At 43.6% G+C, this 71,423-nt stretch overlaps 5 protein-coding genes and 1 pseudogene across 6 annotated transcripts; 4 read left to right on the top strand and 2 right to left on the bottom strand.

Annotated features, from left to right (window-relative positions):
* The first annotated feature begins 40,602 nt into the window (after positions 1–40,602).
* LOC123054814 (probable LRR receptor-like serine/threonine-protein kinase At3g47570) lies at positions 40,603–45,119 on the top strand. 2 transcript variants are annotated; one of them, XM_044478662.1, is made up of 5 exons: positions 40,603–40,700; positions 41,199–41,240; positions 41,335–44,045; positions 44,171–44,521; positions 44,753–45,119. In XM_044478662.1, exons 3-4 carry the CDS (start codon positions 41,366–41,368, stop codon positions 44,494–44,496), a joined length of 3,006 nt encoding a protein of 1,001 aa, XP_044334597.1. In that variant the 5' UTR covers positions 40,603–40,700; positions 41,199–41,240; positions 41,335–41,365; the 3' UTR covers positions 44,497–44,521; positions 44,753–45,119. The 2 variants fall into 2 exon arrangements, with proteins under 2 accessions (XP_044334597.1, XP_044334596.1); XM_044478661.1 differs by having other exon boundaries at positions 44,745–45,119.
* Positions 45,120–45,578: 459 nt separating this feature from the next.
* On the bottom strand, positions 45,579–48,105 carry LOC123054812 (mediator of RNA polymerase II transcription subunit 7a). The gene is made up of 6 exons (XM_044478659.1): positions 47,875–48,105; positions 47,577–47,734; positions 47,427–47,496; positions 46,871–47,037; positions 46,717–46,790; positions 45,579–45,946 (listed from the first exon to the last, which is right to left on the bottom strand). Exons 2-6 carry the CDS (start codon positions 47,718–47,720, stop codon positions 45,862–45,864), a joined length of 540 nt encoding a protein of 179 aa, XP_044334594.1. The 5' UTR covers positions 47,721–47,734; positions 47,875–48,105; the 3' UTR covers positions 45,579–45,861.
* A 38-nt stretch (positions 48,106–48,143) lies between these two features.
* On the top strand, positions 48,144–52,435 carry LOC123054811 (26S proteasome non-ATPase regulatory subunit 7 homolog A). Its single transcript, XM_044478658.1, has 10 exons — positions 48,144–48,463; positions 48,710–48,802; positions 48,885–48,966; positions 49,892–49,988; positions 50,069–50,144; positions 50,519–50,577; positions 50,653–50,775; positions 51,745–51,802; positions 51,908–51,993; positions 52,144–52,435. Exons 1-10 carry the CDS (start codon positions 48,277–48,279, stop codon positions 52,213–52,215), a joined length of 933 nt encoding a protein of 310 aa, XP_044334593.1. The 5' UTR covers positions 48,144–48,276; the 3' UTR covers positions 52,216–52,435.
* Positions 52,436–53,064: 629 nt separating this feature from the next.
* LOC123054813 (uncharacterized) lies at positions 53,065–55,386 on the top strand. The gene is made up of 5 exons (XM_044478660.1): positions 53,065–53,448; positions 53,525–53,601; positions 53,692–53,789; positions 54,673–54,856; positions 54,956–55,386. Exons 1-4 carry the CDS (start codon positions 53,268–53,270, stop codon positions 54,830–54,832), a joined length of 516 nt encoding a protein of 171 aa, XP_044334595.1. The 5' UTR covers positions 53,065–53,267; the 3' UTR covers positions 54,833–54,856; positions 54,956–55,386.
* Positions 55,387–57,390: 2,004 nt separating this feature from the next.
* Positions 57,391–61,619, top strand: LOC123054810 (putative disease resistance protein RGA1; annotated as a pseudogene).
* A 1,393-nt stretch (positions 61,620–63,012) lies between these two features.
* LOC123054809 (U3 small nucleolar ribonucleoprotein protein IMP3) lies at positions 63,013–64,994 on the bottom strand. The gene is made up of 4 exons (XM_044478657.1): positions 64,669–64,994; positions 64,388–64,495; positions 63,600–63,674; positions 63,013–63,432 (listed from the first exon to the last, which is right to left on the bottom strand). The coding sequence occupies exons 1-4, from the start codon at positions 64,800–64,802 to the stop codon at positions 63,201–63,203; spliced, it is 549 nt and encodes a 182-aa protein (XP_044334592.1). The 5' UTR covers positions 64,803–64,994; the 3' UTR covers positions 63,013–63,200.
* Between the last annotated feature and the right edge of the window lie 6,429 nt (positions 64,995–71,423).

Genomic DNA, 71,423 nt, shown 5'->3' with positions numbered 1-71,423 from the left:
GGATCTACTCAAACATCATAGGATAGCCATACATCATTGGGAAATAATATATAGCGTTGAGTACCATGTTTAAGTAGCGATTACAGCGGGTAAGAGAGTGATTACACCGCTGCATAGAGGGGGGAAGAGTTGGTGATGATGGCGGTGAAGTTGTTGGTGAAGATTGCGGTGATGATGATGGCCCCCGGTGGCACTCCGGCGCTATCGGCAGCGAGGGAGAGAGAGCCCCCCTCCTTCTTCTTCTTCCTTGACCTCCTCCCTAGATGGGAGAAGGGTTTCCCCTCTGCTCCTTGGCCTCCATGGCGTGGGAGGGGCGAGAGCCCCTCCGAGATTGGATCTATCTCTCTGTCTCTCTCTGTTTCTGCGTTCTCCCTGCTGCCCTTCCACCGTTTCTTTTATATCTGGAGATCCGTAACTCCGATTGGACTGAAACCTTCGCCGCGATTTTTTACCAAAAAGTATCTTTCTTGCGGCCGAAGAAGGGCATCAACCGCCTTACGGGTGGCCCACGAGGGTCAGGGGCGCGCCCCCCTGCCTCGTGGCCACCTCGGGCACCGTCTCGCGTGGATTTTTCTTCCGGAAATTTCCAAATATTCCAAAAATAAGCTCCGTCCGTTTTTATCCCGTTTGGATTCGGTTTGATATGGATATTCTGCGAAACATAAAACATGCAACAGACAGGAACTGACACTGGGCACTGGATCAATATGTTAGTCCCAAAAATAATATAAAAAGTTGCCAAAAGTATATGAAAGTTGTAGAATATTGGCATGGAACAATCAAAAATTATAGATATGATGGAGACGTATCAGCATCCCCAAGCTTAATTCCTACTCGTCCTCGAGTAGGTAAATAATAATAAAGATAATTTTTGATGTGGAATGCTACCTAGCATAATCTTGATCATGTATCTAATCAGGGCATGAATTTTAAGACACGAGTGATTCAAAGCAATAGTCTATCATTTGACATAAAAACAATAATACTTCAAGCCTACTAATAAAGCAATCATGTCTTTTCAAAATAACGTGGCCAAAGAAAGTAATCCCTACAAAATCATATAGTCTGGCTATGCTCCATCTTCACCACACAAAATATTCAAATCATGCACAACCCCGAGGACAAGCCAAGCAATTGTTTCATACTTTTGACGTTCTCAAACCTTTTCAATTTTCACGCAATACATGAGCGTGAGCCATGGACATAGCACTATAGGTGGAATAGAATATGATGGTGGGGGTTATGTGGAGAAGACAAAAAAGGAGAAAGTCTCACATCGACGCGGCTAATCAACGGGCTATGGAGATGCCCATCAATTGATGTCAATGTGAGGAGTAGGGATTGCCATGCAATGGATGCACTAGAGCTATAAGTGTATGAAAGCTCAAACTGAAACTAAGTGGGTGTGCATCCAACTTGCTTGCTCATGAAGACCTCGGGCATTTGAGGAAGCCCATCATCAGAATATACAAGCCAAGTTCTATAATGAAAATTCCCACTAGTATATGAAAGTGATAACTTAAGAGACTCTCTATATGAAGAACATGGTGCTACTTTGAAGCACAAGTGTGGTAAAAGGATAGTAACATTGCCCCTTCTCTCTTTTTCTCTCATTTTTTTTGTTTCTTTGGTGGGCTTCTTTGGCCTCTTTTTTTTATTTGGGATTCTTTGGCCTCTTTTATTTTTCATAAAGTCCGGAGTCTCATCCCGACTTGTGGGGGAATCATAGTCTCCATCATCCTTTCCTCACTGGGGCAATGCTCTAATAATGATGATCATCACACTTTTATTTACTTACAACTCAATATTACAACTCGATACTAGAACAAAGATATGACTCTATATGAATGCCTCCGGCGGTGTACCGGGATGTGCAATGATCTAGCGTAGCAATGCCATCAAAAAACGGACAAGCCATGAAAACATCATGCTAGCTATCTTACGATCATGCAAAGCAATATGACATTAAATGTTCAAGTCATGTATATGATGATGATGGAAGTTGCATGGCAATATATCTCGGAATGGCTATGGAAATGCCATGATAGGTAGGTATGGTGGCTGTTTTGAGGAAGATATAATGAGGCTTATGTGTGACAGAGCGTATCATATCACGGGGTTTGGATGCACCGGCGAAGTTTGCACCAACTCTCGAGGTGAGAAAGGGCAATGCACGGTACCGAAGAGGCTAGCAATGATGGAAGGGTGAGAGTGCGTATAATCCATGGACTCAACATTAGTCATAAAGAACTCACATACTTATTGGAAAAATCTATTAGTCATCGAAATAAAGTACTACGCGCATGCTCCTAGGGGGATAGATTGGTAGGAAAAGACCATCGCTCGTCCCCGACCGTCACTTATAAGGAAGACAATCAATAAATAAATCATGCTCCGACTTCATCACATGACGGTTCACCATACGTGCATGCTACGGGAATCACAAACCTCAACACAAGTATTTCTACTAATCCACAACTACCCACTAGCATGACTCTAATATCACCATCGTTATATCGCAAAACTATTGCAAGGAATCAAACATATCATATTCAGTGATCTACAAGTTTTATGTAGGATTTTATGACTAACCATGTGAATGACCAGTTCCTGTCATCTCTCTAAATAGATATAAGTGAAGCAAGAGAGTTTAATTATTTCTACAAAAGATATGCCCACGCTCTAACAAATATAAGTGAAGCAAAAGAGCATTCTACAAATGGTGGTTTTCTATGTAAAGAGAAACAGGCAATCCAAATTTCAAATGATATAAGTGAAGCACATGAAGCATTCTATAAAGCCATACTCAAAAGATATAAGTGAAGTGAAATGAGCATTCTATAAATCAACCAAGGACTATCTCATACCAGCATGGTGCATAAAATAAAAATGAAAACTAAATGCAAAAGACGCTCCAAGATCTGCACATATCGCATGAACGAAACGAATCCGAAAACATACCGATACTTGTTGAAGAAAGAGGGGATGCCTTCCGGGGCATCCCCAAGCTTAGACACTTGAGTCTCCTTAAATATTTACTTGGGGTGCCTCGGGAATCCCCAAGCTTGAGCTCTTGCCTCTCTTCCTTCTTCTCACATCGAGACCTTCTCGATCATCGAACACTTCATCCACACAAAACTTCAACAGAAAACTCGGTAAGATCCGTTAGTATAATAAAGTAAATCACTACTCTAAGTACTGTTGAAAACCAATTCATATTTTGTTTTTGCATTGTGTCTACTGTAATATAACTTTTTCATGGCTTAATCCACTGATATAAATTGATAGTTTCATCAAAACAAGCAAACTATGCATCAAAAACAGAATCTGTCTAAAACAGAACAGTCTATAATAATCTGAACATTAACCATACTTCTGGTACTTGAAAAATTCTTCCAAAATTAGGATAAATAAACAATTTATATAGAAAGACAGTGCAAAAAGAATCAGCACCGCTTGACGTTCCAATAAAAAATTAAAATTCGCGCGCTACAGCCAAAGTTTCTGTCCTGCACCGCACAAACCAACAAGCATTGTAAACATCCTAAAGGCAAACCCTGGCACATTATTTTTATAATACAATGGAATTGTACAAGGGGATAATTATTTTTGTCGAAAAGTTTCTGTAATCAAGATTCACAAAGTTTCCGTGAGCATGAACAAAGTTCAAGGAGCTCTCCCACTTCAACAATGCTTGTCTTTCTCACTTTCACTTTCCTTTTTGAAAAAGTTTTGGGTTCCCCTCTTTATTTTTGTTGTTTTTAAACTATATGAAAGCACTCAACAGAAATAAATGACTCTCTAAAACTTCCGGGTTGTCTCCCTGGCAGCGCTTTCTTTAAAGCCATTAAGCTAGGCATATAGTGCTCAAGTAATGGATCCACCCGGATCCCAAGGTATATCAAAGCCAATTTTAATTAACAATGATTTGTAATTTAGTAGTGAGCACAAAGTAACATATATCATGTAATGACGAAGTCTAACTCTCTTCCTATGCATCGGCATGTCATAAAAGAACAATTCATGCACACCTAGTAAAGGCCAATGCATAGTGTAAGCAGTTTCTTGCAATTTTATCGTGTTAGAAACATAGAGAGGTGGAGATATAGTTCCTCTCTCATAATAATTGCAAGTAGGAGAACCCATCAATATAATCCTTAATAAGCACAAACTTCTCCGATATAGTGTAGTTTGGAGAATTCAAAAAGATAATAGGACTATCATGTGTGGGTGCAATAGCAACAATTTCATGTTTAACATAAGGAACTATAGCAAGTTCATCTCCATAAGCATAATTCATATTGGCATCTTGGCCACAAGCATAGCAAGCATCATCAAAAAGGGATATTTCAAGAGAATCAACGGGATCATAATAGTCATCATAGCAATCATCCTTTGGTAAGCACGAAGGGAAATTAAACAATGTATGAGTTGAAGAGTTACTCTCATTAGAAGGTGGGCACGGGTAGCTAATCCGTTGTTCCTCCTTTTGTTCTTCGCTCTCCTCATCATCTTTTTCATCCAATGAGCTCACGGTTTCATCAATTTCTTCTTCCATAGACTCCTGCAAAATATTAGTCTCTTCTTGGACAGCGGAGTAGTCCTCAATATATGGTTTAACATAGGCATTAGAAGCATAATTATCATAACAATATTTAAGTATGGCAAAATTTTCAGATTTGTAAAGAGTAGCACCATACTTTTCAATCAAAGAAGCAATTTCATAAGCACCCTTAAAAGCAACAAATTCTTCAATTTGTTGAACATCATAGTAATTATAAACACCCTTAGCATACGAAGATATGATTCCATTATCACTAAACTCACATTGGTAGGGAAGGTTTTTCTTAGGGTTTTCAGAACAACAAGTAAAATCATATATTACGCATAAATTCCAAGCATAGCATTGCAAGCGATGAATTTGACCCAATAGAATTTTCCCTTTTTCAGATATACGGTGTCGCACATAACAACCATGCTCATCTAAGGATTTGCCCTCAACTAAGCTAGTTGGGGTTTGATGCGGAGCATCCCATGGTCATCTCCATGTACACCGTCATAGCAGCTCGAGTCCCAAGTGGACCTACCGGAATTAAGGTGAACCCACTCTTCTTCGAGAATATCATGAATATCCATTGGACTTGCTTGCTACCTCACCAAAGTGCTCTATGTGTCCTTAGATACGAAGACCGACGACCACAAGCTGGTGAGGAACACCCCAAAGGAGTAGGAGAAGGACCCCAAGGCCACAAGGAGGAAGAAGGAGTGCAACAAGATCAACTCCGCACCTCCCAGGCGACCCCGTGCCCACGGGCCTCGAAGACCCCGTGCGCACGGACTACTCAGAGAGCTGGCGCCGGAGCACCCCGTGCGCACGGTCTTGTACCGTGCCCACGGGACCCCCGTGCGCACGGGCCCAACTTACCCCGTGCGCACGGGCCCATCAGGATGGACGGCTGTGAGCTGCTGTTGGGCCTCCACCTCATCCCCTCCTTCCACCTACCTATATATTCAGTACCTAGACCATATGTTAGGGATAGCAAAGTATTGGATAGACAAAGAGAGAGCTTTGCTCATCATCCTCCTCTTGGAGATCAAGGCCTCCTCTTGGAGAAGATCCTCTTGTGGATATCAAGGCCTCCTCTTGGAGAAGGATCCCCATCATAGGATCATCAAGACCTCTTTCCTCATAGGATTGGGATGAACTAGTTACCTCTTGTATCTTCTTGTGTTGGATTTGGACCTTTGTATCTCTCTTTGTGTAATTGGACCTAGCACATGTGTGATTGGATCAAGTCAATTTGAGTGTTCCTCTTGTTTTCCCCCTTTGTGTTCTTTTTGTTATTGGGGATTCCCCCTCCAATTCATGAAAGATCTTCACTTAGGGTTCCACCCTACAACATCTTGGTATCATGAGCCATGGTTTCTCACGAAATTGGAGCCCCCCTTCTTGTTCTCTAGCCTAATTTTGTTGTGTTCTTCCCCAATTTCGAAAATTCCCCACCAAAAATAGCCCCAAATTTTTTTGTGCCTTGTTGGTTTGATGAGGTTTTGTTGGATTTGATCCATCGATTTGCTTGGTTTCAAGTGGATCTAGCTTTCCCCCATCTTTTCCCCACCATCCATCCTCAAAATCTCTCCAATTTTGCCCAAGAAATCTCCAATTTCCGCCACGAAATCGTGAATTTTCCGCCCACCCCGTGCCCACGGACCCCAGACCCCGTGCGCACGGGCCCCCGAAAAGTCTCTGGACACCCCGTGCCCACGGACCTGTACCGTGTGCACGGGACCCCGTGCCCACGGGCTCCTACCCCCGTGCGCACGACCCTCCCATGTCAGCCGCGAGCACTTCACCGTTTTGCCCATAACTTCCACATCCGGAGTCCGATTTTCGCGTTCTTTAGCTCGTTGAGTAGCTATTGCCATCCCCCATCCATCTAGATAGGTTCCAACACCATTTGACTCCACAAATGTTTCAAAATTTGGCATATTTGCCTAGGCCTTCCACCATATCATCCGTAAAACCACCATAGCCTTCCGCAACCTAACCCGTTTTGCTCCATTTAGCAACTGCGGTTGTTTGAGTGGTGACTTGAGTCTCCTAAGGTGTTTCGGCTACTTAGGGACGGTTGCTTCTTCATCAACCACCACCACCACTTCCGCATTGCCATCTCCGCTTCCACCATTTGACTTTTTCCGTATGAGATTTTGAGTTTGCGGTTTTTACCGTTTCCTAAGGTGTTTCGGCTACTTAGGGACGAGTCTACATCATCTTGGTATCTACATCAAGAACACCGCCACTCATCATCGCCACGAGGTCGTCTTCGACATCGACCACTTCACCATTTTGGCACCCTAACCGTAAGCAAGAACGGTAACCTCTATATCATCCTGGTATCGTGGTATCCCTTCATTGTACATTCTTGCCATTGCATTGTTAACCCCTTAGCCCATTTTGCGTCACTTGCCTATCGAGACTAGCCATTTGAGTATTGCCGGGCCACGTTACTTGTGCACATTAGTGATCCACCCTTCCATTGCATACATACCATATCATATTGGTATCATCATATCATCCCTTGTGTCACAAGATTGTTCCCGCATATACACAATTGCTATCTTGGTTTGTGCATTTTGCATTGTGGTCATATCAAAAAAAAAGCTTTTAAGCAAAAAGAGAAAGAGCAAAGAAGCTTGTAAGCAATAGCCATAGCATCCTACAACATCGCATAAGATTGCCATATCCGATCATCTTCAATCAAACAACGGGAACATCATACACATAGCATACTTGGGATAGAAAGCTCATACATTTTGCATCTTATAGGTTGTGCACAAGTGTCATATCCGCCTATTGAGAAATGCTAGCGTCTCTCTTGAGTTGTGCAACACGAGCATTTTCCGTGGATTCCACATTTTGTGCTCATACCTTGGTTGCACGACCCCATTTATCTATCCGTGTGTGTGTTTCCGTGTACCACATATTGCTATTGGTCTACTTGTTTCTCTTGCGAATTTGTGAATCTTTTCCAACATTATTGACTCTTGCTAACATTTTGCATCAAATTTTTGTGCCACTATCCTCACCAAGCTCCACCATAAGCCTTACTTGTGTAGGTGTGAGAATTGACAAGATCCGGTACCAATTGTGCTATTTCCTTGATACATTATTGAGTGATCATCGATCCATCTTCAACATTGGAAAGGTACATTTGGTCTAGATCTTTCCTTTCTTCCACTCACATTTGCTCGAGTCTTGTGATGGATAGGCAAGGCATTTCATCACCGGTCTTCCACGACAACGACGGCGCGAACAACTACATCACCAAAACGCCCATCTTCGGACTACAACGAGCAATGCGAGGCATTGAGCGACTCACCATCGACATTCACCAACGCGAAGCACGGACAAGGGACTACATCGACACCAAGTTGGATGCACAATTGGATGACATCCGACACGTGTGGGCCAACTACAAGTCTTCTTCCTCTTCATCATCTTCAAGGCGGAGACGCTCAGTCGCAAGTCTTCGGAGCGGCCACAAGATGCAAGTACCACGCGGCACCGTCAAGAAAACCTTCATGAGTACAAGAGGATACCGAGAGACGAGCACCACCACGAGCAAGCTACGGCTACCACCTCCACTTCGGCATCTTCGCCTAGTGTTATCAAGGCATCTTCGCTTTTGGACGTACGGCATCTTCGCATACCTCCGACGAGTACGCCTACATCGGCCTTCATCCACGGTGACGGTGACGGGATGATCGAGCATGGGATTTTCCCTTCGGTCATGGAGGAGAGCGATGATGTGCCATCGTCGGCCTTCATTCACGAAGAGAGGGTTGAGCATGGGATTTTCCCTTCGACCACGGCGACGTATGATGACTTGAGTGACTTTTGCCACCATATTGAAAGTGAGAGTGACTTCACCACTAGCCCCATATATGATGAGCTGCCCCAATTTCCATGTGAGGAGAGCCACCACCATCACCACTTGAGTGATTTGAGTGACTCCACCATATGTGACACTGAGTGCACCTACCTTGAGGGAGTGAGTGAGCCACCACCACATAGAGAGAGCGAGGTAGTTGATAGGGCATGTGAGGCCATTTTGATTTCTAACAACTTAACCTCTACCTCTATTGTGTCTTCTCATTTGGTGATAGGTCCCATATATGATGATGCGCCGATCCTCGACGACTTCGTCCTACCTTTGGACAAGACAATGGCCATGGTGGAATATGATGCACCCCCACATGGTTCCATCAAGATGAAGTTGATGACCACCATTTGGTCTTTGCCACCTCACCTACACCACTTGAGTGGAATGAACAAGGTAACATAGGTGATGGTGCTTCACTTGTCCCACTAGTGGACTATATTCACAATGATTGCTTGCATGATGTTGACACACCTATTACAATACTTCATGCTAGTGCGACTTCCTCATGTCATGACTTACCTATTTATGATGGATATGATGATGAGCATGTTGAGTTGCCTAGTTGTGATGCTATGCTCCATAGGATATCATGTGAAAATTCTTTTGGTCACATCATTTTTGACAATCCATTAACCTTGTCATATGGTATGAGTGAGATCTCCCATATTGCATCATTTCAATCTCAACATAGTAACTATGCATGCCCCATTAAAATAAATCCTATCTGCACATATGGCATAGATGACGAGATGATGGTCATTGGCTTTTATTTCTCTTGCGATGATATTGCTATGCTTCCTTTGCAAAGTTTGTGCAATTCATCTCATATGTCATACCATGGAAATTATTGTGTATCACGGGATTACATCCCTTGTGTGCACCACATGCATACCATTCCTCACAATGCTCTAGATATTACGAGTGATGCATTACATCCTTTGAATCTCCATTATGCTATACATAACAACAAACCTCTCATGATGGATGACATGTTTCTATATCATGCAACTCATTTATTTGAGCATTGGATATTTTGTGCTAACCAACACAAGCACGTGCGCATCATGATGGATGATGTGTACATCTACCACGCACACACAATTTTCCCTTTGTTTTTGTTGTGTGTAGGTACTCACGTATACTCGTCAACCTCTCAATCCCAAGAGTTGACGAAACAAGCTCTTGAGAGCAACGACGATTTGGGATCCCGTGGATTGTCCTTCCTACCATTCTCTTCGCGCAACGACTACGCGCATCTCTTCTACTTGGCTCTCACAAGGCTATGGGCTATATATCAGTTGTTACTTTATGCCCATTGTATCTTGTTCACTTTGCATGTTATGCCTCTTTACATGATTTTACCATGCAATTGTGACCCTTGCTTGCATCTACCCATGATTCACCATTATGCTACTCCTATGTGTATTTGCATGCATGGTGGAGATCCTTGTTGCTATTGCCATGTTTATCATGTGCCTCGTGCTATTGATGCTTGTTGTGTTGGGAGAGTCATGATGTTCCATTGCTATTTACTTAGGACTTCTTGCCAATATAATGATGATACTTTACTCATATCTTGTTTTCATGCTTGTGATATGTCATGTGCATCATATATGCCCACCATTTACACACATGACATGATTGCAATGACTCCTTCTAGTATGTTGCATCTTCACACTACTAGCTTGCTTGACTTGATTACTACGATTGCTTGCTTGGTTGCATCACCCATGTTCCTTTATTACTCGCTTTCTTGGGTTGAGGACATATATGTTCACGCCTCTCACTTGATTTGTCTTGATCATTGTCTCTTGTCTCCATTAGTTGCACTTCTCATATGCCATTCTAGTGAGTGCACCCATGCTATGTTTATTGATCTTGGAGACTTAGACATATTACTTGTGAAGCATGTTTGTTTGGTTGAGTTTCTTATAGTTGGTTGTACTCACATCATATGCCTCCATGACATGTCACCCTACCTTGCCCTTCCTTATGATACACATGATAAATTCACTTGTTGGTAATTTCCCTTCCCGAATGATAGGCTTTGCGTTCACGCTAACCTCATGGGTTTTTCCAAGTGCTTGTCATGTTCTTTCGTTTTGAAGGTCTTGCAAGGTGGTACCATCATGAGCTATCTTCATCATGGGAAGGCATACACGTTGCACGGCACCAACATCTTAGAGCACCTCACCAAGCGACAAGGCATCAATTCCTACCGTGTACATGGCGATACGGTTTACGATCCGAGGTCGGATCTCTCCCATGGGGGAGGGGATGATGCGGAGCATCCCATGGTCATCTCCATGTACACCGTCATAGCAGCTCGAGTCCCAAGTGGACCTACCGGAATTAAGGTGAACCCGCTCTTCTTCGAGAATATCATGAATATCCATTGGACTTGCTTGCTACCTCACCAAAGTGCTCTATGTGTCCTTGGATACGAAGACCGACGACCACAAGCTGGTGAGGAACACCCCAAAGGAGTAGGAGAAGGACTCCAAGGCCACAAGGAGGAAGAAGGAGTGCAACAAGATCAACTCTGCACCTCCCAGGCGACCCCGTGCCCACGGGCCTCGAAGACCCCGTGCGCACGGACTACTCAGAGAGCTGGCACCGGAGCACCCCGTGCGCACGGGCTTGTACCGTGCCCACGGGACCCCCGTGCGCACGGGCCCATCAGGATGGACGGCTGTGAGCTGCTGTTGGGCCTCCACCTCGTCCCCTCCTTCCACCTACCTATATGTTCAGTACCTAGACCATATGTTAGGGATAGCAAATTATTGGATAGACAAAGAGAGAGCTTTGCTCATCATCCTCCTCATGGAGATCAAGGCCTCCTCTTGGAGAAGATCCTCTTGTGGATATCAAGGCCTCCTCTTGGAGAAGGATCCCCATCATAGGATCATCAAGACCTCTTTCCTCATAGGATTGGGATGAACTAGTTACCTCTTGTATCTTCTTGTGTTGGATTTGGACCTTTGTATCTCTCTTTGTGTAATTGGACCTAGCACATGTGTGATTGGATCAAGTCAATTTGAGTGTTCCTCTTGTTTTCCCCCTTTGTGTTCTTCTTGTTCTTGGGGATTCCCCCTCCAATTCGTGAAAGATCTTCACTTAGGGTTCCACCCTACAATAGGGTTTCAGCACGAGCACATAGGGATCGAAGATGATCCAAGTAATAAGCTTCGGGAGTGTGATAGATTTTGAGTGGTTCTTCAACCATTGGTTCAGTAGGTACAACTAATTTTTTTGGTATTTTGCGTTTCCTACCCATAACTAAAGATAGGAAACAACTAAGAACAGCAAATAAAAATTACTTAGTGATAAAGCAAACAAGCACACATGAGAATACTCACCCCACGCTATTGCTCCCCGGCAACGGCGCAGAAAAAGGTCTTGATAACCCATAAGTATAGGGGATCAATTGTAGCCTCTTTCGATAAGTAAGAGTGTCAAACCAAACGAGGAGCTACAGGTAGAACAAATATTCCCTCAAGTTCTATCAACCACCGATACAACTCTACGCACGCTTGACGTTCGCTTTACCTAGAACAAGTATGAAACTAGAAGTACTTTGTAGGTGTTTTTGGGTAAGCTTGCAAGAATTTAAAGAGCACGCAAATAAAAAGTAGGGGCTGTTTAGATGAGGACACAACAAAATTAGTAAAGAGCTTTTTGTTACGGGAAAGTTATTTGTCCCTAGGCAATCGATAACTAGACTGGTAATCATTATTGCAATTTTATTTGAGGGAGAGGCATAAGCTAACATACTTTCTCTACTTGGATCATATGCACTTATGATTGGAACTCTAGCAAGCATCCGCAACTACTAAAGATCATTAAGGTAAAACCCAACCATAGCATTAAAGTATCAAGTCCTCTTTATCCCATACGCAAACAACCTACTTACTCGGGTCTGTGCTTCTGTCACTCACGCCACCCACCATAAGAAAATCATGAACATATTGCAAACCCTACAGCGGGAATCCCTCACGCTTGCGCGACACGAAGAGCACCAATAATAAACATGCAACTCAAACCAATTTTGATCATCAAATAGCCCATAGGACAAAACGGATCTACTCAAACATCATAGGATAGCCATACATCATTGGGAAATAATATATAGCGTTGAGCACCAGGTTTAAGTAGAGATTACAACGGGTAAGAGAGAGATTACACCGCTGCATAGAGGGGGGAAGAGTTGGTGATGATGGCGGTGAAGTTGTTGGTGAAGATTGCGGTGATGATGATGGCCCCCGGTGGCACTCCGGCGGCACCGGAAGCGATGGAGAGAGAGCCCCCCTCCTTCTTCTTCTTCCTTGACCTCCTCCCTAGATGGGAGAAGGGTTTCCCCTCTGGTCCTTGGCCTCCATGGCGGGAGGGGCGAGAGCCCCTCCGAGATTGGATCTGTCTCTCTGTCTCTCTCTGTTTCTGTGTTCTCCCTGCTGCCCTTTCATCGTTTCTTTTATATCAGGAGATCCGTAACTCCGATTGGACTGAAACCTTCGCCGTGATTTTTTTACCAAAAATTAGCTTTCTTGCGGCCGATGAAGGGCGTCAACCGCCTTACGGGTGGCCCACGAGGGTCAGGGGCGCGCCCCCCTGCCTCGTGGCCACCTCGGGCACCGTCTCACGTGGATTTTTCTTCCGGAATTTTCCAAATATTCCAAAAATAAGCTCCGTCCGTTTTTATCCCGTTTGGATTCCGTTTGATATGGATATTCTGCGAAACATAAAACATGCAACAGACAGGAACTAGCACTGGGCACTGGATCAATATGTTAGTCCCAAAAATAATATAAAAAGTTGCCAAAAGTATATGAAAGTTGTAGAATATTGGCATGGAACAATCAAAAATTATAGATACGACGGAGACGTATCAGATATCACCTTCATCAAATCTATAGAGAGAATTTACCTTTACTACCTGTGCCGGGTTATCAAGACCATGAGTTTCTTCGATAGGTAATGGATTAGGATCATATATTTCTTCAACAGGCGGTAAATTAAGACCATGTATTTCTTCAATAGGAGGTAAATTCTTAATATCTTCAGCTTTAATACCCTTTTCTTTCATAGATTTCTTTGCCTCTTGCATATCTTCAGGACTGAGAAATAGAACACCCCTCTTCTTCGGAGTTGGTTTAGGAATAGGCTCAGGAATTGGCTCAGGAAGTGTCCAATTATTTTCATTTGTCAACATATTATTCAATAAAATTTCAGCTTCATCCGGTGTTCTTTCCCTGAAAACAGAACCAGCACAACTATCCAGGTAATCTCTGGAAGCATCGGTTAGTCCATTATAAAAGATATCAAGTATTTCATTTTTCTTAAGAGGATGATCAGGCAAAGCATTAAGTAATTGGAGAAGCCTCCCCCAAGCTTGTGGGAGACTCTCTTCTTCAATTTGCACAAAATTATATATATCCCTTAAAGCAGCTTGTTTCTTATGAGCAGGGAAATATTTAGCAGAGAAGTAATAAATCATATCCTGGGGACTACGCACACAACCAGGATCAAGAGAATTAAACCATATCTTAGCATCACCCTTTAATGAGAACGGAAATATTTTAAGGATATAAAAGTAACGAGTTCTCTCATCATTAGTGAATAGGGTGGCTATATCATTTAATTTAGTAAGATGTGCCACAACAGTTTCAGATTCATAGCCATAAAAAGGATCAGATTCAACCAAAGTAATTATATCAGGATCAACAGAGAATTCATAATCCTTATCAGTAACACAGATAGGTGAAGTAGCAAAAGCAGGGTCAGGTTTCATTCTAGCATTAAGAGATTGTTGCTTCCATTTAGCTAATAACTTCTTAAGATCATATCTATCATTGCAAGCTAAAATAGCTCTAGCAGCTTCTTCATCCATAACATAACCCTCAGGAACAACAGGTAATTCATATTTATTAGGGGGAGAGTCTTCATCATCACTATCATCAATATTATCAGTTTCAATAATTTCATTCTCTCTAGCCCTAGCAAGTTGTTCATCAAGAAATTCACCAAGTGGCACAGTAGTATCAAGCATAGAAGTAGTTTCATCATAAGTATCATGCATAGCAGAAGTGGCATCATCAATAACATGCGACATATCAGAATTAATAGCAGAAGCAGGTTTAGGTGTCGCAAGCTTACTCAAAACAGAGGGTGAATCAAGTGCAGAGCTAGATGGCAGTTCCTTACCTCCTCTCGTAGTTGAGGGATAAATTTTTGTTTTCACGTCTTTCAAGTTCTTCATAGTGACCAGCAGATATAAATCCCAAGTGACTCAAAGAATAGAGCTATGCTCCCCGGCAACGGCGCCAGAAAATAGTCTTGATAACCCACAAGTATAGGGGATCGCAACAGTTTTCGAGGGTAGAGTATTCAACCCAAATTTATTGATTCGACACAAGGGGAGCCAAAGAATATTCTCAAGTATTAGCAGTGGAGTTGTCAATTCAACCACACCTGGATAACTTAGTATCTGCAGCAAAGTATTTAGTAGCAAAGTAATATGGAAGTAACGGTAGCAGTAGCAAAAGTAATATTTTTGGGTTTTGTGACGATTGTAACAGTAGCAACGGAAAAGTAAATAAGTGAAGAACAATATGTGAAAAGCTCGTAGGCATTGGATCGGTGATGGAGAATTATGCCGGATGCGGTTCATCATGTAACAGTCATAACATAGGGTGACACAGAACTAGCTCCAATTCATCAATATAATGTAGGCATGTATTCCGAATATAGTCATACGTGCTTATGGAAAAGACCTTGCATGACATCTTTTGTCCTACCCTCCCGTGGCAGCGGGGTCCTAACGGAAACTAAGGGATATTAAGGCCTCCTTTTAATAGAGTACCGGACCAAAGCATTAACACATAGTGAATACACGAACTCCTCAAACTATGGTCATCACCGGGAGTGGTCCCGATTATTGTCACTTCGGGGTTGCCGGATCATAACACATAGTAGGTGACTATAGACTTGCAAGATAGGATCAAGAACTCACATATATTCATGAAAACATAATAGGTTGAGATCTGAAATCATGGCACTCGGGCCCTAGTGACAAGCATTAAGCATAGCAAAGTCATCGCAACATCAATCTCAGAACATAGTGGATACTAGGGATCAAAACCTAACAAAACTAACTCGATTACATGATAAATCTCATCCAACCCATCACCGTCCAGCAAGCCTACGATGGAATTACTCACGCACAGCGGTGAGCATCATGAAATTGGTGATGGAGGATGGTTGATGATGACGACGGCGACGGATTCCCCTCTCCGGAGCCCCGAATGGACTCCAGATCAGCCCTCCCGAGAGGTTTTAGGGCTTGGCGGCGGCTCCGTATCGTAAAACGCGATGAATCCTTCTCTCTGATTTTTTTCTCCCCGAACATGAATATATGGAGTTGGAGTTGAGGTCGGTGGAGCGTCAGGGGGCCCATGAGGCAGGGGCGCGCGCCCCCCACCCTCGTGGACAGGTGGAGGCCCCCCTGACGTGGATTCTTCTTCCAGTATTTTTTATATTTTCAAAAAATAAGTTCCGTGGAGTTTCAAGTCATTCCGAGAACGTTTGTTTCTGCACATAAATAACACCATGGAAAGTCTGTTGAAAACAGCGTCAGTCCGGGTTAGTTCCATTCATATCATGCAAGTTAGAGTCCAAAACAAGGGCAAAAGTGTTTGGAAAAGTAGATACGACGGAGACGTATCAACGTGAATGCTACGGGACTTGCAAACCTCAACACAAGTATTTATCAAATTCACAACTACTCTACTAGCATGACTCTAATATCACCATCTTCCTATCTCAAAACAATCATCAAGTATCAAACTTCTCATAGTATTCAATGCGCTTTATATGAAACTTTTTATTATACCCATATTGGATGCCTATAATATTAGGACTAATTTTATAGCCAAAGCAAATTACCATGCTGTTCTAAAGGACTCCCAAAATAATATAAGTGAAGCATGAGAGATCAATAATTTCTATAAAATAAAACCACCACCGTGCTCTAAAAGATATAAGCGAAGCACTAGAGCAAAATTATCTTAGCTCAAAAGATATAAGTGAAGCACAAAGAGTATTCTAATAAATTCCGATTCATGTGTGTCTCTCCAAAAGGTGTGTACAGAAAGGATGATTGTGGTAAACTAAAAAGCAAAGACTCAAATCATACAAGACGCTCCAAGCAAAACACATATCATGTGGTGAATAAAAATATAGCCTCAAGTAAAGTTACCGATAGACGAAGACGAAAGAGGGGATGCCTTCCGGGGCATCCCCAAGCTTAGGCTTTTGGTTATCCTTGAATTTTACCTTGGGATGCCTTGGGCATCCCCAAGCTTAGGCTCTTGCCACTCCTTATTCCATAATCCATCAAATCTTTACCCAAAACTTGAAAACTTCACAACACAAAACTCAACAGAAAATCTCATGAGCTCCGCTAGTGTAAGAAAACAAACCACCACATTAAGGTACTGTAATGAACTCATTCTTTATTTATATTGGTGTTAAACTACTGTATTCCAACTTCTCTATGGTTCATACCCCCCGATACTAGCCATAGATTCATCAAAATAAGCAAACAACACACGAAAAACAGAATCTGTAAAAATAGAACAGTCTGTAGTAATCTGTATCAAATGCACACTTCTGTAACTCAAAAAATCTGCAAAAATAGGAAGACCTAGATAATTTGTTTATTGATCTACTGCAATTTGAATCAGTATGTTATCACTTTATGGTGATTTTTAACAATTGTTTTCGTGAGCATAAAGTTTCTGTTTTTTTCAGCAAGATCAAATAATTATCACCCAAGAAGATCCTACAGGTTTTACTTGGCACAAACACTAATTAAAACATAAAACCACATCTAACCAGAGGCTAGATGAATTATTTATTACTAAACAGGAACAAAAAGCAAGGAACAAAAATAAAATTGGGTTGCCTCCCAACAAGCGCTATCGTTTAACGCCCTAAGCTAGGCATTGAGATTTCGATGATGCTCACATGAAAGACAAGAATTGAAGCGCAAAGAGAGCATCATGAAACACGTGACAAACACATCTAAGTCTAACATACTTCCTATGCATAGGCACTTTATAGGAAAACAAATTAGCAAGATCTAGCATATGGAAGGAAGAAGAAAGAAACAATAGCAATCTCAACATAACGAGAGAAAATTTAGTGACATGGAAATTTCTACAACCATATTTTCCTCTCTCATAATAATTACATGTAGGATCATAAGCAAATTCAACAATATAGCTATCACAAAACATATTCTTAACACGATCCACATGTATGCAAAGTTGACACTCTTCCAAAATAGTGGGATTAACATTAACTAAAGTCATGACCTCTCCAAACCCACTTTTATCAAAAACTTCATAAGATTGAAAATTCTCCAAATATGTGGGATCTAAAGTTGACACTCTTCCAAACCCACTTTCTATATTATTGCAAACATTATTATCAATCTCATATTCATCATGGGGCTTAAATAAATTTTCAAGATCATAAGAAGAATCACCCCAATCATGATCATTGCAACAAATAGTAGTCATAGCAAAACTAGCATCCCCAAGCTTGAGGTTTTGCATATCATTAACACAATTGACATTAAGAGAATTTATAATAACATCATTGCAATCATGCTTTTTGTCGAAGGAAATATCAAGTATGGGTGCAATAGCAACGATCTCATGTTTAACATAAGGAACTATAGCAAATTCATCTTCATAAATATTGGCATCATGACCACAAGAATAGCAAGCATCATGTTCATCAAGGGATATTTCAATCAAATCATCGGAATCATAATTATCTATAGATCATGCATATCATTATTTTCTTCAGAAGCAATGGTCATTCTTTCAATAAATTCTTTGACATGGACATTATGAGCATAGTTTTCATAGCAATATTTAAGTATGTCAAAATTTTCAGATTCGTAGAGAGTAATATCATACTTTTCAATCAAAGAAGCAACTTCATAAGCACCCTTAAAAGCAACAAATTCTTCAGTTTGTTCGATATCGTAGTAACTATAAACACCCTTTGCATAAGAAGATAAGATTTCATTATCATTAAACTCACATAGGTAGGGGAGGTGTTTTTTAGGGTTCTTAGAGCAACAAGTAAAATCATAAATTTCACAAAGATTCCAAGCATAACACAGCAATCTGTTTATTTGATCCCATAAGAGTCTCCCTTTTTCAGACAAACGATGACGCACAAAATGAGCATGCTCATCTAAAGATTTCCCATCAACTAGGCTAGTTGGGGTTTCAGCACGAGCACATAAGGATCGAAGATGATCCAAGTAGAACACTTTAAGTGGATCCATATCAATAGATTTTTAGCAAGCAAAGATGCAAGAAAATAGAAGGCACATGGAAACACATGTTGGGGAACGTAGCAGAAATTCAAAATTTTCTACGCATCACCAAGATCAATCTATGGAGTAATCTAGCAACGAGGGGAAGGGGAGTGCATCTACATACCATTGTAGATCGCGATGCGGAAGCGTTGCAAGAACGCGGATGAGGGAGTCGTACTCGTAGCGATTCAGATCGCGGTTGATTCCGATCTGAGCACCGAAGAACGGTGCCTCCGCGTTCAACACACGTACAGCCCGGTGACGTCTCCCACGCCTTGATCCAGCAAGGAGAGAGGGAGAGGTTGGGGAAGGCTCCGTCCAGTAGCAGCACAACGGCATGGTGGTGATGGAGGAGCGTGGCAATCCCGCAGGGCTTCGCCAAGCACCGCGGGAGAGGAGGAGGAGGGAGAGGGGTATGGCTGCGCCGAAAGAGAGACGTTCTCGTGTGTTGGGCTGCCCCTTTGCCTCCACTATATATAGGGGAAGAGGGAGGGCTGCGCCCCCACCTAGGGTTCCCTCCCCAGGGGTGGCGGCAGCCCCAATCCCATCTAGGGTGGCGGCCAAGAGGGGGGAGAGGGGGGCGCAACTAGGGTGGGCCTTAAGGCCCATCTGGACCTAGGGTTTGCCCCCTCCCACTCTCCCATGCGCCTTGGGCCTTCATGGGGGGGTGCACCAGCCCACCTGGGGCTGGTCCCCTCCCACACTTGCCCACGCAGCCTTCTGGGGCTGGTGGCCCCACTTGGTGGACCCCCGGGACCCTCCCGGTGGTCCCGGTACATTACCGATAACATCCGAAACTTTTCCTGTGACCAAAACAGGACTTCCCATATATAAATCTTTACTCCGGACCATTCCGAAACTCCTCGTGACGTCCGGGATATCATCCGGGACTCCGAACAACATTCGGTAACCACGTACATACTTTCCCTATAACCCTAGCGTCATCGAACCTTAAGTGTGTAGACCCTACGGGTTCGGGAACCATGCAGACATGACCGAGACGTTCTCCGGTCAATAACCAACAGCGGGATCTGGATACCCATGTTGGCTCCCACATGTTCCACGATGATCTCATCGGATGAACCACGATGTCGGGGATTCAATCAATCCCGTATACAATTCCCTTTGTCTATCGGTATGTTACTTGCCCGAGATTCGATCGTCGGTATCCCTATACCTTGTTCAATCTCGTTACCGGCAAGTCTCTTTACTCGTTCCGTAACTCACATCATCCCGTGATCAACTCCTTGGTCACATTGTGCACATTATGATGATGTCCTACCGAGTGGGCCCAGAGATACCTCTCCGTTTACACGGAGTGACAAATCCCAGTCTCGATTCGTGCCAACCCAACAGACACTTTCGGAGATACCTGTAGTGCACCTTTATAGCCACCCAGTTACGTTGTGACGTTTGGTACACCCAAAGCATTCCTACGGTATCCGGGAGTTGCACAATCTCATGGTCTAAGGAAATGATACTTGACATTAGAAAAGCTCTGAGCAAACGAACTACACGATCTTGTGCTAGGCTTAGGATTGGGTCTTGTCCATCACATCATTCTCCTAATGATGTGATCCCGTTATCAACGACATCCAATGTCCATGGTCAGGAAACCGTAACCATCTATTGATCAACGAGCTAGTCAACTAGAGGCTTACTAGGGACATGGTGTTGTCTATGTATCCACACATGTATCTGAGTTTCCTATCAATACAATTCTAGCATGGATAATAAACGATTATCATGAACAAGGAAATATAATAATAACCTATTTATTATTGCCTCTAGGGCATATTTCCAACAGTCTCCCACTTGCACTAGAGTCAATAATCTAGTTCACATCACCATGTGATTAACACTCATAGGTCACATCACCATGTGACCAACATCCAAAGAGTTTACTAGAGTCAACAATCTAGTTCACATCACTATGTGATTAACACTCAATGAGTTCTGGTTTGATCATGTTATGCTTGTGAGAGAGGTTATTAGTCAACGGGTCTGAACCTTTCAGATCCGTGTGTGCTTTACGAATATCTATGTCATCTTGTGGATGCTACCACGCGCTACTTGGAGCCATTTCAAATAACTGCTCTACTATACGAATCCGGTTTACTACTCAGAGTCATCCGGATTAGTGTCAAAGTTCGCATCGACGTAACCCTTTACGACGAACTCCTTTTCACCTCCATAATCGAGAAAATTCCTTAGTCCACTAGATACTAAGGATAAGTTCGACCGCTGTCATGTGATCCATTCCCGGATCACTATTGTACCCCTTGACCAACTCATGGCAAGGCACACTTCATGTGCGGTACACAGCATAGCATACTGTAGAGCCTACGTCTAAAGCATAGGGGACGACCTTCGTCCTTTCTCTCTCTTCTGCTGTGGTCAGGTCTTGAGTCTTACTCAATACTCACACCTTGTAACACAGCCAAGAACTCCTTCTTTGCTGATCTATTTTGAACTCTTTCAAAATCATGTCAAGGTGTGCGTTCTTTGAAAGTATCATCAGGCGTCTTGATCTATCTCTATAGATCTTGATGCCCAATATGTAAGCAGCTTTATCCAGGTCTTCCTTTGAAAAACTCCTTTCAAACAACCCTTTATGCTTTCCAGAAATTTTACATCATTTCGGATCAACAATATGTCATTCACATATACTTATCAGAAATGTTGTAGCGCTCCCACTCACTTTATTGTAAATACAAGTTTCTAACAAACTTTGTATAAACCCAAAAACTTTGATCACTCCATCAAAGCGTATATTCTGACTCCGAGATGCTTGCTCTAGTCCATGGAAGGATCGCTGGAGCTAGCATACCTTTTAGCATCCTTAGGATCGACAAAACCTTTCTGATTGTATCACATACAACCTTTCCTTACGAAAACTGGTAAGGAAACTTGTTTTGACATCCATCTGCCAGATTTCATAAATGCAGCTAATGCTAACATGATTCCGACGGACTTAAGCATCGCTACGGATGAGAAAATCTCATCGTAGTCAACTCCTTGAACTTGTGGAAATACTCTTTGCCACAAGTCGAGCTTCATAGACGGTAACATTACCGTCCACGTCCGTCTTCTTCTCAAAGATCCATTTATCTCGGATTTCATGGCTTCTAACCATTTGTCGGAATATGGGCCCACCATCGCTTCTCCATAGCTCGTAGGTTCAGTATTGTCCAACAACATGATATCTCAGACAGGATCACGTACCACTCTGAAGTAGCACGCATCCTCGTCGTCCTACGAGGTTTGGTAGTGACTTGATCCGAAGTTTCATGATCACTATCATAAGCTTCCACTTCAATTGGTGTAGGTGCCACAGGAACAACTTCCTGTGCCCTGCTACACACTAGTTGAAGTGACGGTTCAATAACCTTATCAAGTCTCCACCATCCTCCCACTCAATTCTTTCGAGAGAAACTTTTCCTCGAGAAAGGACTCGTTTCTAGAAGCAATTACTTTTGCTTCCAGATCTGAAATAGGAGGTATACCCAACTGTTTTGGGTATTCTATGAAGATGCATTTATCCGCTTTGGGTTCGAGCTTATCAGCCTGAAACTTTTTCACATAAGCATCGCAGCCCCAAACTTTTAAGAAACGACAACTTAGGTTTCTCTAAACGGTGTCGTCTCAACGGAATTGCGTGGTGCCCCTTTTAAAGTGAATGCGGTTGTCTCTAATGCCTAACCCATAAACGATAGTGGTAATTCGATAAGAGACATCATGGTATGCACCATATCCAATAGGGTGCAGTTATGATGTTCGGACACACCATCACACTATGGTGTTCCAGGCGGTATTAATTGTGAAACACTTTCCACAATGTCTTAATTGTGTGCCAAACTCGTAACTCAGATACTCATCTCTATGATCATATCACAGACATTTTATCCTCTTGTCACGACGATCTTCAACTTCACTCTGAAATTACTTGAACCTTTCAATAATTCAGACTTGTGTTTCATCAAGTAAATACACTCAGCATCTACTCAAATCATCTGTGAAGTAAGAACATAACGATATCCACTGCATGCCTCAGCACTCATTGGACTGCATACATCAAAATGTATTACTTCCAATAAGTTGCTCTCTTGTTCCATCTTACTGAAAACGAGGCCTTTCAGTCATCTTGCCCATGTGGTATGATTTGCATGTCTCAAGTGATTCAAAATCAAGTGAGTCCAAACGATCCATCTGCATGGAGTTTCTTCATGCATATATACCAATAGACATGGTTCGCATGTCTCAATCTTTTCAAAAACGAGTGAGTCCAAAGATCCATCTACATGGAGCTTCTTCATGCGTTCTATACCAATATGACTCAAATGGCAGTGCCACAAGTATGTGGAACTATCATTACTATTTTATATCTTTTGGCACGAACATGTGTATCACTACGATCGAGATTCATTTTAGGTGCAAGACCATTGAAGGTATTATTCAAATAAACAGAGTAACCATTATTCTCCTTAAATGAATAACCGTATTGCGATAAACATAATCCAATCATGCTCAACGCAAACACCAAATCTCGATGGTAGAGGGAGCATGCGATGCTTGATCACATCAACCTTGGAAACACTTCCAACACATATCGTCATCTCACCTTTAGCTAGTCTCCGTTTATTCCGCAGCTTTTATTTCGAGTTACTAACACTTAGCAACCGAACCGGTATCTAATACCCTGGTGCTGCTAGGAGTACTAGTAAAGTACACATTCATATAATGTATATCCAATATACTTCTGTCGACCTTGCCTGCCTTCTCATCTACCAAGTATCTAGGGTAGTACTGCTTCAGTGACCGTTCCCCTCATTACAGAAGCACTTAGTCTCGGGTTTGGGTTCAACCTTGGGATTCTTCACTAGAGCAGCAAATGATTTGCTGTTTCATGAAGTATCCCTTTTGCCCTTGCCCTTCTAGAAACTAGTGGTTTTACTAACCATCAACAATTGATGCTCCTTCTTGATTTCTACTTTCGCGGTGTCAAACATCGCGAGTTGCTCAAGGATCATCATCTATCCTTGATATGTTATAGTTCATCACGAAGCTCTAATAGCTTGGTGGCAGTGACTATGGAGAACCATCACTATCTCATCTGGAAGATTAACTCCCACTCGATTCAAGTGATTGTAGTACTCAGACAATCTGAGCACATGCTCAACGATTGAGCTTTTCTCCCTTAGTTTGCAGGCTTAAGAAACTTGTCAGAGGTCTCATACCTCTTGACGTGGGCACTAGTCTGAAATCCCAATTTCAGTCTTCGGAACATCTCATATGTTCTGCGACGTTTCAAAAACGTCTTTGGTGCCACAATTCTAAACCGTTAGCATTACGCACTGAACTATCACGTAGTCATCAAAACGTGTATGTCAGATGTTTCGCAACATCTACAGACGACGCTGAGGTTCAGCACACCGAGCGGTGCATTAAGGACATAAGCCTTCTGTGCAGCAATGAGGACAATCCTCAGTTCACGGACCCAGTCCGCATAATTGCTACTACCAACTTTCAACTAAATTTTCTCTAGGAACATATCTTAAATAGTAGAACTAAAGCGCAAGCTATGAAATAATTTGCAAAGACCTTTTTGACTATGTTCATGATAATGAAGTTCATCTGATTATTAATGAACTCCCACTCAGATAGACATCCCTCTAGTCATCTAAGTGATACATGATCCGAGTCAAACTAGGCCGTGTCCGATCATCACGTGAGACGAACTAGTCATCATCGGTGAACATCTCCATGTTGATCGTATCATCTATACGACTCATGTTCGACCTTTCGGTCTCTTGTGTTCCGAGGCCATGTCTGTACATGCTAGGCTCGTCAAGTCAACCTAAGTGTTTCGCATGTGTTCCGAGGCCATGTCTGTACATGCTAGGCTCGTCAACACCCGTTGTATTCGAACGTTAGAATCTATCACACCCGATCATCACGTGGTGCTTCGAAACAACGAACCTTCGCAACGGTGCACAGTTAGGGGGAACACGTCTCTTGAAATTTTAGTGAGGGATCATCTTATTTACTACCGTCGTTCTAAGCAAATAAGATGCATAACATGATAAACATCACATGCAATCAAATAGTGACATGATATGGCCAATATCATTTTGCTCCTTTGATCTCCATCTTCGGGGCACCATGATCATCTTTGTCACCGGCATGACACCATGATCTCCATCATTGTGTCTTCATGAAGTTGTCACGCCAACGATTACTTCTACTTCTATGGCTAACGCGCTTAGCAATAAAGTAAAGTAATTTACATGGCGTTATTCAATGACACGCAGGTCATACAAAAAATAAAGACAACTCCTATGGCTCCTGCCGGTTGTCATACTCATCGACATGCAAGTCGTGATTCCTATTACAAGAATATGATCAATCTCATACATCACATATATCATTCATCACATCTTCTGGCCATATCACATCACATAGCACATGCTGCAAAAACAAGTTAGACGTCCTCTAATTGTTGTTGCAAGTTTTTACGTGGCTTGTATAGGTTTCTAGCAAGAACGTTTCTTACCTACGTAAAACCACAACGTGATATGCCAATTTCTATTTACCCTTCATAAGGACCCTTTTCATCGAATCCGTTCCGACTAAAGTGGGAGAGACAGACACCCGCTAGCCACCTTATGCAACTAGTGCATGTCAGTCGGTGGAACCTGTCTCACGTAAGCGTACGTGTAAGGTCGGTCCGGGCCGCTTCATCCCACAATGCCGCCGAAACAAGATAAGACTAGTAGCGGCAAGAAGAATTGGCAACATCTACGCCCACAACTACTTTGTGTTCTACTCGTGCATAGAAACTACGCATAGACCTAGCTCATGATGCCACTGTTGGGGAACGTAGCAGAAATTCAAAATTTTCTACGCATCACCAAGATCAATCTATGGAGTAATCTAGCAACGAGGGGAAGGGGAGTGCATCTACATACCATTGTAGATCGCGATGCGGAAGCGTTGCAAGAACGCGGATGAGGGAGTCGTACTCGTAGCGATTCAGATCGCGGTTGATTCCGATCTAAGCACCGAAGAACGGTGCCTCCGCGTTCAACACACGTGCAGCCCGGTGACGTCTCCCACGCCTTGATCCAGCAAGGAGAGAGGGAGAGGTTGGGGAAGACTCCGTCCAGCAGCAGCACGATGGCGTGGTGGTGATGGAGGAGCGTGGCAATCCCGCAGGGCTTCGCCAAGCACCGCGGGAGAGGAGGAGGAGGGAGAGGGGTAGGGCTGCGCCGAAAGAGAGACGTTCTCGTGTGTTGGGCTGCCCCTTTGCCTCCACTATATATAGGGGAGAGGGAGGGCTGCGCCCCCACCTAGGGTTCCCTCCCCAGGGGTGGCGGCAGCCCCAATCCCATCTAGGGTGGCGGCCAAGGGGGGGAGAGGGGGGCGCCACTAGGGTGGGCCTTAAGGCCCATCTGGACCTAGGGTTTGCCCCCTCCCACTCTCCCATGCGCCTTGGGCCTTGGTGGGGGGCGCACCAGCCCACCTGGGGCTGGTCCCCTCCCACACTTGGCCCACGCAGCCTTCTGGGGCTGGTGGCCCCACTTGGTGGACCCCCGGGACCCTCCCGGTGGTCCCGGTACATTACCGATAACACCCGAAACTTTTCCGGTGACCAAAACAGGACTTCCCATATATAAATCTTTACCTCCGGACCATTCCGGAACTCCTCGTGACGTCCGGGATCTCATCCGGGACTCCGAACAACATTCGGTAACCACGTACATACTTTCCCTATAACCCTAGCGTCATCGAACCTTAAGTGTGTAGACCCTACGGGTTCGGGAACCATGCAGACATGACCGAGACGTTCTCCGGTCAATAACCAACAGCGGGATCTGGATACCCATGTTGGCTCCCACATGTTCCACGATGATCTCATCGGATGAACCACGATGTCGGGGATTCAATCAATCCCGTATACAATTCCCTTTGTCTATCGGTATGTTACTTGCCCGAGATTCGATCGTCGGTATCCCTATACCTTGTTCAATCTCGTTACCGGCAAGTCTCTTTACTCGTTCCGTAACTCACATCATCCCGTGATCAACTCCTTGGTCACATTGTGCACATTATGATGATGTCCTACCGAGTGGGCCCAGAGATACCTCTCCGTTTACACGGAGTGACAAATCCCAGTCTCGATTCGTGCCAACCCAACAGACACTTTCGGAGATACCTGTAGTGCACCTTTATAGCCACCCAGTTACGTTGTGACGTTTGGTACACCCAAAGCATTCCTACGGTATCCGGGAGTTGCACAATCTCATGGTCTAAGGAAATGATACTTGACATTAGAAAAGCTCTGAGCAAACGAACTACACGATCTTGTGCTAGGCTTAGGATTGGGTCTTGTCCATCACATCATTCTCCTAATGATGTGATCCCGTTATCAACGACATCCAATGTCCATGGTCAGGAAACCGTAACCATCTATTGATCAACGAGCTAGTCAACTAGAGGCTTACTAGGGACATGGTGTTGTCTATGTATCCACACATGTATCTGAGTTTCCTATCAATACAATTCTAGCATGGATAATAAACGATTATCATGAACAAGGAAATATAATAATAACCTATTTATTATTGCCTCTAGGGCATATTTCCAACAACACAAACAAAGATACATACGGGAAGAAGGCGAAGAAAAGGCAAAGGTGAAGTGGGGGAGAGGAAAACGAGAGGCAAATGGCAAATAATGTAATGCGAGGGATAAGAGTTTGTGATGGGTACTTGGTATGTCTTGACTTGTGCGTAGATCTCCCCGGCAACGGTGCCAGAAATGGCTAGTTGCTGGGAGATCAAATCTTGACTTGACTTGGCGTAAGCCTCCCCGGCAACAGCCAGAAATCCTTCTTGCTACCTCTTGAGCATGCGTTGGTTTTCCCTTGAAGAGGAAAGGGTGATGCAGCAAAGTAGCGTAAGTATTTCCCTCGGGTTTTGAGAACCAAGGTATCAATCCAGTAGGAGGTTACACGCAAGTCGCCTTGTACCTGCACAAACAAATAATAACCTCGCAACCAACGCGATAAAGGGGTTGTCAATCCCTTCACGACCACTTGCAAAAGTGAGATCTGATAAAGATAATAAGATAAATATTTTTGGTATTTTTGTTGTATAGATTGGAAAGTAAAGATTGCAAAATAAATGGTGGCAGAAATAGCAAATTGATAGGAAAATAATATGATGGAAGATAGACCCGGGGGCCATAGGTTTCACTAGTGGCTTCTCTCAAGATAGCATAATCTACGGTGGGTGAACAAATTACTGTCGAGCAATTGATAGAAAAGCGCATAGTTATGAGAATATCTAGGCATGATCATGTATATAGGCATCACGTCCGCGACAAGTAGACCAAAACGATTCTGCATCTACTACTATTACTCCACACATCGACCGCTATCCAGCATGCATCTAGAGTATTAAGTTCATAAGAACAGAGTAACGCATTAGGCAAGATGACATGATGTAGAGGGATAAACTCAAGCAATATGATATAAACCCCATCTTTTTATCCTCGATGGCAACAATACAATACGTGCCTTGCTTTCCCTGTTGTCACTGGGAAAGGACACCGCAAGATTGAGCCCAAAGCTAAGCACTTCTCCCATTGCAAGAAAGATCAATCTAGTAGGCCAAACCAAACTGATAATTCGAAGAGACTTGCAAAGATATCACATCATACATATAAGAATTCAGACAAGAACCAAATATTGTTCATAGATAATCTTGATCATAAACCCGCAATTCATCGGATCTCGACAAACACACCACAAAAAGAATTACATCGAATAGATCTCCAAGAAGATCGAGGAGAACTTTGTATTGAGATCCAAAGAGAGAGAAGAAGCCATCTAGCTAATAACTATGGACCCGAAGGTCTGTGGTAAACTACTCACACATCATCGGAGAGGCTATGGTGTTGATGTAGAAGCCCTCCGTGATCGATTCCCCCTCCGGCGGAGCACCGGAAAAGGCCCCAAGACGGGATCTCACGGGTACAGAAGGTTGCGGCGGTGGAAATTGGGTCTTGTGGTGCTCTCGGATGTTTTCAGGGTATATGAGTGTATATAGGAGAAAGAAGTAGGTGGTGGAGCCACGAGGGGCCCACGAGGGTGGGGCGCGCGCCTACCCCCTGGGCGCGCCTCCCTATCTCGTGGCCGCCTTGTTGCTTCCTTGACGTCCACTCCAAGTCTCCTGGATTGTGTTTGTTCCAAAAATAACTCCCCCGAAGGTTTCATTCCATTTGGATTCCGTTTGATATTCCTTTTCTGCGAAACACTGAAATAGGCAAAAAACAGCAATTTGCACTGGGCCTTGGGTTAGTAGGTTAGTCCCAAAAGTAATATAAAAGTGCATAATAAAGCCCATTAAACATCCAAAACAGATAATATAGTAGCATGGAACAATCAAAAATTATAGATACGTTGGAGACGTATCAAAGCTTCAGGATTATATCACCGCAGCGCAGGAAGGGACGTTCATTCCCGATAGAGAGAAGGACGAGCTAACTGAGGCCCTCGGGAATCCTGAGCACCCTGGACGAACACGACGCACACCAGGCTCCGTTCCGTGGGTGGTTGGGTTTCCCGACTCAGGCGGTTACAGAAGCCGTGAGAGAAAGAGGAAAGCGGAGCTGAGCAAAATGCAGAAGCTCAATGCAAGAATAGCTAAGCTAGAGGAACTTGCAGATGCCTGCCAACCATCTCAGGGGCACGAAGCTACCCCAGAAGCTACCCCACCATCTCAGCGGAGAAGCAGTGTGGCTTCCACGGAGCTCATTCAGCCTGATTTCACAGCTCCTCGCTACCGCGTGGATACTATCACGGAGGCTCAACATTGCAAGCTTATGATGAAATGGCAGAACCTGACTTTGAAGGCGGTTGTCGGCTCTGTTGCACCTCCTCAAGCTGACAGAACTTTTCACTGTCGTTCGATTCCACATGGCTATGTTGTTGTGACGGTGGACGAATTCAGATACCAGTACGGGCAGCCTCTCGTCAAACCTATCATCCTCCTCTAACAACGATGATGCGAAGATTGCATAAATGGTACATGAAAACCTGCAGCGAGTCTGGGAAGGATAGTTTGATGCCGAGAATTAAAGAGGAGTACGACCTCATTGGAACTGAGCTGTTGCCTGTTGAATTTGTGGAGTTATTCCAGTTATACAATCAAAAGGCCCTCGACAAACAACTCGTGACTTGCTACTGTTTGTAAGTACTACTTCTATAATTAAGTCTCTATATATAGCTCAGCTCTTTCATTGCATGTATATATAATTATCCACACTATATTATGCAGATTGAAGACCGTCGAATGCAGAAAAGCACAAATCTATGACATTGAGTTCATTAACCCAAATATCATACATGAATGGACGGTTAAAAACAGAGTCACGGATACCGAGGACAACTTGCTACAATCGTTGCTTAAAAATCAAAACAAAGATAAAATACTCTTTCCTTACAACTTCAAGTGAGTGTTACTTGTGCATATTCGGTTTCCCTTACTCGAGGTTATAGTAATGTAATTGATGAGTTATGCATGTGTGCGTAGGTTCCACTTTATTCTGCTACAGATTAAGCTTGACCAAGGAGTAGTAACTGTCTTAGACTCGAGACGAAAAGATCCCCAGGACTATGCGGACATGACTGAAATGCTCCAGAAGTAAGTTCAATCGATCATTATCGCACCATATCGGCAACGTTGTTCATTTCCTGACATCAAGTAATTATTTTCTTTGTCTAGCAGGGTTTGGAAAGAGTTCACCGGAATTGTTCCGGGGCTGCCGAGGGAGCTGCGATTTACACACCCGAAAGTAAGTACTACTAGCTAGTTCCGTGCATCTCCCATTGATTCTAGTTTCATCAATACCATTTATCATGGTTGATTATCAGTTTTATTGAACTCTATTTCTCGTAAAGTGCTTGTGGCAGGATGCAGGAAATGATTTTTATGGATACTACGTTTGCGAATTCATCTACAACGCGACCTCTCATCGGGGCTACTCTGAAAAACAATATGAAGTACATAAACAATAATATTCACAATTTTATTTTAGTACCATCATTTTTGTTGAGTTTCATTCATATATGTATTGACCCCTTTCTTTAAATTAGGTCTGGCAGATACGGGATGAACTCCTACCACATGATCGCATACGAGCAATTCAAGAGGAATTGGCGGGATTCTTTCTTGACCACGTCATACATAAAGCCGGAGAATACCATGTGGAAATTGATATAGACATGAGATGTTAGGGATTGTAAGAGATCTTATATTGTATATATGTAGCTAGTAGCGTCAGATAGATATACGAAAACTTGTTGTTCGACCAATCTCTCGGAGAAAGAGAGGTCACTCCTCTTTGTATATGTTCATGACGATCTTGTGTAATTAATGGTTCCTTCATTTGCTTACTAGCTAGCATGTCGAGTTCTCTCTATATGTATATAGTAGCTAGCATCGACCAAGCACGAAGAAAGACAGGACACTTCTCTCTATTAGCTAGCTAACACAATATATGAAACCCCTAAATTAATCCTCCAAAACCCCCTAACCCCCCCCCCCCCTTTAAAAAAAATAAAAACCCCAGCTCCTGCCAGCTGCTGACGCTTGGATGCCTACCAACCGGGACTAAAGGTCCTCCTGCCTGCGCGCCCCGCAGCGGCCACGTGGAGCCCCTTTTGTCCCGGTTCGTAAGCGAACCGGGACTAAAGGTTTTGGGTTTTAGTCCCCGTTCCAGAACCAGGGCTAAAGGGCCTCTGAAACCGGATAAATGGGTCGTTTTCTACTAGTGAGCAGTTTTGCTAAAGCATATATAGATGTGCCGTAAGTATTGCACATCTAAATCCTATATCATTGATCTTACACGGAGATTGTGTGGGTATTTTCCTTTTTTATTTTTTATTTTCCTTCTTATACTTGATTGAGTCACTTAGATGTGCCTTAGGCAGACCCTATTACAATGTAATATATTATTGTTAATCAATTTTTTTGTTGAAATTGTGTCAATACTGCTACTAATCACCATGGGAAGCCGCCTTTGACAGGTTCCATGGATAGGGATTGGACTATAGAAAGAAGAATACTTTTTTAGATAATAAAGAAAAAACATGTTGACATTATAGCTTGTCGGTGGTAGATATTTGGTTCGCCTATAAATGAAGCATGTATCTTTCCGTGTAGTATTGCAACCGATATATGGATGCATGTTTGTATGTTTATACATCAATTTATCTACATCATGCAATGTAATGTGACGTCATATGCAAAATATCGACAGGACAGTAAAAGAATATTGTCGCGACAACGTCATAATTTGACATGGGCGGCCTTACCAATGGGTGGGAAGACATGCTCACCACCGCTAGGGTCTTTCACAAGTGGCGGCCTATCATGCCCGCACGCCACTGATAGTTGTATTATCGATGGTAATGGTAGGTTACTAGTAGCGTGCGCCTACCGCAACTGGTACTTGTTTTGCGTCTGCCACCGGTATCATGTTCCGTAGTGGTGTGAAGATATAATTCTCTTACTCATATCCTATTATTTTTATTAAACTAATAAGTAATGGTTAAAATCAAATCTCAAAATACGTGACCGGCATGGAAACACACGGATATATTTTCTCTCGTATCGTGGCTCCACTTGATGTGGAGATTATTATATATGGGCCACTAAAGTCAAGTCTATTCAAGTTTGATTTTCACGGAAAAGGCCGTTGTTTTCCAAGTTCCCTTATGGAGAGGGAGTCAATAGCAACCACTACAGGTAGGAAAGTTGTCTTTGACTGATTGTATTGATATATGCATTAAACTGTAGAAAGAAAAATAACCTTTTATAGAATAAAGAAGAAACACTTTGACCATGTCAAAAGAACTTTGACATTAAAGTTTCATGGTTAAACATTGATCATCAATTTGATCAATAATAATATTATCACATGTTATGAAAATTATACTATTATTGAAAACTACTCGCTCCGTCCCAAAATAAGTGCCGCTGATTTAGTATAGTATATTTTAATATGAATTGAATGATATAACTTTTGTGACACATACCTCAAAAGTATCAGTTTTCTAAAGCATATATAGATGTGCCGTAAGTATTGCACATCTAAGTCCTATTTCATTGATCTTACACGAAGATTTGTGTGGGTATTTTCCTTTTTATTTTTATTTTCCTTCTTATACTTGATTGTGTCACTTCGATATGCCTTAGGCAGACACTATTATAATATAATATATTATTATTAATCACTTTATTTGTTGAAATTGTGTCAATACTGCTACTAATCACCATGGGAAGCCGCCTTTGACTGGTTCCATGGATAGGGATTGGACTATAGAAAGAAGAATTCGTTTTTTTAGGTAATAAAGAAAAAACACGTTGACCTTATAGCTTGTCGGTGGTAGATACTTGGTTCGCCTATAAATGAAGCTTGTATCGTTCCATTTAGTATTGCAATTCCGATATTTGGATGCATGTTTGCATGTTTATACATCAATTTATCTACATCATGCAATGTAATGTGACGTCATATGCAAAATATCGGCATTTTTTTTTGGAAAAGGGGGGACTCCCCGGCCTCTGCATCAGGTCGATGCATACGGCCACTTAGATAAATAAAATAGGTTCAACAATGTCGAATAGTCGTAAAAGAAAGCAACGTCGAGCTCACATAGACCTCGACACGAAAACAAAAAAGGCCATAAAGCCACAACCGGCTGGCAGAAATAAAGGTAGGAAAACTAATTGCCTATCCTATTACATGACCGCCATCCAAACCGGTTGAAGATATCCCGCGCTACCATCTCCCACCGGACAGATCCAGTAACCAAACGCTCCCTGGCCTCCGTCGGAGTGAGTAGGGACCACATACGAATCAATGCCGTAGCACGGAATACAACCTGCAAAAAATGAATAGTAGTTATTCTGTTAAAAGCCAAATCATTTCTGCAGTTCCAAATTGCCCATAACAACGCACAAACTCCTACACGAATGTGTCTAGCTGTAACGGACTCTATCCCATCCAGCCACGTTCCAAATAACGACCCGGCCGAACTCGGAGGAGTAATGTTAAAAGCAATTTGCACGGAGCGCCACAAAATTCTTGCCAACGGGCACTCAAAGAATAGATGCTTGATGGTTTCATCCCGATCACAAAAACTACACCTAGTAGATCCTGTCCAATTGTGCTTAACCAAGTTGTCCTTTGTTAGAATGACCTGTTTATGGACAAACCACATAAACACTTTGATTTTCAAAGGAACTTTGACTTTCCAAACATGTTTGGAGTTAGGAATGACACTCGAGTTAATAACATCGATTTAACGGTAAATTTTCCAGACCTAGTAAGTTTCCAACACAACTGATCGGGCTGATGCTGTAGCTGAACCTCCATCAGTCTACGCACCAGATGAAGCCAAGCTTCCCATCTATTACCAACAAGCACCCTCCTAAACTGAATATTAAGGGGGGTGGCCTGCATAATCGTTGCCACAAGCGCATCACGGTGCTGCACAATACGATACAGAGTTGGGTACTGTAATGCCAAAGGTGTCTCACCAAGCCAAGTGTCCTCCCAGAAGCGAGTATCGTTACCATCGCCGACAATAAACTTTGTTCTATTAAAGAAGGCTGCCTTAACTCTCATAAGACCCTTCCAAAATGGCGAATCAGTTGGTCTCACTGTCACCTGTGACAAAGTTTTGGATTGCAGATACTTGTTACTAAGAATCTGTGCCCAAGTTGCATCAGTCCCAACTGATAACTTATATAGCCACTTACTAAGCAGGCATCTGTTCTTGACCTCAAGATTCTTGATACCCAACCCCCCTGATCCTTAGGACGACAAATAATATCCCACTTGGCGAGTCTATACTTTCTCTTAAGATCATCACTCTGCCAAAAAAATCTTGACCGATAGAAGTCCAGCCTTTTCCTAACCCCAACTGGAACCTCAAAGAAAGATAGGAGGAACATCGGCAAACTTGTGAGCACCGAGTTAATAAGAATTAACCGGCCTCCATAAGACAGAAGTTTGCCCTTTCAGCAACTAAGTTTCTTTTCGAACTGATCTTCGATACATTTCCACTCTCTGTTCGTGAGCTTACGATGATGAATGGGTATACCAAGGTAAGTAAAAGGTAAAGCCCCTAATTCACAACCAAACAATTGCCTATAAGCCTCTTGTTCCTCCTTGGCTCTACCAAAGCAGAACAACTCGCTTTTATGAAAGTTAATCTTTAAACCGGACAATTGTTCAAATAAACACAACACCAGCTTCATGTTTCTCGCTTTTGCCAAGTCATGCTCCATGAAGATGATTGTATCATCAGCGTACTGCAAAATGGACACACCCCCCTCAACTAGGTTCGGCACCAAGCCACCTACCTGACCGGCGTTCTTTGCCCTGCCTATGAGAATGGCCAACATATCTACTACAATGTTGAACAATATAGGGGACATTGGATCTCCTTGCCTCAGGCCTTTGTGTGTCTGGAAATAATGACCTATATCATCATTTACTTTAATTCCAACACTACCTTTTTGCGTAAAGGATTCTACCTGGCGTCGCCAGGCCTCATCAAAACCCTTCATGCGTAAAGCCTGTTGAAGGAAAGGCCATTTGACTTTGTCATACGCTTTTTCGAAATTCACTTTGAAAACAACCCCATCCAGCTTTTCGTGTGGATTTCATGGAGCGTTTCATGTAGGACCACAACACCCTCAAGGATGTTCCTGTCCGGCATGAAGGAAGTTTGGGTAGGCTGCACAACAGCATGCGCGATCTGTGAGAGCCTATTGGTCCCGACCTTGGTGAAAATTTTGAAACTAACATTAAGAAGACAGATTGGCCTGAATTGCTCAATTCTCACAGCCTCTGTTTTCTTAGGAAGAAGGGTGATCGTTCCAAAATTTAGCTGAAAAAGATGAAGCTGCCCAGCAAACAGATCATTGAACAAAGGCAACAAATCTCCTTTAATGATAAACCAGCATTTCTTATAAAACTCCGCTGGAAATCCATCTGGGCCCGACGCTTTGTTATTTTCCATTTGTAAAACGGCCTCAAATACCTCTTTCTCGGTAAAAGGAGCCGTCAGAACATCATTCTCCACCACTGTGAGCTGAGGAACATCCTCAACCCTGGACTCATCCAGAGACACACAGTTATTTTCTGAAGGGCCAAACAACTGCTTATAGAACTCAGTAATGTACAATTTTAGGTTCTCCTGTCCTACAATTGTACCCTCATCTTGCTCAAGCTGAAAGATCCTCTTCTTTCGATGCTTACCATTAGCAATCATGTGAAAAAATTCCGTGTTCGCGTCCCCCTGGACTACTCTCCGGACCTTGGCCCGCAACGCCCACTTCAACTCTTCTTCCCTAAGAAGTTCTTTCAGCCTCAATTCCGCGTCCAGCTTGGCATGAAGCTCCGCGACTGGCAGAAGCGTGGTTTCTGCTTTTACATCCAGGGACTGAATAAGGGACAGAAGCCTTTCCTTTTCAACCTTATAAATCCCGCTAAGATGGTTAGCCCATCCACGCAGGAAACTCCTCAAGTGCCTGATCTTATTCTGCCAGCGCTGAAGTGCAGTCTTTCCTCCTGAATCCTTAGCCCACTCTCTAGCCACGAGATCCAGGAAGCCTTCACGTTCAAACAAAGCCATCTCAAAGGAGAACACATTCTTGTTCCCCAAGTGGGAGGGCTGACCAGAGTCCACAAAAAGCGGCGTGTGGTCAGAAAAACCACGGGACAAGGCCTGGACTGTTACTAGAGGAAACTTCTGTTCCCACTCGACACTAGCCAACACACGATCCAACTTCTCATACGTCGGATTTGGCAGCGCATTAGCCCAGGTGAATTTTCTGCCCGAGAGCTCAATTTCTCTCAGGTTCAAACTTTCAATGATAGTATTGAACATGAACGACCATCTGCCGTCAAAGTTATCATTGTTCTTATCCTCACGCCTTCTAATAATATTGAAATCACCCCCCACCAGGTACGGCAACTGCTCGGAACCACATATCCGAACTAGATCAGCCAGGAAATCGGGCTTGAGCTCGGGCTGCGCAGCCCCATAAACCGCAACCAGAGCCCAGTTAAACCCAGACAGTAAAAGAACATTGTCGTGACAATGTCATAATTTAACATGGGCGGCCTTACCAATGGGTGGGAAGACATGCTCACCACTGCTAGGGTCTTTCACAAGTGGCGGCCTATCATGCCCGCACGCCACTGATAGTTGTATTATCGATGGTAATGGCAGGTTACCAGTGGCGTGCGCCTACCCGCCACTGGTACTTGTTTGTGTCTGCCACTGGTATCATGCTCCGTAGTGGCGTGAAGATATAGTTCCTTTGTTCATACCCTATTTGTTTATCAAACTAATAAGTAATGGTTAAAATCAAGTCTCAAAATACGTGACCGGCATGGAAAGACACGGAGATTTTTTCCCCGTAGGAGAGCATCGTGGCTCCACTTGATGTGGAAATTATTATATATGGGCCACTAAAGTCATGTCTATTCAAGTTTGATTATCACGGAAAAGGCCGTTGTTTTCCAAGTTCCATTATGGAGAGGGAGTCAATAGCAGCAAACTACTGGTAGGAAAGTTGTCTTTGACTGATTGTATTGATATGCATTAAACTGAAGAAAGAAAAATAACCTTTTATAGATAAAGAAGAAACACTTTGACCCTATCAAAAAAACTTTGACATTAAAGTTTCATGGTTAAACATTGATCATCAATTTGATCAATAATAATATTATCACATGTTATGAAAATTATACTATTATTGAAAACTACTCCCTCCGTTCCGAAATAAGTGTAGCTGATTTAGTATAGTATATTTTAATACGAATTGAATGATATAACTTTTGTGACACATACCTCAAAAGTAGGAGTTTTGCTAAAGCATATATAGATGTGTCGGAAGTATTGCACATCTAAGTCCTATGTCATTGATCTTACACGGAGATTGTGTGGGTATTTTCCTTTTTTATTTTTTTCCTTCTTATACTTGATTGAGTCACTTAGATGTGTCTTAGGCGGACCGTATTATAATATAATATATTATTATTAATCACTTTCTTTGTTGAAATTGTGTCAATACTGCTACTAATGACAATGGGAAGCTGCGTTTGACTGGTTCCATGGATAGGGATTGGACTGTAGAAAGAAGAATACATTTTTTAGATAATAAAGAAAAACACATTCACATTATAGCTTGTCGGTGGTAGATAATTGGTTCGCCTATAAATGAAGCTTGTATCGTTCTTTGTAGTATTGCAATCCCGATATATGGATGCATGGTTGCATATTTATACATCAATTTATCTACGTCATGCAATGCAATGTGTCGTCATATGCAAAATATCGGAGTGAATAGCATAAAACTATCACAATTCGCGTTACGGTTCCAAAAAACTACCAGAAATTTGTTTGTGACTAATACCTACCAAAATTGACGTCGGTTGTCTCAAAAAACCCAAATCACCATGTGATTCAAAATTGATCTGGTTTATGACAAGTCAGGCCCACTCCTAAACAAACCGTTGTTTGATTGTTTAGGTTGACCGTTAACTTACATGTGGGGCCCACATGTAAGCTTCATCTTCCTCTTTGTCTTTCTTCTCCGCTCAACTCCATCGATCTCTCTCTTCTCTCCTCTGCTCCCGACCAGGCGACGACCCTCTCACCTCCCGACCCGCCGACGACCCTCCCCAGCCTACCTCTCTCCTCGGCCGCCGGAAGACGCGCGTGGGATGTCGGCCGACGTGCGGGAAGGCTCACAGTCAGCCACCGCTCACGGCCGGCCACAACGACGGGCTACGGCTGGCCACCGCCACGGGCGCGAAGGCAACCGGCGAGCAGCTCCACCACCCACGCCTCCTCCCTCCTCCCCGTAGCTCACCTCCTATGGCGCGTGCGCCGCCCGGCCCAATCTCCGGTGGAGCTCGCCATGGCTGCTTCTCCTGCAGCCGACAGCAGGGAGCCCTTGAGCTTTACCGCGTGCAACAGGGCAGCATGGACGACCTCGAGCTCCACCGCGTGCAGCAGAGCATCGGGGACGCGCTGCTGAAGGCTAGCCGACGCCCACATCGGCTCTGGCGACGAGCTCGCCGGCGGGGACCCGATTGCTTTTTATTTTATTTTTCAGGGACCCGATTGCTTTTTATTTTATTTTTTAGGGACCCGATTGCTAATTGAGGGATTGCATTTTTTTAATATGTGGAAGAGACGCTGACATGTAGGCCCTACATGTAAGTTAACGGTCAAACAAACGGTCTAACAAACGGTCATCTTACGGGTAGGCCCCAGCTGTCATAAACCTGATCAGGTGTTAACCACTCACCCATTTGGGTTTTTTTGAAACAGCCGACACCGAAAGTGGTAGGTATTAGTCACAAACAAATTTCTGGTAGTTTTTTAGAACCGTAACGCGAATTGTGGTAGTTTTATGCTATTCACTCAAAATATCGGCAGGACAGTAAAAGAACGTTGTCATGACATCGTCATAATTTGACATGGGCGGCCTTACCAATGGGTGGGAAGACGTGCTCACCACCGCTACGGTCTTTCACAAGTGGCGGCCTATCATGCCCGCAGGCCACTGATAGTTGTATTATCGATGGTAATGGCAGGAAACAAGTGGCATGCGCCTACCCGTCACTGGTACTTGTTTTGCGTATGCCACTGGTATCATGTTTTGTAGTGGCGTGAAGATATAATTCTTTTACTCATACCCTATTATTTTTATCAAACTAATAAGTAATGGTTAAGATGAAGTCTCAAAATACGTGACCGGATGGAAACACACGAAGATTTTTCTTTCCGTAGGAGAGCATCGTGGCTCCACTTGATGTGGAAATTATTATATATGGGCCACCAAAGTCAAGTCTATTCAAGTTTGATTTTCACGAAAAAGGCCATCGTTTTCCAAGTTCCATTATAGAGAGGGAGTCAATAGCTACGGGTAGGAAAGTTGTCTTCGACTGATTGTATTGATATGCATTAACCCGAAGAAAGAAAAATAACCTTTTATAGAATGAAGAAGAAACACTTTGACCCTATCAAAAAAACTTTGGCATTAAAGTTTCATGGTTAAACATTGACCATCAATTTGATCAATAATAATATTAAGCACATGTTATGAAAATTGTATTATTATTGAAAACTACTCCCTCCGTCTCAAAATAAGTGTCGGTGATTTAGTATAGTATATTTTAATACAAATTTAATGATGTAACTTTTGTGACACATACCTCAAAAGTATCAGTTTTGTTAAAGCACATCTAGATGTGCCGTAAGTATTGCACATCTAAGTCCCACGTCATTGATTTTACACGGAGATTCGTGTGGGTATTTTCCTTTTGTCTTTTGTTTTTCCTTCTTATACTTGATTGAGTCACTTAGATGTGCCTTAGACGGACCCTTTTATAATATAATATATTATTATTAATCACTTTCTTTGTTGAAATTGTGTCAATAATGCTACTGATCACCATGGGAAGCCGTCTTTGACTGGTTTCATGGATAGGGACTGGACTGTAGAAAGAATCCATGGGAAGCCGTCTTTGACTGGTTCCATGGATAGGGACTGGACTGTAGAAAGAAGAATACATTCTTTTAGATAATATAAAAAAAACACGTTGACATTATAGCTTGTCAGTGGTAGATACTTGGTTCGCCTATAAATGAAGCGTGTATCGCTCTAAGCAGCTAGTAAAGAACTTATATAGGCCTATCGCCGCTATCCAACAAAAGTACGCATGCAGGCTCTCTCTGAAGGAGGTGGTGCAAAAGCATGGTGAGTTACATACTGTTTCAGTGTTTCTACAGTTAAGATGACATGCTTTTGCAGTCTTGCTGCATAGTGTACAACTTCAGATCACTCTCTTCATTTTCCAAATGTCCAATAAGTGGTGGGTAATGGCCAACAACAACTTGAAGGGCACAAATGTCTAGCTTATCTTTGAGTTTGTATATAACCTCTTTTCCAGATCGAGAAAACACGAGTTTCTAATCAGCATGAAACGCAATTTTATACGCGTTGGTCTGTGTTTTGGTGATGATTATATATTACGGTGCTTGCTAGTTGATACAAACATGTTTTCCTGATAGATGTACATAAAAGCTTACCACAAAAGTAGTATAAATAAGAGGTCAACTCTTGCTAGGAAAGTTTCTGTGTCCTACACACACACAGTATCCGAATGGCAATTCGATTAGTAAAGCGCAGTTATAGTAATATTCAACATTCAGTGACTCTACTTTTGACTTGTGCTTAATCTTGCTGATGGAACAGAGAGGAAGAGTTGGTTCCTGATAGGGCAGGGTAGTCTTTCAGGTACTTCACTCACCAACAATTCCATATAGTATTTGCCAACACTTGTTGCCTATCTAATTTTTTGCCGCTTGTATTATTTATGCATATAATGAAGCTCTAAATTGGACAAAGAAAGAAATCCAGCCATGATGGTTATTGCAGTTGGACAGTTTCTCTTGGCACTTGTGGCTTGCAGTACCCATGTCGTCGTCTGCTCCTCACATGGAAATGCGACAGATCGGTTATCACTGCTTGAATTCAAGGAGGCAATCAGTCTTGATCCCCAGCAAGCTCTCATGTCCTGGAATGACAGCTCGGATTTCTGTAACTGGGAAGGTGTCTCGTGTAGGCCTAAGAATCGACATCGCGTCACTTCCCTCGACCTCAGCGGTCGAGGCTTACAAGGGCGCATCTCTCTGTCACTCGGAAATCTTACATTTCTAAGAAATCTATCGCTACCACGCAATCTGTTCATTGGACAAATCCCTGCGTCCCTTGGTCACCTGCAGCACCTCCAGAATCTCTACTTGAGTAATAACACACTCGAGGGTGAGATACCAGACTTCGCAAATTGTTCTAGTCTGCAGATGCTATGGCTGGATCGCAATCACCTAGTTGGAAAAATCCCTACACATGCCAATTTTCCTCCTCACCTTCAAAGCCTGCTGATTTCATATAACAATCTTACCGGCAAAATTCCCGTTTCACTTTTTAACGTCACAACACTAACTCGACTTGATGTCTCGTCAAATCGGATCAGTGGCGAGATCCCAAGTGAAATCGGAAATATGCCCATGCTGCAGTTCTTTTTCGCCTGGGGAAATAAGCTATCAGGAAGGTTCCAACCAGCCATCCTCAATGTGTCTTCTCTTGCTGTACTAAGCCTTGCCTCCAACTATCTAAGTGGCCAACTGCCATCCAACCTTGGTAGTTCATCACCCAATCTTCAAAAGTTTGGTTTATTTAACAACTTGTTTGACGGGCCTATCCCAAATTCGCTGGTGAATGCTTCTAAGCTGTCCTTGGTTGATTTGTTGAGTAATAATTTCACTGGGGTGGTGCCTAGTTCTATTGGCAAACTTAAAGAGCTCTCCTGGTTGAATCTTGAATACAATCAGTTACAAGCACATGACAAGCAAGACTGGGAGTTTATGAATAGTCTAAGCAATTGCACTGAGCTACAGAAATTGTCGCTGCGTGGGAATCGTCTTGAAGGACGGTTATCAGATACATTTGCCAACCTTTCTGCCAAACTTGAAATGTTCTTCTTCGGAAGGAACAGACTATCAGGGGGTTTCCCTGCCGGTATAGCTAACCTTCACAGCCTGGAGTTTTTGGCATTGGATGAAAACCAGTTTACCGGTGTCATTCCAGAATGGCTAGGAACTCTAGAGAGCTTGCGGGTTATCGTATTAAGGAACAACGCTTTTACAGGATATATTCCATCTTCCCTCTCTAATTTATCTCTACTGGGGGAACTCTTTTTGGATTCTAACCAGTTGTATGGGCATATACCCCCGAGTTTGGGAAACCTCAAAACCCTTGAGTCATTGGAACTTTCCAATAACATTCTTGATGGTAGCATTCCAAAGGAGATATTCAGCATTCCTACAATTAGAGAAATTGCGCTATCTTCAAATAGCCTAGGTGGACCACTTCCTACTGAAGTAGGCCGTGCCAAGCAACTACAGTACTTGTATCTTTCATCTAATAACCTGTCCAGTGGCATCCCTGACACACTGGGCAACTGTGACAGTATGGAATACATTGAGTTGGATCAGAATTTTCTTAGTGGAAGCATTCCAGCGTCACTAGGCAGCATCAGAAACTTGCAAGTACTCAATGTGTCTCACAACCGCTTATCAGGATCCATACCGAAATCTATTGGCAGCCTGATGTATCTTGAACAACTAGATTTGTCATTCAACCGTCTCGGAGGCGAAGTCCCAGAAATAGGCATATTCAAGAATGTGACTGCTTTATGGGTAGATGGGAACAAGGGGCTTTGCGGTGGTGCAGCGAAGTTACACCTACCGGCCTGCCCTGTCATACCTTCGAATTCAACTAAGCACGTGACATCAACAGTGCTCAAAGTAGTGATCCCATTAGTCAGCATGGTGTCACTTGCTGTGGTCATATCTGTCTTGCTATTCTGGAGGAGAAAACGGAAGAAGATTTACATGTCTCTCCCTTCTTTTGGTCGAAAGTTTCCCAGAGTTTCTTGCCACGATCTTGATAGAGCAACTGATGGCTTCTCCACATCCAACTTGATTGGCAGAGGAGGATACAGTTCTGTGTACAAAGGTAGACTGTTGCAAGATGGAACTATTGTTGCTGTTAAAGTTTTCACCCTAGAGACAAGAGGAGCACAAAAGAGCTTCATTGCGGAATGCAATGCTTTGAGAAATGTGCGGCACCGGAATCTGGATCCTATCCTAACTGCTTGCTCGAGTATCGATTCTAAAGGGAATGATTTCAAAGCCCTAGTATATGAATTCATGCCAAAGGGTGACTTGCACGCACTACTGTACTCAGCTTTGGGAGATGAAAACACTTCAAATTCAGAGCGCATTACACTAGCTCAAAGGTTGAGCATTGTGGTGGATGTAGCAGATGCACTGGAGTACCTCCACCATGACAACCAAGGTGCTATTGTTCATTGTGATTTGAAGCCTAGCAACATTCTTTTGGATGATAATATGACAGCTCACGTTGGAGATTTTGGCCTTGCGAGGTTCAAAGCTGGTCCGACACAGTCATATTTCGGTGACTCAAACTCTGCTTCTTCGACTGTAATAAAAGGAACGATCGGATATGTCGCTCCAGGTGATGTCTGTTGTTCGTTTTTCATGTTGTGCCATATATGGTACAGCATAACTTGAAAATGACTCCTTATTTGTGATGCTTATGTTAATATTTTGACTAAACTATTGTCGTACGTGCTGTTACAGAGTGGGCAACTGGTGGTGAAGTTTCAGTTGCCGGGGACATTTATAGCTATGGGATTATTCTGTTGGAAACATTTTTGAGGAAGAGACCGACAGAAGATATGTTCAAGGATGGACTGAGCATCACAAACTTTGTGGAGATGAATTTTCCTGCTGGGATATCACAGATTGTTGACTCTGACTTGCTACAAGATCGTCCAGTAGCCACCAAGGAAAAAGATTTGGACTGTTTAGTCTCGGTGCTAAACGTTGGACTTTGCTGCACCAAGTTGTCCCCGAGTGAGCGCCCCAACATGCATGAAGTGGCTGCAAGCCTTCACGGAGTTTAGGAGGCATATCTTGGAGGGAGATAAGGTAAACACGTACTTAGTCTTTGGTGCCTTAGGTGTTGCGCATAATTTACAGAAGGTTTATCACTAAATGGATGTGCCTTTTCTTTGTAAATAAGACCACTACTCTTGTCACTGTCGTAACCGTTCAGTAGGCGAACTAACCTGATACATTGTTTTAAAATATAACTAACTTGATGCTTCCCCGCAAAAAAAAAAAAAAAAACTAACTAACTTGATGCTCGTAGTCCTGCAGATTACCTCCAAAACCCGACCACAGGAGGTGCCTGCTGCGAACAACGAGTTGTGGCGTGGTCAGGGTGTTCTCCTCCTACTACAAGTTGTTTTTGCTGGAGTACTGTTGTGCAATGGCGCTCTGTTTCTGATGTTGCTCAAAGCAGAGCACCCCCACCCCTCCCACCCATGGATCGTCATTCATGTTGTTTGGGTTTGGGATAATTTCTTGTTGCATGTATTTTAAGGAATTAAGTAGCTGCTTTTGTTGGCGTCAGTGCAATATGATGTGGTGGTCTGGACTCTTTTGGTGTACAAGTGGCAACTATTTCTTACAGCTAGAGCCTACATCCTATATATATTTTCTGAATCTATGTATAGATTAAATTGATCGTGCGTCTGTACATGTAAGTTGAAGTTTTTAGAAAGATCTCCTCGCTATATACACGGAATTTGGTTGGAAAACAGTGAACTATCCAAGTTTCCTGTCTGGAACCCTATGTTGATGCAAGGGGGGTTAAAGGGATGGGGAAGAGGGGCAGGTTGATGCAAGGGTTTAGGGTTAAACGGATGGGGAAGAGGGGCAGCGCGGATGGCAAACGGAAAGCACACACCCTTGGGTGAGGGGGAAGGGGAGCGGCAAAAGTTGCCTTTTTCGACAGGGCTGGGGATGGCATAGCAAACTCTATCCTCTCTATCCTTTTTTTTTGAGGGAAAAAAAAGGATAGATAGCAAACTCTATCCTAAGTCCTCGACACCTATCATTGTGATCCAGCGACTCGTAAACATGCTGCCAGTTTGGATGCCTGGAGCATGCTACAGCTGCGTTCCGGTTGAAAACATGCAAGTGAAGAAAAAAAGATTCTAAACATTACAATGGAAGTATCCAACATCGAGCTGACCAGGTTCAGTGCTTAAAAGCTTCACAGCACACGCAGATGCATAATCCATCTTTGAAAGCTAGAAATTTCTCATAATTGTCACTAGGCTATTTCTACGAGCAAACAGCAGAATGCATTCACCTCACGCCAATACTTCATCTTAATCCAGCCAACTTGGCACCAGGAAACCCAGGATATCAGAGGCCTTCACACTGGAGTCATAACCTGAAACCCAGGATATCAGAGGCCTTCACATTGGAGTCATAACCTGCTGCTGGCTTCCCTCAATAATAACCAGTGATTCCCCAAGCAGCCTTTGTGCCTCCTCTCTCCTCCTGAAATTAATAGAAAGAAGAAAATACTTAATAAGGCTGTTAAAATAGCCTAGTTACAATAGTATCAGGTGAATTAATGCTATAATTATCATCACTCATTAAAAGAACATTACATGTTGGAAGATCCAAACAAACACACATGTACCATACCATACAGTGCCTGCTCACAAATACTCTACAGTACAACAGTGGCAAACCACTTGTGCATACAGCATGTGCACTTTACAAATCAATAAAAAAATACTTGATTCGACATCAACAACATCACCGTTACCAACTTTTGAGCTATATTCAATCGTTTGAACTGCAGCAGCAAGTTCTGGCTGGGAGCAACTTTTGGTCTCCCAAGTTGCAGCAGATAACTAACCCGAGCTTTCTCTACATCTGACATGCAGTTAGTGGTATGAACAAAACAGAAAAAACTAATATTATAGAAGTCCTTCCTGATTAATAATTCATACTTGTATAAGGATGATAGGATAACATAATGATGATTATAGAACAGCATGATTATTGACACAATACAGTTCCCCTTGACATTATTACAAACGTACAGATATATGATGGTTGCTTCAGTGTACAGTACATGATTTCCAGGGACCAGGCAATCTAATAAAGCTAATGATAATACACCTGTATCCTGTAAGAGGTACTGACGCATAGCTAGTTGTCTATCCTTGTCTATAAATCATGTCGAATGGAAGATCAACAGTATGCTGAATTGCTGATTTAAACAGCCAAGTCAAGCTGAAGAAAGTTTAGTTACTCACTGTTTTATATCCTCAATCGCTTGCTTACGACGCTGTATTTGGCTCTCAAGGAGGTGAATCAGTGTCGCTCTTGCCTAAAGGAAAAAAAAAGAGAGTTATGGTAGCGAATTGCAGAAATATATTCACCACATGAAATAAAAACTGTGGCTCATACCTGGTGTGGTCGTAGGGAATTAAGAAGATGGTGCAAGTTCTTGAAAATGAGTGAAATGTCTTCAACCCTGCGGGCATACTGAGACGGTCTCTCCACTAAAATATCCGCTAGCTCCAAGATATGGAGTTGAAGCTCTCTGTTGAGTGTCCTTAGCTCCTTCTTGAAGTCTGAAGGACAATCAGTTTAGCAAATATCCAGCCCACTACATCAAATCAAATAAGATAAACAGTACTTTGCTGCGCTTGAAGTATATAAGAAGTCCAATGTTCAGTAAATCATTAACTGGTATCTGCTCGATCGGCTAGCAATAGGGGATTCATAGGCGAATCAGGCAGTTAATTGGCCGATAAATCAGTTAATCGGCTACTAAGTGACCAACTGACCAGGGATTAATCAGCCAGTTAACTGAATTATTGGCTGGTATTTTGAACCAAGAACAGCCACTTTGGTTCGTCATAATTTACGACAGTAGCCTTAATCATTTGACATATCACAGAGTAACCATTTGAAGTACATTACACATCACTGCACAAGTGCTGACAGGAATGAGACGCACCGATATCTGGGCCCTTGGGATAAAGCTGGCGAACACCTTGATCCTCCAGACTTGGCAGCACCACATCCGTCTAGAGATCAGAGTGGCAAACACAGTCAGTTCGACACAAGCAATGGCACACAACAGAGACGAATGTGATGAGCAACATACTGTGTAGGTAGCGCCAAAGAGCTGGTACGACCCCTCGATCGGCGGTGGAGGCTCCGGCGCAGACGACGGGTCCTGCTCGAAGTCCTTGTACAGCCGGTAGAACGGAGGAGGCGGAGGGTACGCCGACGACGTCGCCATTGCCATCTCGCCTTATTCCTCTGCGCCCAAGAAATCGAGAGGGGAACCGAGAGGAACTAGGGTTACATTTGGATCGCAGAAATCGGGTGAGATGGCAGGGCTAGGAACGACAACAAGACGAGTAGTACGCAGGAGAAGTGCGAGTAATACAGATTCGTACCTCGAGGAACGACCACGGGGACGGAAGGCCGCCGGCGAGGCCGGTCGGCGAACGGCGGCGAGCGGGCGGGGACGGGAGACGAGACGAGGCCGATGCGGTCGACACGGGACGGTGGTGAACTGGTGATGGGCCAGGATCCACAGGGTTCGATCTGAACCGTCCACGAGCGATCGGGCGGCGCACGAGACGCGGATGGGGTCTTTTCACCATCACCCCCTCGACAGAACCTACTAATTTAAAAAGAGCCCCTCGCCTTCCGCCTCCGCAAGAAAGGAGGAAAAAGAGGGGAAGCAAAGCACAAACGAACGCGGCCGTCGCAGCAGAGGAGCAGCAGACACCCGACCGCAGCCGTACGCCGCAGATCCGCCGCCGCGCTAGGGTTTCGCGCCGAGGAGAGGGGAGATGGACGTGGTGAAGGCGGCGCAGCTGTCGGGGCGGACGCTGGAGAAGGTGGTGGTCCACCCGCTGGTGCTGCTCAGCATCGTCGACCACTACAACCGCGTCGCCCGCGACACCAGGAAGCGCGTCGTCGGCGTGCTCCTCGGCACCTCCTCCCGCGGCGTCGTCGACGTCACCAACTCCTACGCCGGTAAGCGAACGACCGAACCCCCGCCCGTCCGTCTCTGCCCTGCTAGGGTTTGCGCCGTCCGGGTCCGCCCCGCCTGTTTCCGGGGGATCTGCGCCTCTGGCGGGGCCTAGGGTTCGCGGAACCCGCCCTGGCCGTAGCTCTGTTTAGATCCGCTGGCGCGAAACCCTTGCGTGATTAGATCTGTAGAGCTGTTTTACGGTGGCGGCTTACTGAATTTGTGAATTGCGGCGGCGTGTGATCTTGCAGTGCCGTTTGAGGAGGATGACAAGGACCCGAGGATCTGGTTCCTCGACCATAATTACCACGAGTCTATGTTCTCCATGTTCAAGAGGATCAACGGTATGCTGTTTTAGAATTTTTAGATATGCTTGGACTTGCATGTGTAGTTGTCTTGAATACTGATGAGCTGTTTCGGATGCAGCCAAGGAGCATGTCGTTGGCTGGTACAGCACTGGTCCAAAACTAAAGGAGAACGACTTGGATGTTCATGCATTGTTTACCAAGTATGATTCTGCTCTACAACCATTTATCCTGCAGTAATTTAGAAGCTCTTCTCAGTTTGTACGCAATTATTTGGTACAATTACTTACATACAACTTATACATACGTACCAATGTTGGAATGCAAGCGTGAACTCTTCAAGGAGGCTGGCTGTCTCTATGAAGTATTTACCATTCAGTCCTAATCTAGTTTGGGTTCAGTTGCTGTTTGATTTTGTGCTTCTAGTTCCACATGTGCCTGGAGAAATATCGCCTGTGCACAAAACTTTGTTGTACTCCTCTGTAAAGAAATATAAGAGCGTTTAGATCACTACTTTAGTGATCTAAACACTTTTATATTTCTTTACAGAGGGAGTACAAATTAGTCGCGAAGCTCCCAAAATGCATAGCTAATTTTTATTTTGCCTTCAGTTGTACTACTGTCCAGAGCAATGGGAAAGTTCTGATGGCCTTATGTAGAGTGTGCTCTCTAGATGTCCTGATATATGGTGTTAGTTATGAAAGAATTGGCAATCTTAGGTATTGCAGAGAACAGTCAGCCTGATGATATTTACGTTGGATTGGTCTGCTACTGTAATTCCTCTCCCTCCATCAGTAAACAACCTAATGTTTAATCAACTTGTTTGCTTGAAAAACCGACTCATGACTTCAGTGAGCTGGTTGCACCTTTATATGATTTCGGAATATAAAAGAACAGTGTTAAAATTACCGTACATACATGCTTTGCGTTCACTACCCTTTATGTATCGTTTTTTGGGGTGTGTTGATGGTGGGGACTGGGTTTGGTGATGGAAGTATCATTTTTTTGCCACCCTTCTAAACTAATGTTCTTCCTATGGGTTGGGTCCCAGGATGCCTGTCTTGTATTCCCTTGTTAGGCGCTTACTCTTATGCAGTTAATTTAATTTTTTTTTCTTACATTGTGCAGCTATGTTCCTAATCCTGTCCTGGTGATTATTGATGTTCAACCCAAGGAGTTGGGAATACCCACCAAAGCATATTATGCTGTAGAAGAGGTTAAAGAGGTGGGTGTATGGTCTAAGATGTTAGAGATTTGATGTTTGCTTATTCGGCTTCACTAATGTGATATGGTTTTCCTTTACAGAATGCTACTCAGAAAAGTCAGAAGGTGTTTGTCCACGTGCCATCAGAAATTGCAGCCCATGAAGTCGAGGAAATTGGTAAGAACTAGTCTGTTTGAAATTGCATGAGGAAAGGGCATCATGTTTGGCACTTTCAAGTTATAGATTCAATAGTTCAGTCACGCTTTCTGATAGCTAGGTCACTTTTTCTGCAAGAAATCAATGTTCAGGATATCTGTAGCTGGTACCATATCGGTCAGGTGCTGAGTAGGGAATAAATAGGTGAATGTTCCAGTTAATCGGCTGATAAATCGGTTAATCGGCTATTCGGTGACCCACTGAGTAGCGATCAACTGACCGAGATGCCGATTAACTGGCTGATTTTTGGAACAATGCAAGAAATATAATTTTGTTTGAGAGGTTTTGGGTTCACTTCATAATTTTAGCTGATGTATGCTTTATGCTCTCTTCAGGAGTTGAGCACCTTCTGAGGGATGTGAAAGACACAACAATAAGCACACTTGCAACAGAGGTAATGTTTCATAAGAATTAAGGTGGGTGGATACAGTTTGCAGCTTGTGCCCCTAATTTTCATTTGCGAATGTAGGTCAGCAGCAAGCTTGCAGCCCTGAAAGGACTCGATGCGAGGCTTACGGAGATCCGGGGTTATCTAGATCTTGTAATTGAAGGGAAGCTCCCACTGAACCATGAGATTCTGTACCACTTGCAGGTTTGGCTCTCACTATTTGTTATATGTTATGTTAGCCACTTCTTTTGGCCAGTTACATTCGATCTTTTCTTCTGCTTGTGTCTCAGTAATCCCTATTATACTTGATCCTCACCAGGAAGGTTCTGTTGCCCCCATGAACCTTATATATTTTAAATGTACACCTATATTCTTAAAGGTTGTCTGGGATGAACTAGTTAATTGCTGTAGTCTCCGGAAGAAAATTGTGATGCTTTAGTAGTCTCTGGAAGAAAATTGTGATGCTCGAGTACTCTCCGGAAGAAAATTGTGATCCTTTTTAGTGATGGATGTTTTTCCTTAGGAATTACATGAAAGTTGTGCAACCAGTGAGTGATTGAAAGATACCTACTCTTAGGCCCTACTCAGTGCTTAACCTTGTACAGGTGCTACTGCTATGGCTGCCAAGTAGGGAAATTTTTTGATGTGGCAAGATAATTAAGAAGAGAGAGGATTTTGGTTACCCCAGGAAGAAACGATGCTAGACGCGCATGCCTAGATGAAAACCCAATTTTCCATAAAAAAGAAGAAAACTCGTCCACATCTAATTAAATGAAGGAAGCTTAGCAACAAACGAAGCACCCATGCAATGGGAAAGGCCTTGGTGCGTGTACAAAGGGTGCTTTAGAGCCTTCAGTACATCACTTTGGTTGGGGGATATACTATATTTTGGTGGTTAAATCATGCTTTATGTACGTCTGTTTTTCTGTCCTCAGAACAGTAATTTGTCTGATCATATTGTAGCTTCACCACTTATTAGGTCCACAGTAGGATAAGAAAAACATGATAATTGATGATATATGCATGCCTTAACACATGAGATAATGCTTGATATTTTTAGCGAGTACTCAGAGTTGAGAATAGTTCAAAATTCATCCCAAATTCTGTTACTGAAGCAGTTCGACATTTTCATTCATGGAGTGTTGTAATATATTTGTTCTGGTTTTTTTGTAGGACGTGTTTAATCTGCTCCCCAATCTCAACGTAAATGAGCTCATTAAAGCCTTTGCAGGTAATCATGCATGTCGCCATCAGTTTACCAGAACCGGCTTGTATTCCTCTTCCATTTTCTGGGTTTGCTTATTGCAGCAACTTTATTATCTATCTTTTCATGCAGTGAAAACAAATGATATGATGCTGGTCATATACCTGTCTTCTCTTATCCGGAGTGTCATTGCTCTCCACAATTTGATCAACAACAAGGTAAGTTGTTTTTGTCGGCTAGTTTAAGCTGTTGCCAATCCTTCCGTCTTTGGCGATATTGGTGTCTTCATGTTGATCTTATGAAGTTATACCCTTCTGCTTTCTGCAAATTTTACTTCTAGTGTGTAATCTTTATGTTATTCCTTCCAGATGCTAAACAAGGAACACGAGAAGGCCGAGGATTTGAAGCCAGCCGCCGTACCTACTGCAGCCGGGAGCTGAATGTCCTTGTTTGCCTCAACATGGGGATAGCGATCTATGACCCAGCATGGGGCAAAAGAAACTGTGACATGTTAGCATTGTCTCATTTGTACCAAGTGTCTTGACCTTCAATTTACACTTTGATGTTTACTTCATGTACGACGAGGTCAACGACAAAACCTTACATTCTGTGAGCTCTAGGTCTTTTTGAGGTTTATAATCTAGATCTTATACTGTTTCATCTGCCGTGTCATGGTTTATGATGCGGATTATCTTAGTAAATGTATGCTTCATTAGAAACATTACTGCCAGTTTACAATGTTGTCTTGGTACTTTGGTAGAGCCGTCAGGCTCAGAGTTACACTCTTTGGACTAGAATCGATTTCGTCAGTAAAGTTTTGACATAGCTTGGTACTGGTAAGGCGATCGAACACCGGACGGAAGATAGTACATGTACAGTTATATCGACTGCCCCAAAATTTGGTTGCTTTGGCACAGAAAAGGCAACCAAACTTCAACTTGAAATAAGGGAAACACCTTAGAGATGGCTGCGAGGTACTAGTTCATATTTAACTTTGGACTGGACCTGGATATCCAGTGAAGGTCAAATTTTTAGGCATGGCGAAACGAAAACGAATGTTTTTCATGGTAAGTTGTGTTGGCCGAGGATGAAAGTTGGCGAGCATGGCAATCCGTCTTAGTTCATATTTTAGCCTTTCCATTAAACTTTTTGAAGCCTTGCCATCTCCAGATTTAGTTCCAGGCTTGAATTTGTTATCTGCTGTCGAAACCGAATTTGAATTTGCTGCTGAAGTAAGAATATACGGATAAAAAAGCTTCAACCGGATGAAGTTTAAAGACGGGGAACGCGCATAGTAGTACTGTACTGGACTCAACTACTCAACCTCCGCCGTGCCCCTGTGTTTCTCTCTCGCCGTGCCCAACCCCCCAACCCCCGTGATCGATTCCGATTCCGATTCCGTGCACGCGCGTCGAGCGATCAGCCCCGGGAGCTCGTCCAAGAATCTCGCTCGTGTCCATCAGATCGCCATCGCCGGCCCACCTGCCCGCCGATGGCCTTCTCCTCTTTCACGTGGCCGTTCCGCCGCCGAGCCGGCCCAAGCAAACCCTCCGCCGCCGCGGAGGGGAAGGAGGAGGACGCGGAGGCGCTCGGCGTGACGCCGCAGCTCCTCGACTTCCTCCGGACGCTCTCCCCCGACGCCTTCAAGTCCTCCGCCCTCCAGCTCCACCAAGGCACCCCCTCCCGATTCCGCCCCCCTGCTCGCCCAGTCTCGGTTACTGACGGTGATGCGCCATGTTTGTCTCGCAGGGGCCTCCGCGGAGGCGGCGGGAGAGCTCTCGGACTGGCAGCAGCGGCACGCCGTCCTCGTGCTCGCCAGAGCCAAGGTAGGTCTCCCGCGGATCTCGTCCTCCGCTTCGCCCAAGAGAGAGATGGCCCTCAGGTCTCGAACTGTAATTTGCTTGTGATACCTGCAGGAACTCGCTAAGGTCCGCTATGATCTGTGCCCACGCCACATGAAGGACAAGCAGTTCTGGACAATCTACTTCCTGCTCGCCAGGACCTACATCTTGCCGTAAGCTCTCGCATCATCAGCTTTCGCCTATGCGCAAAGTGCATTGTTCCAGTACAAGTGCTCGATTAGCTTCATGCTGGTGTCGAATTTTTGGATCTTCAGTTAGGAATTCTAGTCCATGCTGTTCCTTAACACCCCATCGAAGTAATTCCATATCTAAGCATGATTGTTTCAGTTAAGTCTAGTACAATTGTGCTGTCCCTGTACATAAAATCCAGCAAAAGGGATCGTCATCTGGAGATAATAAACTATGTCAAATGTGAGCACCTGTATATGTGTTGAAATTCCCGCGGATTCAAATGTAAAGTGCGGTCTCTGTTTGCTGAAGTATCCTTTGAGGTGTAATGCTTCCACCAGATATTAGCTACAGTACTGGTGCTCTTAATTTCATATTTTTTCTGGCATCACACCGGTATCTCAGTAAAGCAACTAGTATTATGGAATGTGGTAGCCATGGAGGTGATTGCTCATTGCTGTACTAAACTAGCTTCGACTTACTGAAAGACTACATTGAAACTGTTAACTGGTTCAAGATTAAACTGAACCACTGCAGCTACCTTGGTTAGATAATCTGGCTGAAATAAGAACCCAAATCCTTGGTTAGTCTGGGAGATGTATCTGTTAAAGGTTGAGCTTACATAATTCAAGCTAACATTATTGGTTATCATGTACAATGATGAGACCAAATTTTATATGGATGTTCTTCTGCAATTTTGTGCAGAATCTACTATCAGCTACTCTTTTAGCAGCTTTTGAGACTTGAGAACCTAGATGTATTGATGTGTGTGGTCATCATAGAGACTTAAGCTCAAACTGCTACTAATTCTGTCCTGCCATTGGTTATCGACAACTTCAACATTTAAAACATGTTGTGTTCTTACAGGTACGAGTTGCGTGCCATACAAAAAGAAAAGGTAAGAAGGATGGAGACAGATAACGGGAAGTCAAAAGATGTGATTGCTGTTGAGGTGGAGATGCAGGAATCGAAATGCAGTAGAGAATCTCAAACGTTACCAGATGATTCAGAACCTGAGGGTTCATAGTTGATGTTGCTGATGGCATATTAGGTAAGGTTTGGAAGCAGCAGTATCAAAATTGATATCTAACTTACTTCAGAGCTCATATTTTCAGTTGGATGACCCAGGTTTCAAAACTGTATTTTGCAGAAGCTTCAGATGCATGGGCAGAGTGTTCATTGTGGCTTCTGGATGGATGTAGCAATCTGCTCAGTGTGCCATTGGGGTGCCTGTATATGTAGTAATCGAATTTTGGAGTCTAGGAATTTTGAGGCAGCACGCTGCATCTGCTGATAGCTCAACATAGCAGCTGTTTGTTGGCTGTGCACTGACATGTAAGCTGATGTGAAGTTGGCCGTGATCTTGAATTGAGTCCATGTACTCCCTCCGCCCCAAAAAGCTTGTCTTGGATTTGCCTAGATACGGATGTATCTATCTAGACACGTAGTGTTAGATACACCCGTATCTAGATAAATCTAAGACAAGCTTTTTGGGACGGAGGTAATATCTTTATGTATTCTTGTGCGGGCTTTTCCCCCATATTGTTTGAGGCATTCACAGCTTTCTGTTTTCGCTGCCCAGCTAGCTATTCTGGAACTTTACTGGAAATTCTGCTGCACCGAAACATTTGTTATGCACGTCGAGTTGATTTTACAGGGATTTCTAGTCTCACTTAAGGCAGATTTTCTGATTAATTTAGTTAGGCATAAGGCACACGAGTCACATCTCAAATTAATTGCACAAGTTGCATGTGTTTCATGACATCTCAAACTGAAATCAAGACCCCAAGACTGGAAAACAAATGGACAAATTGATGCGAAATATTTGTTCGATTATAAAGTCAATACCATAGGACTGTCTGTATGCTTGAGCGCCAGAGGGAGTAGACAGGAAGACGCAGGGAAATTTCTAGGGCCATCTATGAGCGGGGGAGGGGGGAGTGGGGGTGCTGGTAGAGGTGTGCAAGCTGATGATACACTACGGTGTGCTAGCTTTCGAATCGACCAAAATAGGAGCAGCAATGACCCGACGACTTTTTCAGCTAGCTTGCAAGCTGATGTGCCCTCCAGTTCCTGCTGCGTTTTACGGTCCCCCCCGCCCTGATTTGTGCTACTGTGATTAAGTGGGATGGCGGCCTTCATTGTTTTTCCTCGTGATTATTTTGCGCGTCATGCACGATGATGTCTGTTTTTTAGAGCTCAACAGTCAACACCCTTTTGTAACTTGTGCCGACAGCCCACATCCACCCAAAATTGGATGTACCTTCCTATTCGTTATCAAGAGAGGGCCATCCGTACCATGGAGTGTTGCTTTTGATGATCTACTAGAGGGACTTAGATTCAGATACTAGTAGCTAACACCCCTGCACCTATTCCTGTTAGAAAAATCAGAAGGAAAAAAACAAGCATCCCCGTCCTATGAATACCATACGGATTTCCATGACTCGTGTTTAAACATCTTCTATGACTTGTTAGAAATCTGAAACTCTTGTTTCAACAAATTTGTACGATTTGTCCCAGCTAGTTCCTACAGATATTTCTCCGCGCTCCTTTTTTGCAGCTAGTTAATAAATGACAAAACCATGTCCTCGTTTCTGTTAGGCACTTCTGTTTGTAGCTATCTGAAATCCAAATGCCATTTCAGCGAATTCCGTTTGCTTTTCGTTCCATTCATCAGTTATTATTTTTTTTATTTTTTTTGCTTCGCTACTTTCTTGGAGTTTGGCTGATGTTTGGAATTCTTCAGCTCCCAAACGAGCAAGTGGTGTGTTTATCTCGTTCTTGCATGCTCTGAAATTGCAGTTTTCAGAGATTCGAGACCAGAGGTGGGGTGGGGGTGACCAAACAGGCCAAAATCAATGTACATGAGTCAGCTGACTGAGCCTTAGCCAGGCCCACCTATATTTATTTATTCATGCGCATGTTCTTTCATATCCCTCTCTTTGTGAAATTTTGATCAATATAAAGCTTGGCTGTTTCTCAAAAAAAAAAATCTATCTTTCAAACTATCTTGTATCTAAATACCACCGTATATGCAAAGCTGAAAGCCCCATGCCCCCATCCTCTGCCGTTCTACGAGCTCTGCTCTCTCTAATTGATTCACGATAATTAATATCAGCTCAACTAGACAATTCTAGCCTTGTGGAGTATCATTGTACATTATTACTTCTTTATCTAAACTGTTCGGTTTTATTTTGAGTGACCACTGTGATACTCATTCTTGGTCGGATTTTGTGTGCATAGCGTTGTCTTCTTGTTTGCAAGCCCCTTTTTTCCATTAATTTTTTCCTTTATCTCTAGATTATCCCCCTTGAGGGCAGGCCTGGCGCAGTGGTAAAGTCCTCCCCACTTGTGCCAAGAGGTCCTGGGTTCGAACCAGCCTCTCTGCATTGCACTTTGCAGGGGTAAGACTAGGTTCTTATAATCCCTCCCCAGACCCCACCTTGTGTGGGAGCTTCTATGCACTGGGTTTGTCCTAGATTATCCCCTTATTTTTTTGTGGTGACTATGAACCAATCTTTTAGCATGGGGTTGTTGGTGTACAAGGCTAATTTTGTTCGGCTGCATGTTTTCAGCAGCAGCTCAAGCAACTAATGACAGGGGTTCTGAATGCCTTGGCATCTTACGTGACCAAGATGCTCGCCGACATGGCTAGAGAAGAGGTGGCCATGCTGATCGGGATCTCCAGCGCGATCGATGATCTGACCATCAAGCTTGGGGACCTCAAGAATTTCCTTGCTGACGCCGATAGGAGAAACATCACAGACGAGAGTGTCCGGGGGTGGGTGGAGGAACTGAAGCATGCCATGTACCACGCTACTGACATCATCGATCTGTGTCAGCTCAAGGCCATGGAGCAAAGTCCATCCGAGGACATCAGGTGTCTTAACCCCTTGTTCTCATGCATGCAAAATCCTCTCCATGCACACGACATTGGCAGCCGCATCAAGGCACTGAACAAGAAGTTGGATAACATCAGCAAGAGGGGTCGTAGTTTCAATTTCATCAAGCTTGAAGTCTACCAGGACCAGAAGACAAATCGGCCTCATGTTATTGACCGCAAGACTAATCCATTGTTGGAGCGGTCGGGCGTGGTTGGGGAGAAGATTGAAGATGACACGAGATCACTTGTTCAGCTGCTCACGAAGGAAGTCGTTGACACGAGTGAAAGCATCATGGTGTTCGCCATCGTTGGTGTTGGCGGGATTGGTAAGACCACCCTTAGCAAGAAGGTCTTTAACGACGAAGCAATACAAGGCAAGTTCACCAAGAAAATATGGTTAAGTATCACACAAGAATTCAGCGAGGTTGACTTATTGAGGACAGCCATCACTACCGCCGAAGGAAATTTGCCAGGACCTGGGGGTGGGTCTCAAGAAAAAACTTAGCTTGTGCCGGCTCTTGCAAGTGCTATCAAAAATAAGAAGCTATTTCTTGTGTTGGATGACATGTGGGGCACCTATGAATGGACCAACTTGCTTAAGGCTCCCATTAGCCACAGTGCCCCGGGTAGCCGAGTCCTCGTCACCACAAGACATGAAACTGTTGCCCGAGGAATGAAAGCAGTAAATCCATACCACTGCATCAACAAATTAGGGCCCAAAGATGGCTGGTCATTGCTCACAAAGCAGGTGAGTACATAACTACTGGTAGCCTCCGTTCTATCTCAAGTGTTCATTTATTGACACGTAGGGGTGCAAATTTGGTGCCTTTAGGGTACCCTCCGGCCCTCCTTAGTTCAACCAAATGAACTACATTTTCAAAAATGATATGAATTCTGAAAATTTAGTTCATTTAGTTGAACCTAGGAGGGTCGGAGGGTACCCTTTAGGTTCCAATTTGCATCTCTATTAACACGGGAAGTGGCAATTTTGTTGTTGTTGCACTCTGTGCTTGCTGCCTTAAGTACGTGCTTCATCTTTTTGGTGCGTCATTCTATATGACCACTGTTGTTTGATTAACCTTACTACTAGTACACTGGTGCTCGTTATGAATAGGCACATAGACCAAGCGTCCACACCAACTGCTTGTACGTAGTACGATCCACAACTATAAAATTGACCTACTTTTATATTGATTATCACCACATAGTGTAAGCACTGCCTTTAAATGGTATGTGCGCCTTAAAGTTCTTAATAGCTCCACAACTACTAGACTATCTTCTAATTGGTCATTCTAGACTACTGAGACACATGCATATGCTTGTTGGCTTGTTGTTTATGTCTGATTCGTAGATTGTGTTGAGAGTAACTAGCTAGGTAATTAGATAATTTGTGTGTCAAATAGAAAGACATGGACATAGATCAATCCAGATGCCTTCATGAGCAAAGCATCAAACTAATTACTGTATTAATGAATGGATTATTCTATGCTTTTGACTGACAACTTAATTTTCTAGTAGACTGGACTACAGGGACTATAGGTACTCAATTAATGTGTGTTCCGTATTAATTCTCAATTGTTTGAAGGTACTCATGACTGAGAAAAGCGAACCTGCAGTGGATATGCTGAAGGATATTGGAATGCAAATTGTAGAAAAATGTGATGGGTTACCACTTGCCATAAAAGTGATGGGAGGACTCCTATGCCATAAGGAAAAAACCCGACGTGATTGGGAGAAGGTATTGAATGATGCTGTATGGTCAATATCTCAAATGCCAGAAGAGCTAAATCATGCCATATATCTTAGCTATGAGGACTTGTCCCCTTGTTTAAAGCAATGCTTTCTGCACTTCTCCCTTAAGCCTAAAAAGATGATTTTAGATGATACACAATTCATCGACATGTGGATTGGTGAAGGATTTGTTCATGGAAACTCGGATATTTTGGAAGAAATAGGAACTGAGTACCATACAGAGTTGAGGTTGAGGAACCTTATAGAGCCGGATACATCATATGCTAGTCACTATGTTTGCAAGATGCATGATGTTATTCGTTCATTTGCTCAATTCATGACAAGAAATGAAGCACTAGTAGTTCATAATGGAGATACTGTTAATAGTAAACTTCGTTTGCAAAGCTTTCTCCGGTTGTCTATAGAGACTAATGGAGTGGAATCAGATGAGTTTGAGTGGAGAAGTTTACAAGAGCAAATATCTCTGAGATCATTAATGTTAATTGGAAACTTCAAGGTTCAGTCTGGCGATTCCTTGGTTACCTTTTCAAGTCTGCGTACTCTACACGTAGAGTCTGCAGAGTTCGCCACAATGGTTGAATCTCTGTATCATCTCAAACACTTGAGGTATTTGTCAATGGACAGGTGCGCTGATATAGATTGCTTGCCAGAGAACATTCACAAAATGAAGTTCTTACAACACATTAGTCTTGAAGGTTGTGAGAATCTTGTGAAACTTCCTGATAGCATTGTGAAGTTAATGGAACTAAGATATCTTCAACTTGAAGGCACAAGTATATATAGTATTCCTAGGGGTTTCCATGCTCTAACAAATTTGAGGACGCTATCTGGGTTCCGAGTACACATGGATGGTGATTGGTGTAGCTTGGAAGAGCTTGGACCTCTTTCCCAGCTTAGGGGCATTGGATTAGTGGGCCTGGAGAATGTATCTGATGCTTCATTTGTCACAAAGGTTAGGCTTGATCAAAAAGTGCATCTTTCTAGGATGTGCTTATTATCCAGCATTGCGTGTAAGAAGAATCAAGGAGTAATTGAGGAGGTGTTTAATGAGCTATGTCCTCCTCCGTGCATAGAAATTATTTCCGTTGAAGGATATATCGGGCGCCAGCTGCCAAGATGGATGATGTCGACAGCAACAATGCCCCTCAATAGCTTGAGGATGCTAGTGATGAAAGACTTGGCTTGTTGCACCCAACTTCCTGATGGATTATGTCAGCTCCCATGGCTGGAGTATCTGAAAGTCAACTGTGCTCCAGCGATCAAGTGCATTGGGCCAGAATTTGTGCGTCCCCAGAGCCACCGTTGCTATCCTAAATCCCGCATGGTGACTGCATTTCCGAGGTTGCATGAGATGGATTTATTAGAATTGGTGGAATTGGAGGAGCGGGAATGGGATGAGGAAGTGCAAGCTGTGCCAGTCTTGGTTGAGCTTACTTTCACAAGGTGTAATTTGAAGTGTATCCCTCCCGGTCTTGCCTCACATGCAAAGGCTTTGAAAAAGTTAACCTTGTGGAGCATGTGGGGTCTCCATTCGCTAGAGAACTTTGCTTCTGTTGTTGAGCTCGACCTGTATGACTTACCCAAGCTGATTAGTATCTCCAATTTCCCTGAATTGCAAAAGCTTGAGATCAAGTCTTGCCCCGAGCTCACCTCACTAGAGGAGATGAGTGCATTACGGAGACTTGTGCTGACAGTTCCCGGCTACGGTGAAAGATTCCGTCTCTCGCCCAACAAGATGGGACTCCCCTTGTACCTTCAAACTGTAAATCCAAGCCATTTGCTGGTGGATTGCAGTCTGGAGATACTTGGTTTCATGGCCCCAGGAAAATCTGGCAGCGAGTGGGACAAGTTTAGCCATATCCAGCACGTTGAGGCTTATGCAGACAGTGATTGCTGGGATGACAAGAAATGGCACGTATTGTACACAAGGGAACCTTTCAGCATTGAAACAAATGTGCAGGTGATAATTAATATATAGACTCTTTGCTCTTTCCTAATATATCTAAATTTTAATCTCTTTTTGCTGTTTCCATCTTAACTTCGTCGACTCTGCAGCCTGCATTTCCTTGCTTGCTGCAATGACCATTTAGAGGAGGAGCAACTGTCCGCAGACGGAGAAGAGGAAGAGCGTGAATTTGATCCAACGGAATTGGCACCTATTCTCATGGGAAATAAATAAGCACGGTATGTTGCTACCAAGTTGGAACCAAATGCAACCTCCAGTTCTTCCTCCTCGAGTGCCAGCGATTCCGTGTAAATGCACGCATCCGTGGGAAACAACTACAGTGGTTGGGCTCCATAACCAAGATGATGGAAAGATAAACTTGCTGCCGGGAGAACAAAGGCGTCGTGTAGAAAGAGGCTTGCAGTTATGCGATGATTAAATTGTGTTTATGAAGATCTGATGCTATATTGAGGTCGCGAGCACGTCACTCGTTGTTGTTGAAGTATGAAACTGCACTCGTCACCTGTTTACTTTCAGTTTGAATGAATAAATATTTGGCCTTTCAATTTGGTAACGACCCAACGAACTACATAGATGAGCACCTGTCAAGAACCTGCTGTTGTTCATTGTTCACATCATGCATGACAGCAGCAGATTGTAAAATTTATACCATAACAACTTAGAGAAAAAGGAAACAATATGGCTGTTCATGTTCAATGAAACCAAGTTGAGTTTAGGTTCCATCAAAAACAACAAAACAAGGCTGCTGCTTTATATCGCTAGAAGGAAACATGCTAGTACACTGCTCTTGCTGTAATTCAGACATAAGAATTTCCCAGTGATTTGTTTCGTCAACTCCGTGATAACTTTTCTTTACATCAAGCAACGTCTTTTATTAACTTGTGATAAGAGTTGCATCATCAAGCAAAAATGGAGCTAATTCTGGGGGTACACCTTCAAACCATAGAGAGCTAAGCAATCCCCTGCCATCCTAGCCAATACACCTGTACGTCTGTTGTAAAACCAAGCAGTAAATAGGAGAAACTAGCTAGCTTTCTGCGTTAATTTATTCCTGGGTTCCCAGTTTTTTTTTTCTGACAGCAAATAGACTATTCCTCAAATAATAGACAAGTCATTTACAAAAAGAGGAGAAATAAAGTCTGGGATAGAACTATCCCAAAATCCCGAAGATCTAATGGTAAGAGAATTGAGGACGGGGCGTCGACCTGTTGGCTGGGTTAGCCTTTGGGTTGGTCTCATTTTTTTGAATGGTAAGAGAATTTCTAGCTAGGCTATCTGCTACCTCATTCGCTCCGCGAAAACAATGCACAAAGTAAGTCTCTGCAAATTCCACTTATTGTCCAAATTTGCTTCTTCATTCGTCAAAGAGCAGCATCACAACTTATGATACTTCATATCAGCAATTCATCAGAAGTCCAGCTACATATACCATAGTAATTCATACAGGAAGATGCAGGGAATTGCACAACTTGCTTTTACCACAGAGCTCAATTTGGTATCAACAAGCAATTCAATCAACTTGCAGAGTAGAACGCACATTGTACATATTCAGCTGAACATCAAAATTTATGTATGATACTGTATCAGCATGTGCAAGGGAAAGAGGAAGGGGACAAGTATGAACTGATTACGGCATCTGCATGTTATGGACGTTTAGCTTCATCACACAAGTAGCTTCCCAACACATAACTACCTTGACATATTTTAGCTGCAGATTCAGGTTTAAAAAATATTACAGGAGTAGCTACATTGAACCACTGATGGTCCCAAAATTTCTACTATCACGACATATCCTTAAATCATGGCATCATAATCATCCAATGCACCATTATACTCCATGATCTTCTTCTTGATCTTCGAGGAATCCACCCAGGTGATGAAGTCCTCCATGTTCCTGGTCACAAGAAAGGCTGGATCGGTGACCGTCTCTGGGCCTACACGCACATGGCCCTGTTCAATGTAGGTGACGGCCTCTTTAAGGTGTTCAGCAAACTTGAGCTTCACCATAATTGTTGCAAGTCTCCGCCTACAATAGTTTAGCAAACAATAAGGTAAGTGAAATATGACACATACATAGGTCATTGAGTGTTTCATAGCAATAAACGCTTTCTTTAAAAAATTAACTGGAAAATAAAATGCACTATTCAGCAAGCAAAGGAAATCATTGTTATAATCCGGGAGAGAGATAGAGACCTGGCAAAGGCGCTCACTGAAAGTTTCTCACATTTAACCAAGCTCTTCTTTGTTGGAATTACACCCATATTATACCTGAAATTCAAGAAAACTTATTTAGACTAGACAAATGAGCAGGCCAGTGAAAGTAGCAAGGAATAAGTGGAAGTGGCAAGCAAGAACTGCATGATTTAACCAAAAGGAAATAGTTTTAGATGATTCTGGTAAGATGGCTCACTCAACCAACACGAGCATGCTCAGACATAAGCAGAAGATTATAATGAGAAGGTGATAATCTCAGAGAGGTTTATGCATTCTGGGCAAATAATCAAGTAGTGCTAACATATGTCGAAACTCGAAAGTACAATTAATTTACTCAAATGATAAGTGCCACACATCAGGTGCGTGGCACTCTGGCCCTGACGTTTTTCGATGGCAATTCCAGTCACGCAAGGATGACAATTTCCAGTGACATGCGGCAAGTTTCTGTCAAAAATAAACTTAAGCACGAAAGTTGCCATCCTCACATCACTAAACTTGCCGTCGAAAATGTTCGGAGTTGCCATGTGCTCGTACATGACGTTCGGTACTTACCAGCGTCCTTAATTTATAGACAAGAGCACACATCAAAAGCCTCACACATCTCTAACACTATAATAACAATCAAAGTGGCAATTGCAGATAAGCCTGGAGCATTCTCACAAGGTTGCGGCGCATGATGGATACAGTCCTCATAGTATGCAGTCAAAATTTCAAACAAACAAACGCATACAGCATCACACATGCATCGAGGGTCTGCGGCGTCTTACAGCTTATCGATAAGCATGTCCGTCATCTCGATTCTGAAAGGGTCCCTGGGATCCATCTGCTTTATGATGTTCACGAGCTTCTGCGCCATCAGGCAAATCCCGTTGTACCTGCGGCGACACAGCAATCACAGGATCGATTAGTTGCAGGGCACCGCCCAGCAAACGCTACAATTTCTTGAATCAACACGCTCAGCAAATCCCAGCCGCGAGATAGAACTGTGTCTGACGGGCAGGAGGAGAGGGAGGAAGGGAGGGGATTGGCTGGGTGAGAGAGAGTGTACTTCTTGTAGTCGTCCCTGTCGACGAGGCTGTATCGCTGCGTAACGGCGGCCTCGCGGTGGCCGCCCTCCCGCTTCCACAGCAGGAAGTTGGACTTCTTCAGCAGCTTCTTCTCGTGGAACTTGAGCTTCCTCATCCCGCCTCACGCTGTGGCTGCGAGCAAGGGGTTGGTGTCGAGGGCGGAGATGGCGGCGGCGGTGCGCGATTCCGGGAGGAGCGCGTGAGGCGGCGGGCGGGCGTGCTGACGCGAGACCGGCGGGGGGGCTGGGAGATGAGTGGAGGTGGGCGGCTAGGGTTCCTGGGCACATGATGGTGGGGGGCTTGATCTCAGAGGTTGCGGCATGGGCTGAGTGGGCTTGTAGGTATCGTTTGGGCTCAAACGGCGAAAGGCTAGCGGGCCAAGCTAGATGGTGTGCCCTCTTCTCTCTTAAAAATAAAGGATGGTGTGCACTCTTCTCTCTTATATAGAAAAAAAAGGATGATGTGCACTCCAGATTTTCTCTCAATTTTTCAAATGCTCTAAAAAAATTAAAAATCTCCGGTCGGGTGAGAAAGACCAAGAGAATGTATTTGATGTCGCGAACCGTTCCTATCGCTACGTGATTAAGGTTTTGCTCCTCCCATTGACTTCTGCGGAGTCGAGTTTGGGACAGTTTATCGGCTAATACCCATGGCTCATATTGGGCGCTGATTCCTTTTCACAGCATTGTTAGTCTTTGTGGGTATATGCATGGTTATGAAACCATGGTCTTCTTCCATGACATTCCTTGCCCATCCGACACGAAACATTGCTTCTTGGTACCCCCTGAGTAGTCAAGTTCCCAGATTTCTTCAAGCCTCCCGTAGTATCTCCTGTTTGTATCAGCAGTGAAGGCCTGCATCGTCACCCACGAGTTTCGGTAATTAGTATCTTTGTTGTCTATGTCCTCGGTATAGAATGTGTATCCATTTATGCCATATGCTTCATAAGTCTTGACGTCGATATTGGGCCATGCACCAACGCGTAGAGGATCGTTTTTATATTGTCATTCTCTGGTAATGGATTATTCAGAATGTCATCTTTAAACCAAGACGCATATTTCGAGTTGTGCTCTCTAATGATCTGCTCATCAGTCCTTGTTTGGCCAGCGTCCTCGTAATGTTGTCCTATTGCTTGTTTGTGCCTTCCCAACCAAGGATTGGCCACTTTTAGGCATTGTAACACTACTGTGTGGGCCGGTTTGAAGTCTTCCATTCGGTTATGTTCACCGTCCTACACATTCAAATCTTTCTTTCCATTATGTGGCCTACTCCGTCAAGCATGCGAATGTGCTTCTTAATGGGCATACCAATAGGTTTTTTCATGTCAATGTAACCCGTGCAAAATGCGATGCACTCCTCCATCCTATAGCCAGCGGCGATGCTCCCATTTGAACGGGCCTTGTCGCGAATGTATCCCTTGATGTGCCCGTTCAATCTTTCCATGGGGAACATGTTGTGCAAAAATAACGGACCTAGGTCTTATATATCATCGAAAACATGGATCAATATATGTACCATGCTCTCAAAGAAAAACAAAAGGTGGTTTGAGGTGGGTCGTGTCTGCCCGGACACTCGGGACACCCTTATATCTATCCTACATATGGGCTAAGTTTGAGGGTTCACGAAAAGCCTACACATATGAGGACAACTTGAGGGGTTCGGTTCAGTGACATTTTTTGTTCTCTCTCATGTTCGGGCTTGTCCGGGCTGTCCGTCCGAACATATAGGGACAAAGTGGGGTCCGGCTGGAAATGCTCTAATCCTAGAGTGAAATGACCAGGATTACATGTTATCTGATGGCGCCTAACTAAGGGATCAAGAAGATATGTCTAGAGGGGGTGAATAGACACTAGCAAGGCAAAATGTGCAATTTTTAGTTTTTCTTGGAATTTAGGCGGATTTTACCATAAGTTAAGTGGCAACCAATACAAATCTACACATGCATATCTAGAGAATGGGCAGCAGATAATTGACAACATGCAAGTGCAAGAAAGTAAAGGGAGGTAGAGATAGGAAGATCAAACGCAATGAAGCACGGTGATTTTTGGCGTGGTTCCGATAGGTGGTGCTATCGTACGTCCACGTTAATGGAGACTTCAACCCACGGAGGGTAATGGCTCCGCGAGTCCATGGAGGGCTCCACCCACAAAGGGTCCACGAAGAAGCAACCTTGTTTATGCCATCATGGCTTCCATCCACAAAGGACTAGCCTCACTTGGGGTAGATCTTCACGGAGTAGGCTATCTCCTTGCCCTTACAAACTCCTTGGTTCAACTCCACAAGATTTGTAGGCGCCCAAGTGACACCTAACAAATCTAGGAGACAACACTCTCCAAAAGGTAATAGATGTTATTGTTGATGATGAACTCCTTGCTTTTGTGCTTCAAAAGATAGTCTCCTCAACACCCAATCACTCCCTCATAGATTTGGCATGGTAGTAGGAAAACGATTGGAGTGGAAAGCAACATGAGGGGGCTAGAAATCAAGGATCAAAGGTTGGAGTGGAATCTCCTTGATTTCAACACAAGTATAGGTGTTTGTCTCTCAGAAAATGGGTATGAGAAGTGGTAGTTTCGTCCTGGTTGCTCTCTCCGAGAGTTCGTGGTGTGGGTGGGTATATATATGAAGGAAATATGCCCTAGAGGCAATAATAAAGTTATTATGTATTTCCTTATTTTATGATAAATGTTTATTATTCATGCTAGAATTGTATTAACCGAAAACTTAGTACATGTGTGAATACATAGACAAAACATAAGTGTCCCTAGTATGCCTCTACTTGACTAGCTCGTTTATCGAAGATGGTTATGTTTCCTAACCATAGACATGTGTTGTCATTTGATGAACGGGATCACATCATTAGGATAATGATGTGATGGACAAGAACCATTCGTTAGCTTAGCATTATGATCGTTACAGTTTCATTGCTACTGCTTTCTTCATGACTTATACATGTTCCTCAGACTATGTGATTATGCAACTCCCGAATACCGGAGGAACACCTTGTGTGATATCAAACGTCACAACATAACTGGGTGATTATAAAGATGCTCTACAGGTGTCTCCGAAGGTTTCTGTTGGGTTGGCATAGATCGAGATTAGGATTTGTCACTCCGTATATCGAGGTATCTCTGGGCCCTCTTGGTAATGCACATCACTATAAGCCTTGCAAGCAATGTGACCAATGAGATAGTTGTGGGATGATGCATTACGGAACGAGTAAAGAGACTTGCCGGTAACGAGATTGAACTAGGTATGATGATACCACGATCGAATCTCGGGCAAGTAACATACCGATGACAAAGGGAACAACGTATGTTGTTATGCGGTTTAACCGATAAAGATCTTTGTAGAATATGTAGGAACCAATATGAGCATCCAGGTTCCGCTATTGGTTATTGACCGGAGACGAGTCTCGGTCATGTCTACATAGTTCTGAACCCGTAGGGTCCGCACGCTTAACGTTCGGTGACGATCGGTATTATGAGTTTATGTGTTTTGATGTACCGAAGGTTGTTCGGAGTCCCGGATGAGATCACGGACATGACGAGGAGTCTCTAAATGGTCGAGACATAAAGATCGATATATTGGAATGCTATGTTTGGACATCGAAAGGGTTCCGGGTGAGTTCGGGCATTTATTGGAGTACCGGGGGGTTACAGGAACCCCCCGGGGAGTACATGGGCCTTAATGGGCCTTAGTGGGAGAGAGAAGGAGGCGGCCAAGGTGGGGCGCGCCCCCCCAAGCCCAAACCGAATTGGGAGGGGGGCCGCCCCCCTTTCCTTCTCCCTCTCTCCTCCTTCCTTCCTCTCCTACTCCAACTAGGGAAGGGGGGGGATCCTACTCCCGGTGGGAGTAGGACTCCCCTTGGGCGCGCCATAGAGAGGGCCGGCCCTCCCCTCCTCCACTCCTTTATATACAGGGGAGGGGGGCACCCCATAGACACACACAAGTTGATTGTTTAGCCGTGTGCGATGCCCCCCTCCACAGATTTCCACCTCGGTCATATCGTTGTAGTGCTTAGGCGAAGCCCTGCATCGGTAACTTCACCATCACCGTCATCACGCCGTCGTTCTGACGAAGCTCTCCCTCGACACTCAGCTGGATCTAGAGTTCATGGGACGTCACCGAGCTGAACGTGTGCAGATCGCAGAGGTGTCGTACTTTCGATACTAGGATCGGTTGATCGTGAAGACATAGGAATACATCAACCGCGTTGTCATAACGCTTCCGCTTTCGGTCTACGAGGGTACGTGGACAACACTCTCCCCTCTCGTTTCTATGCATCACCTAGAAGGATCTTGCGTGTGCGCAGGAATTTTTTTGAAATTACTGCGTTCCCCAACAGTGGCATCCGAGCCAGGTCTATGCGTAGATGTTATATGCACGAGTAGAACACAAAAGAGTTGTGGGCGATAATAGTCATACTGCTTACCAGCATGTCATACTTTGATTCGGCGGTATTGTTGGATGAAGCGGCCCGGACCGACATTACGCGTACGCTTACGCGAGACTGGTTCTACCGACGTGCTTTGCACACAGGTGGCTGGCGGGTGTCAGTTTCTCCAACTTTAGTTGAATTGAGTGTGACTACGCCCAGTCCTTGTTGAAGGTTAAAACAACACACTTGAAGAAAAATCGTTGTGGTTTTGATGCGTAGGTAAGAACGGTTCTTGCTCAGCCCGTAGCAGCCACGTAAAACTTGCAACAACAAAGTAGAGGACGTCTAACTTGTTTTTGCAGGGCTTGCTGTGATGTGATATGGTCAAGATGTGATGAGATATAAATTGTTGTATGAGATGATCATGTTTTGTTAAAGTTATCGGCAACTGGCAGGAGCCTTATGGTTGTCTCTTTATTGCATAAGATGCAAGCGCCATATAATTGCTTTACTTTATCGCTATGGGATAGCAATAGTTGCAAAAGCAATAGTTGGCGAGATGACCATGTGACGACACGTTGATAAAGATCAAGATGATGGAGATCATGGTGTCATGCCGGTGACGATGGAGATCATGACGACACTTTGGAGATGGAGATCAAAGGCACAAGATGATGATGGCCATATCATGTCACATATTTTGATTGCATGTGATGTTTATATTTTATGCATCTTATTTTGCTTAGTACGATGGTAGCATTATGAGATGATCCCTCACTAAAATTTCAAGGTATAAGTGTTCTCCCTGAGTATGCACCGTTGCGACAGTTCATCGTGCTGAGACACCACGTGATGATCGGGTGTGATAAGCTCTACGTTCACATACAACGGGTGCAAGCCAGTTTTGCACACGCAGAATACTCGAGTTAAACTTGACGAGCCTAGCATATGCAGATATGGCCTCGGAACACTGAGACCGAAAGGTCGAGCGTGAATCATATAGTAGATATGATCAACATAGTGATGTTCACCATTGAAAGCTACTCCATCTCACGTAATGATCGGACATGGTTTAGTTGATATGGATCACGTGATCATTTAGATGACTAGAGGGATGTCTATCTAAGTGGGAGTTCTTAAGTAATATGATTAATTGAACTTTAATTTATCATGAACTTAGTCTTGATAGTATTTGCAAATTATGTTGTAGATCAATAGCTCGCGATGTAGCTCCCCGTTTATTTTTGATATGTTCCTAGAGAAAAATAAGTTGAAAGTTGTATAGTAGCAATGATACGGACAAGGTCCGTGATTTGAGGATTATCCTCATTGCTGCATAGAAGAATTATGTCCTTGATGCACCGCTAGGTGATAGAATTATTGCAGGAGCAGATGCAGACGTTATGAACGTTTGACAAGCTCGGTATGATGACTACTTGATAGTTTAGTGCAGCATGCTTTACGGCTTAGAACCGGGACTTCAAAAATGTTTTGAAATATCACGGAGCATATGAGATGTTCCAAGAGCTGAAATTGGTATTTCAGACTCATGCCCGAGTCGAGAGGTATGAGACCTCTGACAAGTACTTTGCCTACAAGATGGAGGAGAATAGCTCAACCAGTGAGCATGTGCTCAGAATGTCTGAGTACTACAATCGCTTGAATCAAGTGGGAGTTAATCTTCCAGATAAGATATTGATTGACAGAGTTCTCTAGTCACTATCACCAAGTTACTGGAACTTCGTGATGAATTATAATTTGCAAGGGACGACGAAAACGATTCCCCGAGCTCTTCGCGATGCTGAAATCGGCGAAGGTAGAAATCAAGAAAAGCATCAAGTATTAATGGTTGACAATACCACTAGTTTCAAGTAAAAGGGCAAGGGAAAGAAAGGGAACTTCAAGAAGAATGACAAGCAAGTTGCCACTCCCATGAAGAAGCCCAAAGCTAGACCCAAGCCTGAAACTGAGTGCTTCTACTGCAAAGGAAATGGTCACTGGAAGCGGAACTGCCCCAAATACTTGGCAGATAAGAAGGATGGCAAAGTGAACAAAAGTATATATATGATATACATGTTATTGATGTGTACTTTACTAGTATTCATAGTAGCTGTCGGAGTAATTAGCCACGGGTAGCCTCATCAGCTCCCCATGGCGTTTCAAGACATCGGGGCCGACTGCGCCCCTCAAGGATCCAAAACCAAAGCGCCGCCTTCTCGCTGCCGGCTGGTCCAGGCGGACGGCTGCTAGAAGGCGGCCTCAAGATGGGCCGACTCCTGGGGGCGGCCTCTGGAGAGACCGGCTCCCAGCAGGCGGCCCCAAGCGCTCTCGGAGTTTGTACCCTCATCAATATGA

This window comes from Triticum aestivum, chromosome 2D (assembly GCF_018294505.1).
Source record: "Triticum aestivum cultivar Chinese Spring chromosome 2D, IWGSC CS RefSeq v2.1, whole genome shotgun sequence".
Classification (NCBI taxonomy): Eukaryota; Viridiplantae; Streptophyta; class Magnoliopsida; order Poales; family Poaceae; genus Triticum; species Triticum aestivum.
The sequence above is the reverse complement of the archived record's forward strand: the minus strand, read 5'-3'. Positions and strand labels throughout refer to the sequence as shown.

Coding starts and splice junctions, on each gene's coding strand:
- LOC123054809 (XM_044478657.1), bottom strand. CDS start 64,802: ATGAGGAAGCTCAAGTTCCACGAGAAGAAGCTGCTGAAGAAGTCCAAC. Junction 64,496..64,668: donor GACAGGGACGACTACAAGAA/GTACACTCTCTC, acceptor GTGTCGCCGCAG/GTACAACGGGATTTGCCTGA. Junction 63,675..64,387: donor GACATGCTTATCGATAAGCT/GTAAGACGCCGC, acceptor CTTGAATTTCAG/GTATAATATGGGTGTAATTC.
- LOC123054813 (XM_044478660.1), top strand. CDS start 53,268: ATGGCCTTCTCCTCTTTCACGTGGCCGTTCCGCCGCCGAGCCGGCCCA. Junction 53,602..53,691: donor TCGTGCTCGCCAGAGCCAAG/GTAGGTCTCCCG, acceptor TGATACCTGCAG/GAACTCGCTAAGGTCCGCTA. Junction 53,790..54,672: donor GCCAGGACCTACATCTTGCC/GTAAGCTCTCGC, acceptor GTGTTCTTACAG/GTACGAGTTGCGTGCCATAC.
- LOC123054812 (XM_044478659.1), bottom strand. CDS start 47,720: ATGGCAATGGCGACGTCGTCGGCGTACCCTCCGCCTCCTCCGTTCTAC. Junction 47,038..47,426: donor TCCCAAGGGCCCAGATATCG/GTGCGTCTCATT, acceptor ATTGTCCTTCAG/ACTTCAAGAAGGAGCTAAGG. Junction 46,791..46,870: donor ATTCCCTACGACCACACCAG/GTATGAGCCACA, acceptor TTTTTCCTTTAG/GCAAGAGCGACACTGATTCA.
- LOC123054811 (XM_044478658.1), top strand. CDS start 48,277: ATGGACGTGGTGAAGGCGGCGCAGCTGTCGGGGCGGACGCTGGAGAAG. Junction 48,464..48,709: donor CGTCACCAACTCCTACGCCG/GTAAGCGAACGA, acceptor GTGATCTTGCAG/TGCCGTTTGAGGAGGATGAC. Junction 48,967..49,891: donor GTTCATGCATTGTTTACCAA/GTATGATTCTGC, acceptor TACATTGTGCAG/CTATGTTCCTAATCCTGTCC.
- LOC123054814 (XM_044478662.1), top strand. CDS start 41,366: ATGATGGTTATTGCAGTTGGACAGTTTCTCTTGGCACTTGTGGCTTGC. Junction 44,046..44,170: donor GATCGGATATGTCGCTCCAG/GTGATGTCTGTT, acceptor GTGCTGTTACAG/AGTGGGCAACTGGTGGTGAA.